General features: G+C 47.2%; 3 protein-coding genes, 3 long non-coding RNA genes and 2 other non-coding genes across 8 annotated transcripts; 6 read left to right on the plus strand and 2 right to left on the minus strand.

Annotated features, from left to right (window-relative positions):
- Positions 1 to 26265: 26265 nt before the first annotated feature.
- LOC135395806 (cathepsin B-like) lies at positions 26266 to 40593 on the minus strand. Its single transcript, XM_064626896.1, has 6 exons — positions 40478 to 40593; positions 35987 to 36128; positions 35426 to 35569; positions 33998 to 34135; positions 33403 to 33518; positions 26266 to 26717 (listed from the first exon to the last, which is right to left on the minus strand). Exons 1-6 carry the CDS (start codon positions 40591 to 40593, stop codon positions 26468 to 26470), a joined length of 906 nt encoding a protein of 301 aa, XP_064482966.1. The 3' UTR covers positions 26266 to 26467.
- Positions 40594 to 41322: 729 nt separating this feature from the next.
- On the plus strand, positions 41323 to 43013 carry LOC135395807 (uncharacterized). The gene is made up of 4 exons (XM_064626897.1): positions 41323 to 41433; positions 42090 to 42126; positions 42269 to 42352; positions 42570 to 43013. The coding sequence occupies exons 1-4, from the start codon at positions 41323 to 41325 to the stop codon at positions 42848 to 42850; spliced, it is 513 nt and encodes a 170-aa protein (XP_064482967.1). The 3' UTR covers positions 42851 to 43013.
- Positions 43014 to 43913: 900 nt separating this feature from the next.
- Positions 43914 to 44289, plus strand: LOC135395969 (uncharacterized). Its single transcript, XR_010423224.1, has 3 exons — positions 43914 to 43949; positions 44008 to 44064; positions 44128 to 44289. It is a non-coding gene; the product is annotated as an uncharacterized LOC135395969 (long non-coding RNA).
- Positions 44290 to 44306: 17 nt separating this feature from the next.
- LOC135395970 (uncharacterized) lies at positions 44307 to 44922 on the plus strand. Its single transcript, XR_010423225.1, has 3 exons — positions 44307 to 44404; positions 44474 to 44542; positions 44684 to 44922. It is a non-coding gene; the product is annotated as an uncharacterized LOC135395970 (long non-coding RNA).
- A 1689-nt stretch (positions 44923 to 46611) lies between these two features.
- Positions 46612 to 46684, minus strand: Trnaa-agc (transfer RNA alanine (anticodon AGC)). Its single transcript has one exon. It is a non-coding gene; the product is annotated as a tRNA-Ala (tRNA).
- Positions 46685 to 47272: 588 nt separating this feature from the next.
- LOC135395971 (uncharacterized) lies at positions 47273 to 47888 on the plus strand. The gene is made up of 3 exons (XR_010423226.1): positions 47273 to 47370; positions 47440 to 47508; positions 47650 to 47888. It is a non-coding gene; the product is annotated as an uncharacterized LOC135395971 (long non-coding RNA).
- A 2946-nt stretch (positions 47889 to 50834) lies between these two features.
- Positions 50835 to 50907, plus strand: Trnaa-ggc (transfer RNA alanine (anticodon GGC)). Its single transcript has one exon. It is a non-coding gene; the product is annotated as a tRNA-Ala (tRNA).
- A 1219-nt stretch (positions 50908 to 52126) lies between these two features.
- Positions 52127 to 53427, plus strand: LOC135395972 (uncharacterized). The gene is made up of 4 exons (XM_064627052.1): positions 52127 to 52163; positions 52236 to 52378; positions 53142 to 53289; positions 53373 to 53427. The coding sequence occupies exons 1-4, from the start codon at positions 52153 to 52155 to the stop codon at positions 53389 to 53391; spliced, it is 321 nt and encodes a 106-aa protein (XP_064483122.1). The 5' UTR covers positions 52127 to 52152; the 3' UTR covers positions 53392 to 53427.
- The last annotated feature ends 17710 nt before the right edge of the window (positions 53428 to 71137 follow it).

Here is a 71137-nt window from a genome sequence, read left to right on the forward strand (position 1 = left end):
CTACACTCTGAGAAAAAAAGGAGTCGAACGAGAGTATTAGGCAATTTTACACCCCTTGATGCAGTTTAACTCTCACCAAACACCATTGCAACTCCCTGTTTCTGCGTTTCTATGTTTTCATGCTCTAATAACTCCATTCAACCAGCGCTTTACTCCGTGGTAAGAGTTGAGCGCGAGGCGTCTTCATATTCTTGGACCGTTTTCGTTCTTTTCATTGCGTAGTCTAGCAACACTGACATCGTGCGGTCGTTTAGCGGTTGGCCGTTGTCGTGCGGGAACTTGAAACTGTATCAATGATGTTCTCAAAGCTGAATAAGATTATCTTCGAAGAACAACGTCGGCGTGCTGAAGTGCAATGAATGCCACAACTACAAATCATGTGTCTGAGTGTCGTCCTGTATGTACTTCACGTAAGTATGCGTCCTGTGTTACGTACACGAATTATGAAAATGTGGTATCTGTTCACAGTTATGCTTCTTCAAGAGAGTTTCTTTTCGTAAGTGGACCTTTGTATCCTAAGAAGTCTAACTTCTTTGAAGAACAAAAACTTCAAATTGATGATAAGTGAAATCGTATTTTGGATAGGACGCTTTGTTAATTAATGTGAACAGCATTGCAGAATAGTCTGGCTTTGATGGAACGCACTGCAGACGACGAAGGTGGCAAGTTACCTAAAGGCTAGCATCACTCGGCATGTCTCTGGAATGAGAAGTCAACTGTGCAGGTTGTGGTAAGGAGGTACCCTGCACTGGTAAGTTTCAATGGGGTAGGTATTACCGCCGTTCTGTATTATCATTCCCGTGTATCCTGCCGACGACAAGTGGTGTCAGTGCAGGGGCGGATCCAGTCCGTGTCGCTTTTGTTGTTGTTGTTTGGGGGGGGGGCGGTTTGTTTGTCGAAGCCCCTAAGTGGGGAGGGAGTGGGGGACACCGCTGCTAAACCTACTGTTTTGAGCCGGGGGGGGGGGCGATCGCCCAACCGTCCCTCCCCCCGGATCCGCCACTGCATCAGTGTTGAGTTCTAATGCTGTTGTTACTGTTTCAGATTTACAAGTCGTTTGCACGGCACATTGGGCAGACAGGGAAAAGAAAGTGCTGCTCCACCTCCACAAAGGATGGATGCACATTGCAAGGAAGACAAAGTCTTCCTTGCAGAGACCTTGCAGAGATGCAGAGACCTTGTGACCTTCTATGTGCGACTGAAAGGCGACAGCCACAGTGGGCGCTCGCAGCATTACTTGCCATTGCACAACACCGGTGACGTAACGGGGCACAGAAGTGCGGTCGGCCATCGACGGGAGAATGTGCGCGGGAGAGGAGGAACGCGGAAGAGACACTTCGAGCGCGCTCTTTTCACAGAGTGGAGCGATTTCGTCCGGAAAAATTTGTGGCATATTAGTTTCTCGGCGGGAAGAACAGTTTCCAGCGAAAAAAAGTATGGGGTTCGGGAAATTCCATAGTCCCTTTAGGACCGCCATACAAAGTCAGTGCATTTTCTATGCAGCATCACAGGCAGTGCAGTTTGTCCTGCGTATATAAAACAGAAAATCAGTTTCGTACAGGACGTCAATAGGATCAAGCCCACCCGATATGCTTTTGTGCCCTGCCAATGTAAATTGCTTCTCGAACTTCTCGTTATTTCGTTTCCTTGCAAAAGGTGTGCCGAGGAGGTGGTGTTCCTCTAGATGAGTCCTGTCCAGCGATGATGGAACGCCCCAGAGGGAAGACGTGCGTGGCCGCACGATAGGACGGTACCGGTAGAACTGGCTGCCAGGCGCAGTAGCACGCGGCAGCAGAGGCGCGTCGTCGTCATCTACGGGCCGCCACATCACCCCCCCCCCCCCCCCCCCTCAAACTCGGAGCCGATGCATGCGGTTGAGGTGCGCGTCGATACCATGAAGAGGAGAATGAGGACGACTCGTGGATGGTGGGCGACTGGACACACGGCTTGTGATTATGGCTGTTGATGCAGCAGCAGCGGGATGGCGGGAACAAGAGCGCTGCGATCCGGGCGGGTCCCACTGATGAGATGTGAATGGTGATTGCTTGACTGCTTGGATGCTTGAGTGGTTGCTGATTGTGTTGAGCGGCGCTGAGTGCATTGCGTGGCGTGGAGTTATCGTTTTTAAGTAGCTTGTTGCTGGGTGAGTGCGTTGCTGAGTGGGCGACAGTATCGTGAACGGCACGTAAGCGTGGATGCTGTTTGTCGCCAGAGAAGTGCCTGGAAGGACCATCGTGAAGCAGGTGGAGGCCGGAATCTCAGCTTACTGTGGCTTCTCCGCGGGTCCCCGGTGGGACAGTGGTCCCGGTGCGCCCTGCCTGCTAGGCAATACCTTCCGGGAATTGCATGTATAAGATATAGATACCCTCATATCCTGGTTGTGTCAGCACAAGCATACCTGTGCACACAGCGAGAAGAGAGATGAAACTTCATAATGTTTGAACTTCCAAAATAAGATTATATATGCGCTTGTAGGGGCGATGTTGTTCCTCTACACGAGTTCCAAAAATTTAGGATGGTGAATGGCCGAATTACGTACAAACATGGTGTTCGTCGTTCGTGTTACCAAATGTAGAGGTGGTGGTATTCCTCTACATGAGTCCTGGCAGATCTGCGTGGTCTCACGGTGGGACCGTGCTGGTAGAAGTGGCTGCCAGGAGCAGTAGCACGCGGCAGCAGAGGGGCGCTCTCGTCGTCCGCGGGCCGCCATATCTCTACAGGTGTACTTTCGTACCAGTTAGCGGGCGTTCACACGTGCCAACTTTCTGCACCAACTCGGACCAACTTTGGAGTTGGTGGCAGTCGGCCGACATCACCGACCATGACCAACTCGAGTTGGTGGGAATCGGTCGCCGAGCGAAAACTTCGGAGAGTTGGTGGTGGTCTAACCAATCAACGCGAGGAGCATTGCCACGCGACCCTCGAGGGCGTCAAGCCATTTCGTTTCTGTCGTACTGCCTGGCATGGGTTCAAATCCTACAGGGGTACATGATAATTTTTTAATCTTTTTTTTTGTTGCTAGCGCCATATAAACATATCAATAGGCATTTTTTTAGATACTGGTGACCTTCTGGCGAAGTAAAATGACTTCGTTTTGATTAATGACAGCTAAAAAAAAAGTCACCAGCGGTTGGAGTTGAACCCATACACCCCGATTGCCGTAAGGTTGGTTGTGGGCGGAGCTAACGAGTTGGTACGTGTGAATGTGGAGACTGTACCGTCTTGAAGTTGGTCCAAAGACGTTGCTTCGAGTTGGTCTGAGTTGGTGCTGAAACTCGGCCCGTGTGAACGCCCCCTTAGGGTGGATTCACACGAGGGACGCATCCCCGGGATAAGTCCGCGGATGGTGTAAACGTCACAGCCTACGTCATCAAAATGTGCGCCTTCTCCGGTCCGCGGGGGACCGAAATCCCACCGCGGACCATTCGCCTCCGACCCACAAACGATCCCCGTGTTGGCGGTGGACTTGAGGACGGACCAGCGTTTTTTTTTTTTTTTTTCGTCGTCTTTCGCCCTGCTGTAACCACTGGAGCAGAGGTGATACGAAGAAACAAAAAACGGGAACTTGGTGTGTAGGGGCAATTGGGAAGCAAGGAAAAATGGGGAAAACGATGGTTCCGCTGGGGGGGGGGGGGGCAAGTGGAGCTGCAAAAATATTATACACGCGCGGGCACTGCCTCGGAATGTGATTTTACTGCACGTCAGTCAATGTTTCCTACATACATTTCTGGCTTTGTTATGTAAATAAATTGCAGTGTCTGTTCAAACCAAAGAGCTGACGTTTGTCATTTTCCTCCTCTCAAGGGAAGGCACAAGTCGCGACAGCACAGAACACGTTCTAGTTGAACAGAGTGGAGTTTCCGCAAAACTGAAGACCTGCTCCAATACGTTATGGCGAAATCGGCCGCGAAATCTGTGCTGTATAGTGATGACAGCATTTTATTTTTTATTTCGTTGGTGGAGGAATTTCCTGCATTGTGGAATATTGCGGATGAAATGTATCACAACGTGCAAACGAAGAAGAAGCTATGGGAGCGAATCACGGAGGAGATGAAAGTGAGATACCCCAATCTTGGACCCTTCTCTGTTGGTAAGACTTTAGTCTCAAATATTCACCATGAAATGCAGTACAAGCAATTTGAATTGATCAGCTGAGCCTTGTTGTCGAGAAGTAACGCACAGCTTGTTGCATGATGTGAAGTTCAACATCCCAGAGCCTGCGCAATTGTGTACTATACTTTATGCGGATCTAAAGTCGCTTTCCTTGTAGTCACACTTCGAGAAATGTGTATTAAATTTATTTAAACGTAAGAGCTTGGCACTTAAACGATGGCGACGTGAACATGATTAGGCACGCGACTGCCATATTTCGAACTCTCTTCCTTCACTACAGATGACCTGAAAAAGCTCTTCATGCATAAGAGGAGAACGTACAGGACAACAAAGGCAACAAAAACAGTGACAAAAAGTGGACAAGGCGCTGAAGAATTTACTGAACACTACGTGGGAACATGGAAATTTTTCAGCGCAATGTCATTCCTCACGGCAGGCTGCAGCACAACACCGAGAGACATCGGTGACACGTTTGATGATCTACTAACACAGGTAATTTGTAGTGGTATCTTCATATTGTTATGTGGGAAGGTGCGAGCCCGTCGTTCAAACGGATGCGGTGCTCGAGCAACAAAACTGAGTCACATTGGAATGCACACAAGAATTTTGGAAACTGCAGCTCTTCGAAATTTTAGCGGGCATTCTAAAATTTGTACGACAACTTGGTGTGAACAAAAATAGTCCGCCTTAGGAAATGATAACGCTTTACAGATCTTAACAGCTGTTTACGCCTCTTCATCGTTGTTTTCGGTTTTACGGAACTGTCTGCCTATCAAATTTCTCGACATCACGTGTCCTTAATAAAATGATTTTCACAAACCAGGATGATGCTACCTTAGCCCCAGCTACGGAGATTCATGCAACTGAAAGCAGCCCCTCAACTAACGAAGGAGAAAGCTCTTGTGCCCTGCCAGAGGGTTCATCATCTTCAGCTGAGGGAGGAGCATGTTCATCTATGCAAGCACCAAGTACTCCAAATCTGAGGCAAGTCCGAAAGAGAAAGAGGACTAACGACTCTTTTGCTCAGAGAACAGCAGCGCTACATAAACTAGCCGAGTCAATGATGCAGCCGGTGCAAGAAGACAGCTGCACAAGCTTTGGCAAAGTCATCGACGATTACTTGCGTAGCATGGATTATGCCCGTAGGCTGAAATGTCAAACTGCAATATTGAATATCATCTCAGAATTTATTGAATAAAATTGTGTGCACCAGTTTATGCAGCACTTGTCTGAGATGTCTCAATGATTTTATTTGTACACTTTCATTTTAAGCAGGCTTTTTATTCTCGTTTTTACGCACATGCCTTCTTTATCTATACGTTAATGAAGGCACTTCCATCCTGATGGGGGATGGCACCCGTTCCACAGAAATACCGACAAAGTTGGTCACGGTAATAGACCCCTCCCTGTTTGTAAACAAATGACGTCGTAGTGTTCGACAGCGCCACAAATTTGGTAGAGTTGAACTACGTTCAAAGCTAGGGGCCAACAAGGTCACGCCCGAAAGCCACGGTCTTGAGGGGATTACGATGGTCCCCGAAAGGGACGCGAACTTTGGTCCTACTTTTCTTTCCATAGTAGGCAGTGAACAAGTGTCCACCCGTGGAACCCAGCCCTCCCCTTCCGATTTGTTTCGGTTTCAGCCTGTCTACCAACGTCAGGATGACGTTTCTCGGGTAGTGTTTTATAGGTAGCTCTGGCCGAAGGACGGCTTCTGCTGGGGAGCAGGTCAGGAAGGTGTGTCTCTGCTTCACTTGATGCAGATGCCGAGACTTGACCTTGTGCATTACACAGATAGTTGTGAAGCACACACGCTGCTTTGACGTATGCCTTTGTTCTATCTGGCTCTGCTTGTAACGTTGTATGGAGAAACCTAAAGAGATTGGATAAAATATTCCAAAAGCGCTCTCAACTACCCTCCGAGCCCTGGACAACCTAGAGATGATTATGAAATAGCAAACACCATACACAAAAGCACGGCGTGCACAAATGAAAACATTGTCACTGAACATGTGGAAGTATCACACAAATGCAGCCATTTGCACTGGGATGGTACACCTGTAGTTGAAGATGCATTTATCATCGCTCAGGTTTGACCCTCCGTAGGGTTTCATAAGGTGTTCACCCAAAGGGAAGGCGTCATCAGCTATGATGACAGGAGGCATATGTAGCTCACGTTGTCCTGGAAGTGGCACACCTGCTGGAATGTGTGCTTTTCCTTGCCTAATGACAGATGCCAGTGGCGTCGTCATCCATATACCTCCGTCACTTGACGAACCCTCTGCACCAACGTCGATGTACAGAAACTTGTACTGTGCATCAGCAAGTGCAAAAAGAACGATGCTGAAGAATTTCTTATAGTTGAAGTACAAGGAACCAGATTTCGCTGGCTTCGTTATCGCCACATGCTTTCCGTCAAGGGCTCCTATGCAGCCCGGAAATTGTCAAATAGTGTTGAATCTGTCTATTACACACAGCCACCCCTCCTCCTTTCGTGGAATTTGCAGAAATTCTTTCATCATAAATTGCCTGATAAGTGTCAAAAAGAATGCCATTCAGTGTGCTATGTCTTACACGGAACTGGCGGCTAAGCGAGTGCTGGCTTTCCCCTGCTGGGTTATAATAAAGTTTTAAGCATAGAAGTTATAAAGCTCATGGGAGTAAAAGTCATTGTGGGAGAGTACTGAAGCATATACAAATCGATAGGTACTTACCCGTCGCTAGGTATCGCAGCGTTATCGTTAGGCGATCAGCTGATGGAATCGGCCTCCGCATAGTCGTCGTCTGTCTCTCGAGGCGATGTTTTACTCTAGATAGGATATCTTCAAATTGCTCCTCATCCGTCGGTACTCGTTGGGGTCCTCTACCACAAGCTCCTTGTACTGTAGGGGACACGGTTGTCGAAAATCAGCACTCCGTGGTTTATCTCATCGCAAAACTCCAGGTGTTGCAAGACTATTTCTTTCGAGTAGTATAAACACGTGGAGCACATGGTTCATCTCCAAATCGAATATTGGCACAAGACTTTCAAGCGCTACAGAGGTAATACGGGACCGCGAGGTACTGCCAGGCGATTTTAGCTAACCGTGTCCCCGACAGTACAACAGTGAACTAGCGCTGCAGCGGCTTTTTCTTGCCACCCAGCTTTTTGTCCAAAATGCGCGTTTTTTGCGCTGTAAAAACTCATCATCATCAGCTACAGCTAAAGCTGCTGCCAAAGCGCAAAGACGTCTTTTCCGTTGATTATCCATTTCAGCACAGAGCAAGAAATCACAACTTTGTACACTCACGCACAGCAATAAAAGCGCGGTTGCACACAGACTTGTCCCCTCCCATCCATCGTCCCGTGTGAATGCTCGGCGGGGACTCTTTCGTCCTCGTGACGTCACCACCCTAGGCGGACTTATCCCGGAGATGCGTCCCTCGTGTGAATCCACCCTTATGGTGCGTTTTGCTCAGCAGATCGGATGCGGATGTAAACTGTTGTGTACGCTGCGGCGCGAGTCGGATGCGGATGCCAAAACTCTCATCCACGCAGGGCTCTAGCCCAAACCATGTCGCGTAAGCAACGAGCTGCTTGTGTCCTCGTCTCTTTCCGTTTCTGGTCCCGTTCGTTTACTCAGCACGGGGAGCTTAATCGCTTTTAAGTACCAACCAGCCCAATTTCTGATATTGCTTCACATCCACATTCAACCAAGGTCGCACAAGACAGTGTCGTCTCGCTCCCATGGGATACCGAAGCAGAAGACATACAAAAGCTCTACTGTTCACACCACTATCCTGGACACAGCGCCCAACTGGTCCCAGGACGTCTCTAGTTGGACCCGTGAAGATCGACGTAGCCCTGTGTAATAGTCACCGTTTTTGTTTCGGGCTCATGATGGTGCTCGTTTGTGGCGCGTATCGCACGTTTTAGGCTCCTGATGTTCTGGGCAGGGAAGGATAACGGACGTATTTTGGTTACCGTTTCCATTTTCGTTTCCGTTATCCGTTTCTGCTGCCGGTCTTTCAATTTCGTGTCCGTTTCGCTTCCGTTACTGTTTCCTGTAATGGAACGGTTGTTACAGAGCTGCGGGAGGACAGCACGGCCGGCTCTATCAGCACCCTGTTTTGCCCAAGTGTTGCTTCGGTGTCACGCGTACAGACTACACAAGTAATTTTACGTCTTTGGGATGCGCACATCTTGCAAGATATATATATAGATATATATAATGCAGCAAAACAAAGTCACTAAAGAAACAAGTAGATGACACTAGACGTGTCTGAAATTCAAAAATACACATTAAGATGGCTTCTGTGGCTGCTCGCAGAGAAATAGGTACTCATGATACGATGCGACAGCACCAGAGGACACGTGTTTCGCCGTGTTTGCGGCTCGTCAGCTCTGGGTAGCTGCGCATCGTTCGGAATTGGCAGACCAGGGGTCGCTCAGCGAGCGATCTACACCTGGGAGGGTGGCTGAGCACTCCTCAGTGCCACAGTGCAAGCCAGTGAATTATAATGCAGCAAAAAAGAAGCAGTTAAAGAAACAAGTAGGTGACACTAGACGTGTTTGAAATTTAAAAATACACACTAAGATGGCTTCTATGGCTGCTCGCAGAGAAATAGGTACTCATGATACGATGCGACAGCACCAGAGGACACGTGTTTCGCCGTGTTTGCGGCTCGTCAGCTCTGGGTAGCTGCGCATCGTTCGGAATTGGCAGACCAGGGGTCGCTCAGCGAGCGATCTACACCTGGGAGGGTGGCTGAGCACTCCTCAGTGCCACAGTGCAAGCCAGTGAATTATAATGCAGCAAAAAAGAAGCCGTTAAAGAAACAAGTAGGTGACACTAGACGTGTTTGAAATTTAAAAATACACACTAAGATGGCTTCTATGGCTGCTCGCAGAGAAATAGGTACTCATGTTACGATGCGACAGCACCAGAGGACACGTGTTTCGCCGTGTTCGCGGCTCGTCAGCTCTGGGTAGCTGCGCATCGTTCGGAATTGGCAGACCAGGGGTCGCTCAGCGAGCGATCTACACCTGGGAGGGTGGCTGAGCACTCCTCAGTGCTACAGTGCAAGCCAGTGAATTATAATGCAGCAAAAAAGAAGCCGTTAAAGAAACAAGTAGGTGACACTAGACGTGTTTGAAATTTAAAAATACACACTAAGATGGCTTCTATGGCTGCTCGCAGAGAAATAAGTACTCATGATACGATGCGACAGCACCAGAGGACACGTGTTTCGCCGTGTTCGCGGCTCGTCAGCTCTGGGTAGCTGCGCATCGTTCGGAATTGGCAGACCAGGGGTCGCTCAGCGAGCGATCTACACCTGGGAGGGTGGCTGAGCACTCCTCAGTGCCACAGTGCAAGCCAGGGAATTATAATGCAGCAAAAAAGAAGCCGTTAAAGAAACAAGTAGGTGACACTAGACGTGTTTGAAATTTAAAAATACACACTAAGATGGCTTCTATGGCTGCTCGCAGAGAAATAGGTACTCATGATACGATGCGACAGCACCAGAGGACACGTGTTTCGCCGTGTTCGCGGCTCGTCAGCTCTGGGTAGCTGCGCATCGTTCGGAATTGGCAGACCAGGGGTCGCTCAGCGAGCGATCTACACCTGGGAGGGTGGCTGAGCACTCCTCAGTGCCACAGTGCAAGCCAGTGAATTATAATGCAGCAAAAAAGAAGCCGTTAAAGAAACAAGTAGGTGACACTAGACGTGTTTGAAATTTAAAAATACATATTAAGATAGCTTCTATGGCTGCACGCAGAGAAACAGATACCCATGACGCGTTGCGACAGCACCAAAGGACACGTGTTTCGCCGTGTTTGCGGCTCGTCAGCTCTGGGTAGCTGCGCATCGTTCGGAATTGGTAGACCAGGGGTCGCTCAGCGAGCGATCTACAGCTGGGAGGGTGACTGAGCACTCCTCAGTGCCACAGTGCAAGCCAGTGAATTATAATGCAGCAAAAAAAGAAGCCATTAAAGAAACAAGTTCCGTCTTCCTCCTTCTTCCAGTTTGCTGGTCACGCTAGACGTTTCCTCGCTATATACTAACATTCCCCACGAAGATGGCATTGCTGCAGCTGAAAGGACATTTTCAAAATATTCTAATACCGCATACGATCCTTGTGTCCTATGCACATTTCTCAATCTTATTCTGAAAAATAACAACTTCGAATTTGACGGTAAGCACTACTTGCAAGTTAATGGCACGGCTATGGGTACAAAAATGGCACCTAACTATGCAAATATTTCCATGGGAGCTCTGGAGGAGGAATTTCTGTCTAAGCGCCTGAAGAAGCCCACGCTTTACAAGCGGTTCCTCGACGACATCTTCATGGTGTGGCCACACTCAGAAGATGACCTAATCACATTTATCAGCGACTTTAACGAAGCACATCCGGCCATCAAGTTCACCCATTCTTATTCCCCTCTAACTGTTAACTTTCTCGATGTCCAAGTAAAGTTAACCAACGGGGTCTTGTCCACAAACCTGTTCCACAAACGTACGGACTCTCAACAGTATCTAGCATTTAACAGTTGTCACCCGCGTCATACTAAACTTGCCATCCCTTACAGCCAAGCACTTCGATACAGGCGCATCTGTTCCAGTGACGATGACTTGGACAGAAATCTAGCTCAACTTAGGGAAACATTCATCGGTCGTCAATTTCCACCTAGCCTAGTTGACGACGCTCTAAACAAAGCCCGCAAAGCAGATCGCAAAGCCCTGTTCCAAGACCACAAACGCATGTTAGACAATGGTTCCGTAAACCTCATCTTAACATTTAGCAGCAATATTCCAATCGTTAACAATATACTAAACCGTCACCATAGTATCCTTCTCCAATCGGAGCGCATGGGACAAATTTTCCCTCAGCCACCGCGGGTAACCTACAGGCGCGCGCGCAACCTGCACGATAATCTAGTTAGCTCTAAGGTTAGCAAAGCAGCGCATCCAGGAAACGGCTGTCACCCATGCGATGGTCGCAGGTGTCAAATATGCAAATTAATCCAAAGCACCCAAGTACTTAAAAGTACTAATTCCAATTTTTCCGTCAAAATTAATGGTGACTACGACTGTAATTCATCTAACGTCATTTATGCCGTTCAGTGCGGCATGTGCCAAGCACAATACGTTGGTCAGACTAAAACATCATTTCGGAACAGATTCAACAACCACCGATCTGACGTTACAAAAAAGCCAAACCTCTCGGTCTCTCGCCATTTCAAGCAACCAGGTCATTCACTAAATAATGTGTCACTTTTTATTCTCCAGTCAAATTTTAGCTCAGATCGGTGCAGGGAACAACGCGAATCTTATCTCATTTACAAATTCCAATCAGCCATTAACGAAGATCTGGGAGCACTTTCAACGGTAAGAAATCTGGCCGCCTAGATGAGCTACACTTTCTTCCTTTTCGTTTCCTTTCTGTTTTTCTTTTCTTCTTTTTTTTCCAGCAAAGTTTGAAGCAGGGATGGGCATAAATACATTTTTAAGTATTTAAATATAAATACAAAATACTTGGTTGAAAGGGGTATTTAAATACCCTTCATAGATACTTTTCAACATGAGTATTTAAATACAAAATATAAATACAGTATTTAAATACCGTAACTACTACCCTAAATACTGTGAGGAAAATATCATCCGGAATTACAGAAATAACGATGATCATAACAACAAATCAACAACGAACAATAGCATTTATTTGTTTGATTATCATGGCGATTTTAATATTAGAAGTTTCTCGAAGACTGCATCTTCTGTTCGGCCGTACAGTCGGATTCGCAGAGAACAACATCTCCACAGGTGCCGATAAACAAGGCTTGTACTAAATTTGACGAAGATGCCTTGTACAACAAGGTGATAGGGTAGTCGCGACTGTTGTCCGCAACAAGAAAGAAACTTGCCATCTGAAATGGTTTATCACATGCGCATGCTAGCGCAAACATGGCATAACTGCGCCCCAAACTCACCCTTCTTCCCGAAAGATCAAACGCAAGGCAACGTCAGTATATACCGTATTTAGGGGTATTTATAAAGTATTTACAAGAATAAATACACGAAAATTGGTATTTAAATATAATTATAAATACATTTTTTGAGTCTGTATTTAAATACAAAATATAAATACATGTATTTATATTTTAAATAGTATTTTAATTACAATGTATTTAAATACTGCCCATCCCTGGTTTGAAGCAGCGCTCATCCTGCACGGAATTTTCCCCAAAGCGGACAGTGACCTACGGCGAATGACATCACCACCCGGACTTGACCTTCTGGAATATTCCCGAATCTGACTCATTGACAAACGCCTGTGGGTGTGGCGTGCCCGTACCGATTATGACGTCATGTACCAAACCTATTTAAGTAATGTGTAACCAGCTACGCATCTTTTGTCCTGACGAAGACAGTGCCACTGTCGAAACGTCGACTCCTTGCCCATTTTGCTTTTTAACGTCTCCCTATGTAATAAACTAGTGTCTGTAACTTCCCTAAAATCTGTTTCCGCGTCTTTTTTTGAACTTATATATATATATATATATATATATATATATAATGCAGGGAAAAAAGCCATTAAATAAACAAGTAGATGACACCAGACGTGTTTGTTATTCAAAATTACATATTGAGATGGCTTCTATGGCTGCACGCAGTGAAACAGATACTCATGGAACGATGCGACAGCACCAGAGGACACGTGTTTCGCCGTGTTTGCGGCTCGTCAGCTCATCGCATCGTTCGGAATCGGCAAACCTGGAGTCACTCTTTTTTAAAAACTAAGAAGGGGTATTCCACCTCTTAGTTTTAATACCCCCTCTAGTAATACCCCCGCATAGTTTTTAATAAAGTACCCCTTTTATTCCTTGTCCTGTAGAAGCACCGTCTCCACTTCTGATCTTTATTGAATACCTATATATATATATATATATATATATATATATATATATATATATGGGGGGGGGAACATGTTTTCAGTCTTCAGTCAGTCACTCAAAGTCCACCAAGATGGGCGTAACTTTCATACAATGTCGCATTCATAAGCGGACGCTCTCAATAGCAAATAATACTGCCATGGCAACAGTGAAAAAAAATAAAAAAGTACAAAATACGTAACTAAAAATCATAGGCTGACATACTCGTGCTATGGTAGAGTATAGTCATGCGTTGATGTCATGGAGTTATGAGGACTGAGGCGTGGTAAGTGAGGGATGCGCCCTCGAGATCCAATGTGCGCTTTCTTTCTATGCTCTCGTATAGTATTTAGAGCATTACAGGGAACGGGGTCATGAAAATAGAATACAAACGTCGCGCGCACGCCGTGGCATTGCACGCGCAGCTCAAAAACGTCCACGAGACGACTACCGGAAACGCACGGGGCGCGTTCAGAGTGAGCGACGCGCAGCAGTGCTGACATGTTCGTCGACCACAGGCGTTTGTTAGAATGTGCCAATACATTGTATTCTATGTTTCTGCGTTAATTCGTTCCTGGTAGCGTTGAAATGCAGAATAGCATTCGGGTGTAGATTTTGTGCGGGCTACTCACATGGCACCGTTGGCATTCGCTCTGTCCACTCTTCGAAAAATCCGTCCAATGCGCGAGATATCTGTTACAAAGTCCTGTGTACACTCGCTGCACGCGTTGGAAAACTGTTTTTGACTCGTGAGCTCGTCGGCAAAATGCTCCATGCATTTCGCTTTTAGGTACGGTGAGCTTACTAACTAAAAACACAGCACTTACTTGTCACATCAGCTACTAAGATCTTAGTAAACGAAGGTAGTAAAAGTGACGGTAGTAGCATTTACTAACTGGGTACTTAGTATGTATAGCTGTGATGTACGATGATGCCCAAACAGTTGAGATGTGCGTACAAGAGAAATACTTTGTAAGTTACGGGTGCTATCACTTTCGATACCGGGTAAATAAGCCATTTCCGGGCATTTCTCTTGTGTACAAAGCCATGATATTGCGTTATTCAGGTCAGTTTTAACCCTTCATTCATGGTCATCTTGCATACGGGGGATGATTCTTTCAGAGAAACAAGGGCGAGCGTACGAGGACATGCACATTTATACTGCTAGTGTACTGGGGTAGCCACTTTGACTTCGTCGAACCTCACATTCACATATACTGCTCGCCATGTGAGGACACTTTAGTGGGTAAGCAAGATCTTAACAATGACTTGAGGGAGGCGTCGGACTTTTTGCCTTGTTCCTTTGTAGCATGATCACTGCCATGAAACAACGGTAACGATGGGTTAAGTTAGCGGTTTTTCTTTTTATTTCTCCTTCCTTTTTTTTTATGTGTGTGCTGAACTTTTTTTTTCTCTCTCTTATACGTACATCTCAACTGTTTGCGCATCGTCCTACGCCACAGCTACTAAGTAAGCTTACAGTTACAGTTTTAGGAGGTAATAGTTGTCGCTTATGTAGGTTACAAAGTTCCATGCCTGCTGTACCTCTCTCAAAACAGACATCACCGCATAGCACGTTGTCCACCAGCCATTGCCACGAATGACAGGGTTGTCGCTTTTAATTTGGTGAGCGAGGGGGGCGTACACCTTTTTGTGTCAATTTATATATAAGATCATCGTTTTTACCTCCATTTTACACCCCCGATCAGGCGCTATGTTTACTTAGATGGTAACTATAGATACATTTTCATACTCTTTTTCTTTTTTTCCTTAGAGTGTGACGTATGACACCGGCATATTTCTTGCGCTTGTTTCAGGATACATGGCTTGGCGGTCAACAGAAAAGGGGTCAATCTACGTGGAAGCCATTTGTAACGCCTTCGAAAACAGCTTCAATGCCGTCGACAAGGTGGACGTGACAGAAGTTTTAAATAATGCAGCTCGGCAAGTGGCAATTGAATTTGAGACGCAGTCCAGCGATGCGGTATTCACCAGATGCAAACAAGCTTTATGTTACTTCTCCACTCTGACACAATCATTGTACCTCCCTCCACCGAAGCAGGGACCATAAACTGAACGAGCGTAGAAATGCGGGGTAGTTGCGTTGGTAGTTGAATTGCGGGGGCAGTGTAACAGAATCAGACATTTTGCTTTCCCAGTCCACCTGCCCCAACGACCTTCGACAATCTCCCGCGCGCCATTGTGTCTCAGTGAGAGATTATAGCATCTTTTGTTCATCCTCTTTATCTTCAGTCTTCCACCCCCAAATGTTAATCCTTCAGCGTAAACTCGTCAAAGGGGGGATGACTGTTGACTTTTTCCACTCATATACCTGATTAGACACGGGCCACGATTTTAAAACCCATGAGTGCTAGCAAAGTGCAACCACCCCATATGAAAATGAAATTAGCCTGTCTATTGACATCCTTTGGACATTATTTGGCTTCTTTGGCTTTTGTTTTGACTTTGATTTCCTATAGACAATTGCACCAATTGTCCAAACACTGGCTGTAGACGGAAGTTGGCCTTTCTTTTTCCTGAATGTCTAAAGAGGTTACACCAAAGGAAATCTATTGACTGCCTTTGGTCTTATCTTCTCTTTATTTTCAAAAGAAAACGGTCTATAGGTGGTCTAAATAATGACAAAAAAGTGTTCCAACGGAAAAAAAATAATAAGAAAACTCGTCTAATATGGAAGGTGGAAGTCTAACCGCAGGGTGTGGGCGTATTTGGTCTTTCTGTACAGCGTGGCACATTCAATAGCGACACCACTTTGCGCCAAAACACCCACTGGCTCGATGAACGCGCGATTTTTGGCCATCAAACAGGACAGCAGCGTCAACATATCGCTATGACGTCACGCAGTGAAGTGGGTCTACGTATACCTTAATTTGCCAGAGCTTTCAGGACGTCCACCTCTGAGCATGCAGTTTCCTTCGAGAAAACAGATACCATATATTACTTGTCTTGCGAGCTTCCAAAAAGTCGAGTGTCCTACTTGCGTCTGTGCCACAATGAAGGGTGAGGTGCCCCAGCTTAATTCGATTACACACATATCCAACACTCAAGTGAGGAATTGCTTTGAGCATTAACTCACGACAAAGGTAACGCCTGTGTTTGTAACTGCTTTCGGTTTGAGACATCCAGTACGTCCACCCAAAGGCAAACCTGTGCAGTGAGACGGCTATTTGCATCAATGTGAACTTGCATGACAAATTACCCACTGCAAAAATTTGCCTTTCAATGGACATACTCAATGTCTCAAACAGAAAGCAGTTACAAACACATGTGTTATCTTGGTCGTCAGTTAATACCCCAAGTAATTCCTCACTTGAGAGTTGGATGTGTGTGTAATCGAATTATGCTGAGGCTCCTCACCCTTCATTTTGACTCAGAGGCAAGCAGGACACTCAAGTTTGCGGAAGCTCGCAAGAGAAGGAATATATCGTATCTGTTTTCTCGTGGTACGTGTGCCAATGACGGCTATGTATTGCTTCTCAACGGGTAAAAAAAAAAGACATCAATACAGTTTCACACAACAGGAACTTAACAGAATTCGAAGAGGTACGCGGTTGCCACTTTTTCACATCTGTCAATAATTTGCCAAAGCTCCGGCAATAGAAAATGTGTACCCTATATTAAGGCTTTCCTATGAGGAGAGAAAAGGCAAATATTTGATAGATTTGCTTTTGAACAGATGTCTACAGAAAGTGGGTGCAGAGGGAATAATCAAAAGAAAAGCCGATGACTGCTAATAGATGTTCACAAGGCACTACAAATGTGTGTCTGTGTGAAACAACGCTTCCCGATAGCCCACCATAACAAGTATGTGATATAGAATACTAGCCAAAGTATAAATGACAGATGACTTGAAAGAGAAAATTAATGGCATAGGGTCAAATGGTAATAGTCTATAGCATTTCCGAAGACAACGTGTCTATAGCCGGTCAACAGAAAAAAAAGTCTATAGACTGTCTGCACCAAATAGCTAAAGAGAGGAAAAAGAAAAGAAAAACCTCTATCCAAATAAAGTCTATTGTCTGTTTGGACTTTTTGCTATATAAATTCAATAGCACGTCCATAGATTTTTTCATAAGGGACCTGTTCAATGTATATGTGTTTGAGAAGAGTGTTATTCCTGACTGCAATTAACTAAAGTGGAACTGTCTCTACCGTGACGAAAGCACGGAAGTACAACCAGATGCTGTATGGGATGGCCCGTCTGATTGCAAATACCCTCTAGAAGCCATTAGTAACGGAGGATCACTGAAATCTAAAAGGTTGCTAACAAAGCAAACCCAGAAAAAGGGCAAAATAAATGAGAAAATGATTACCTCGGGAAGAGCCCTACAAAAACCAAGTCGAAGGATCTACGCGAGGCAGTCGGTAAAAGATGTAGCCAGAAGTCGGACGCCCCAGCATCAACCCGACTCAAAGTTCCGTCGATTTTATTTCTAAGATTTAACTTATTAGTCAGTACTATCCACCTTGTGTGTGTTAGAGAAGTGAAGTGAGGTGCCCATCTGTGTTTAACGATCAAGACTTCGTCCACAAGCATCACCACTCACCCGAAGGAACCTCCGAAGACCACCACTGCACATCACCTAACAGATAAGACTGATTTGTCGTCCGCCACTCGCAACTGTGGACATTTAATTTTTGCTGTCAACCGTAACTGTTATTAGAATCGTTTCATTAGTCACCCTGTTGTTACTGATTGCTTATCGATACTAGGAACCTATGTGCAGAGTAAACTTGTTATTACCGACACCTCGACTCTCCTCGTAGTTACTGTTGTGTCGCTACCACGAGGTGATGACACCCACGCCAGCGGAGCGTGCAGATAATGTTCGCTTTCCACGCCCCCAGTGCCGTGTATGCCAAAGGGAGTCTGGCCATTAATGGGACCTGCCTATACCTGAGGCTCCACCCACTTTTTGAAGTATCTAGCCAATCACAGGTCGAAATACAGTTGTCTATTGTTACATCCATCCAGTACTTATACCTCACCCTTATTTACTGGGCGCTACCATTTTGGAGAAAATTGATGGATTTGGATTAAAACGGATATCACTGGTGACAGACCAAAACGACGGATTTTGCGCACACTTTTATCAACGCCATCTGCATGGAGAGAGAGACATGTGGGGAAGGCTCAGAAATGCAGAAATGGTTGCTGGCAGTGATTGGCCCCACCAGCTCCGGTGGCGCAGCGGTAACGCGTGCGCTTGGAGACTGGGAAGTCCTGTGGGAGGCTGTGCCGTCTGGGGTTTTTCCTGGGTTTCCCTCAGATGTGTAATAGGCGTATGCCGGCACACTTCCCCTGAAGTCGGCCCATGGACGCAGCTATCCTCCCCCCGAGCGGATTCCGCTCGGTCTTCCACTTCACCCTTTCCTCTCCTCCTCTCCACCACCTTTCCCTTCCCGAGAAACATGCCGCCTAATCAGGCAGGCAGACCTCTCGGGTTCCTCCCAACGACACTCCTCCTCCTCCTCCAGTGATTGGCCAGGATTGCGGTACAACCGCTTCTTCGTAGCAGACGACAGCGGGTATGAAGTTTTATATCACGTAATGCAAGTACACTGAATTAAAAAGGAGCAAAGATGTATGTATAAATAAAATGCAATTATATAATGCAAAATCCTACGTATAAAGGTCGTCCTTCTTTCTATTTTCCTGGTATCACGATCTTAACTAGGCCTAACGTTAGGGACGAAACATCCCATTTTCACGTAAATAATGATGGCGGAGCGAAAGTTGAAGCTGATTTTGCAGATGCGTACATGAGGATATATACTCACAGTATGAAATTACAGTAGTCCGTGAAAATTTTTTGTCACGAAATCTCCGCTTCGCCGTTCCAAGTACCATCCTCCATCTTGGAGAAAATTTGGTGTCATGGCAGCTCCCATGGAAAACGGTAACCAATGAAATGCGCCTAAGTTTGATTGACAGGTCGAGCCTCCATTTTAGGCTCCTCCTAATGGCCAGACTCCCTTTGGCATACACGGCAAAGCAGGACCCCTCACCTGATCGCCATCTCTCGGCGCGCAGTAGGACTGACAGGACCGCCAAAGGTTACCTATGCCTTTCCCGGCGTTGCAAGCAAATGTCTTGTGCTCTTGGCCTCGGCAGCTATGCGCACTGTGCAGCTATGCAGCTGTGCGCATGTGCGGCAGCTTGCGCACCGTCAGATGGCGATCAAGCGAGGGGGCCTGGAAAGCGAACATTTTCTGGACGCCGCCTTCGCATGGCGAGACAAGAGAGTGTCACACCGTGGTCTCTACCGAGCGCGTGTCTTTTGACCCGGGGACAGTCCGCCCACTTCTTCTGTGTTTGTCGGAACGGTGATACATCGGACCCTGTGGCTGCATTTAGCTTTTGCCAGTGGAAGTAAGCCTAGCCCTCCCGATCTAGCGACGGAGGTGAGAGCCCACTTGGTGCGATCGCGAAGCAGACCCAGTGAGATGTGAGGCCATTATACGGCACACCTGGTTTCCGTGACAGTTTTGAAGTTAAAGTCCGCGTTATGGGTTTTGAAGTTGAATTCCGCGTGATGGGTTTTGAAGTTGAAATCCGCGTGATGGGTTTTGAAGTTGAAGTCAGCGTGTGTGGGTTTGGAAGTCAGCGTGATGGGTTTTGAAGTTGAATTCCGCGTGATGGGTTTTGAAGTTCAAATCCGCGTGATGGGTTTTGAAGTTCAAATCCGCGTGATGGGTTTTGGAGTTGAATTCCGCGTGATGCGTTTTGAAGTTCAAACCCGCGTGATGGGTTTTGAAGTTCAAATCCGCGTGATGGGTTTTGAAGTTGAATTCCGCGTGATGGGTTTTGAAGTTGAAATCCGGGTGATGGGTTTTGAAGTTAAAGTCCGCGTTATGGGTTTTGAAGTTGAAATCCGCGTGATGGGTTTTGAAGTTGAAATCCGCGTGATGGGTTTTGAAGTTGAAATCCGCGTGATGGGATTTGAAGTTGAAATCCGCGTGATGGGTTTTGAAGTTGAAATCCGCGTGATGGGTTTTGAAGATGAAATCCGCGTGATGGGTTTTGAAGTTGAAATCCGCGTGATGGGTTTTGAAGTTGAAATCCGCGTGATGGGTTTTGAAGTTGAAATCCGCGTGATGGGTTTTGAAGTTGAAGTCAGTGTGGTGGGATTTGAAGTTGAAGTCAGCGTGTGTGGGTTTGGAAGTCAGCGTGATGGGTTTTGAAGTTGAAGTCTGCGCGATGGATTTTGAAGATGACGGATAGGTTTCGGAGTCCTCATAATAGGTTCTGAAGCCAATAATGTTTAGTCGATGCCTGACGGTCACGTGTCGTGACTGTTACTTGTGCGAACGCGTGCGGAGTGAATGGCAAATGTGTATTGGAGTGCAGCGAACATAAACGCTTCGCGTTTCGTGTCTGGTGTGGGCGTATGGGCCTGACACGGCAGATGCCCTGCGGACTCCCTCCCTCCCCCGTTGTTGTGTATCGGCGGACGCAGAGAGGGATGTTTGGAACGCGTTACTCTTTCGCGTAGTTGGGGGGGGGCAAAAGTTGCTAGTTACGAGTTACGTCATTTACCTAAATATGTAACCAAGTTACAACCTTCAAGTTCTGAAAATGAAATCAAGTGAGAAATGAAAGTTCTTGCTACTGTGCCGAAATGAAGTTGGGAGCGGAGGTCCGAATATACCTTGTCAATTGGGCACAAAGTGAGAATTGGAATTCCAAGTTTTCCGAGTACCCATTTTCCGCGCACATTTCATAGAACCTTGCCAAGTGTGGCCTTATCACCCTCCGTGTTAAAAAATGCACTCCACGAACTCCAAACGCTCTGCTGCGACGTAACTCAGAAGCACGTCGGAATTGTGGTAGCGTACATCCAGTACATCGCGCTGCAACAAGGCGGGGCATACAGGGTGCTAGCGCCGCGCACGTGCAAGGGGCGGGGTCACTGCCGTCGGATTTTTTCAGCAGCAAAAAAAAAAAAAAAAAAAAAGAAAGGAAAAGAAATTAGCTCGCGTCGTGCGTTCTGCCTGTTTGGACGTGAAGCGGAACAGAAATTTCTAACTTTGCTCATAATACTTTGGCGAAGTTACATCAAAAAGTGACTAACACTACAGTCAAGTGATTACGAAGAGAGGTTGTCTCAAACATCAAATAAAAACAGGCAAGAGTGGGAATTGTTTACATTGGTTCAAATGTCTCGGTCGTTAAGAGTTCACTTAGTGTTCGTCCGTATATATACCCTCCTCCGAGGAAAAAGAATACAATGGGTTACACTTTTCCGAGGGCGGATTCTCAGTTATTGGTGTCAGTGATTTATCCAGACCCTCCTACATCCCTGTGACACCACCCACCCCAAAGAAAAAAGTTTGGCGACACCTCCCGCAAAAAAGGGGGCTTGCTATTTCAGCTGTAATGACATGTCGGTAATTATACCTGTAAAGCTGTTATCACGTAGCTGTAATAATGACCACGCCCCCTGTTTAGGATTCCGGATAAACCAGTGGTATATTGCATGAAAGAATGAGAGTAAAAACATATGTCCAGCGAAGGTGATCACAGGTCGCTGAATTCTTCATGACGGCTATTTCCAGTTTCAGTATGCACCATGTCACAAGAACCCATGTAATACTGAGTGACAGGTCATGATGTATTGCGATGTCGAAGCGAATACCCCTGCGTCACGAGTGAAAAATGGCACGGCGGAAAAGTCAGTCGTACGAAGGCACATGAACGTGCAATGTGCCGGCAGACAAGGATGTCGTACGAAGCCACATGAACCTGCAATGTGCTATGCGAGCACTTAGCAGTCAACAACGGGCGCAACATTGTGCACCAACGCTACCGCGTAAGCAACATACCTCCTACCGCCGTTCACAATCGACAGCGGAGGTCAAACGTTGCATCCCTCCCTTTCCTCCTTTCTTGGTGCACCCTGCTTCCAAGCCCAACCGAGAGCAAGGCGACCGCACCTTCCAAACAGCATACCCCTCCTCCGCTTACGCTTTCGCCGCCACTACCAGGAAATTCACGCTAACAGGGGCGAGGACGACGCCAACGTCGTAATCCTCCAGCAGCGGGCAGCCGGGCACACCAACGTAGGCCTTCGTTGCTATTCAACTTCAAAACCCCATCAGCGGTCTCCTGAAGCCACATGAACGCGCAATGTGCTACGCGCTCACTTACCTGTCAACAACGGGCGCAACATTGTGCAACAACCCTACCACGCAAGCAACACACCTTCCGCCGTTTACATGCGACAGCGGAGGTCAAACGTGGTATCCTTCCCTTTCCTCCTTCATTGGTACGCCCTGCTTCCAAGTCCAACCGAGTGCAGAATGACCGCACCCTCTAAACAGAATACCCCCCCCCCACCACCACCACCACCACCACCACCCTCGCTTACGCTTTTGCTGCCACTACCTGGAAACCCACGCAAACACAGGCGAGCAGGACGCTAGCGTCGTAATCCTGCAGCCGGGAACACCCAACGTAGGCATTTGTTGGAGTTCACCTTCAAAACCCCATCACCGACTTCAGAACCCATCATAAGAATTCAACTTCAAAACCCCATCACAAACTTCAACTTTAAAATCCATCACCGACTTCAGAATCCATCATAGGAATTCAGCTTCAAAACCCCATCACAAACTTCAACTTCAAAATCCATCACCGACTTCAGAACCCATCAGAGGAATTCAACTTCAAAACCGCGATGGGATCTGAAGTTGAATTCTGGTGATGGGCTCTGAAGTCGGTGATGGTTTCTGAAGTTGGAAGTCGATGATGGGTTCTGAAGTTGAATGATATGTTATGATGTGATGGATTCTGAATTTGAATTTGAATGATGTGATGTGATGTGATGGGTTCTGAATTTGAAGTTGAATGATGGGTTATGATGTGATGAATTCTGAAGTTGAGTGATGGGCTCGTGATGTGATGGTTTATGACGGTGATGTGATGTGATGGGCTTAGCATAAAAATGACCATGATGTCATGTTGAATAAATTTTTAGGAAAATGCCGACCTATGGGCGTGACCGAGGCCGGATTGCTCGTTGTCGCTGCAACGTCCAAACCTGTAAGTAGGCCTAACTGGAGTATTTTTTGAGGATTCGAACCCACCACCTCCCGGTCTTCAGCACGACCTTGGCTACCACCAATGAGCGGGACGGCGTAGCTGAAGTGACCTGCGCGATCACCCCGTGTGGATCGTCCTACCGGTCAGCGAAGGAGGCTGCAAGGGACTTCGCCGCGTTACTAACGATGTGGGTTTGCCTTAGGACTATGTCTGGAGAGACTGTTGCAGTCCAGTGACGTCAAGATTATCGCGTACAGAACGGAAACAGTCTAGGGTATTTCGCAAATATGCTCTGTATACTTTGCGTCGTGAGAAAATGCTTGACAGGGTGGGAGAAGACCTACGGTAAAAAAAATGCGTTTGCTTTGGCTCGAAAACACAATGAACAGCTTAAAATGAATGAAACGTAGGCGTTTCAGAACCTATACAGGCGTCATTCTCGGTAAACGATTGGCAAACCCTGAAAATCAACCTACTTATCTACGAAACCTTTGTAGGTATCCTGCAGTGGGCCACTGTTCTTGTTGCACGCTGATGAATCACGTTTCACAAACTTTCTGGCACCCCATCGTTGATCACGAGTCAAGGCTATCACATTGTCAAACTCATGTCCTTCCGACTTACAGCGTCGACCAGTTCATTGTTTGCTTATGTGCCATGAGTCGCACGGGCCGCATCCCGTTCATTCACGTGTCACTCGTCCACCGACTTCAGCAGTATAACTCGCGTCGCAGCCCTGGCAGCTAAACTTGTGCACCGCGCCGTTCTATTCGTCAGCAGAGCCCTGAGCCCGCTGGACATGAAGTCAGTTTTAAAACCTATACACTCTGGCGCATGTGTCTACTAAGCCCAAGGACCGCACCCCGGCTCACAAAACTGAATTGTGTACTGTACAAGATTGCTTACCAGGACTGTGACGTAAGCACAATTGGTGAAACCGGCTGACGACGAGTGACACGTGTGAATGGACTTAGACGGGACGTGGCCAGGGCGTCCCATGTCACCGAAAATGAACGGTTTCCGGTGGCAGCTCACTGTATCGTTGCCAAGCGGTACCACAGATTAAAAAAAAAAGTAAATGTCCCGCCGTGTCCCCAACTCTGCGTTGCCAGAAAGCGAGTGGCAGCAGTTCCGGAGGTTTCTCATACATAGTCCTCTACCCGATAAACGTCATCATGACTTCGGTAGAGAGGCTGAAACCGAAACACATCGGAAGGGACGAGCTGTGTCCCACGAATGTGAAGTTTCGCTGCTTCCTGTGGATCTTTTTCACATGCGCGTTGTATCCTAGCGGCTCTCCAACGGGCTATGCTCGGCGCGTGTCAAAACAAATCCACGTGGGTAGCACAAAGGAACAAAACCGGTCCAGAGTGGGGCCGACAAGGTCGCGCCATTCGTGCGGTCTCCCCACACTGGTCCCCACTTCTGTCGTCCCCATAGTACGCCATCTGGTGAAGAAGGAGATAATCCTCTCCGGCGCCTCAAGGTCATACGCATGCTCATAGGCCATTGTGAAAAAGGTCCAATGGACCTTTTTAGAAGGAAAAGGAAGGAATGGAAGGAAAAGTAGGACAGAAGGCCTCCCTTTCAGGAACCATCGTAATCCCCTTAAGACCGTGGCTTTCGGGTACGACCTTGTTCGCCCCTGTAGCTTTGACCATCGTGTCCTCCCAATCTGCCGAATCCCAACTCGCCGAATGCATTGAAGGCCGGGAGACAGCCGTAATCCCTTGACCTCCAAATGTGCTGGTTCGGCTGGCCGAATGACCGACATGTTCCTTCCCAATTCGCCGAATTTACCTTACCATCGTGGCTTAGTGGCGTGACTTATGAACGCCCTTCATCTCTCTCGAGCCCGGTCTTCTCCTGGTCCGGAGGACATATCATATCTGGCGCTCCATAACCTGGATGAGCAGTCACGGGGGTATCTTCTGTCAGCTTTGAATGCATCCTTGAGGGAAGGTAAATTGCCCGAAGCCTGGAAACGCGCACGCGTTGTTCCCTTGCTGAAACCAGGCAAGATCCCTTCACAATTGTCCTCATTTAGGCCGGTAAGCCTAACCAGTTGTGTCGGGAAGCTGTTGAGACAATGATACTTCACAGACTTGAATGGTGTCTCGAAAAGAGATCCTTTTTTCCCCAAGAAATGTCGGGTTTCCGTCCGTACCGCTCAGCGCTGAATTCCATCATGGACTTAGTGTCCTCAGCACAGGAAGCAATGGTCCGTAAAAGGATAATGGTGGCTGTATTCCTCGATGTGAAGCAGGCGTATGATACCGTCAGTCGCATTTTCATCCTATACATGCTTACTTGTGCTTCTTTGCCATTAAGGGCCATGCGTTGGATCACGGATTTCCTTCGCGGTAGGTCCCTGATTATCCGCACAGCTGAGGGAGATACTGCGCCTGTTCCATCAGACCACGGGGTGCCACAGAGAAGTGTGCTTAGCCCGCTTCTCTTCAGCGTAGTTATGGCCGGTCTTAAGGACTGCATAGGGAGGAAAGGATATTTCTCTCTTTATGCTGACGACATCTGCATCTGGACTACCGGAAAATCTCGCCCCGCCATTCAGCGGCGACTGCAGTCAACCCTTATCTCCATATACCAATCATGAACGATTGAAGTACGGTAGAGTCACAGTATGCTGTTAGGACGGATCGATGTATACCGGGTGTTTCAGTTAAATCCCCGGGATAAATAATTTGCAGACAGGTGCACCAATCGAAGAAATTTCTTTTTACAAGTACCTGTTCGATGCTGTCTTCAACCTGCACTCCGTGTAAATGAGTTGGTGCCGCTCGTTATTTAAATAAAAATTCAAAGGAGTTTCGTGAAAAAACGTAACTTCTAAAGCAAGACGCCGTCGGCATTAAAATGGGTACTACCCCTATTGGGACCTTCAGTGGACGACACCTTTTAGAGAAAAATCGCCACCGAAGCGGGTGGTTTGTTGCAGGTTCTAATTGGTTTCGGTTTAGGTGTCAGAGGCGTCCACTGAAGGTCACATAAGGGTTAGTACCTGTTTTAATGCCGACGGAGTCCTGCCTTAGAAGTTACGTTTTTTTCACGAAACTCTTTTGAATTTTTATTTAAATAATGAGCGGCACCAACTCATTTACACTGTGCGCAGATTGTAGGCGGTACCGGACAAATACTTGTAAGAAATAAAGTTCTTCGACTTGTGCACCGGTTGGCGAATTATTTAGCCTGGGGATTGGACTGACGACACCCTGTGGAATTACCAGAACGCATCCGCCATTACGGCATATGTCTTCGCCAGTGCGCGGTCAAGTGCTTACGATGACCAACGGTAATGACAGAGGCTAGACAACTGCGCCTAGTGCGATTCGCGTCGCTTTCTCTCTTTTAGCCCATCAATTCCTCGTTTGTGCTGTGAAGCATACCATAATGTTTGTCATCTTTGTAGGTCTTCTGGTACCCATCGCGGCATTTCTTTTGGCAACTCGGAGCTTGGACGCCTTCCGTACAAGGTGGACGCTTGCCCCTGCCAAAGTGTTCGCAGGGAGGAATTGAGTGCCATAGAGACCGCCAGTCACGAGACCTATAGTTTTCCAGTACTCCCAGGCGGTAGCAGGGAACCCGCCTTTGCACCCGGGACGGAAGCTTAAACAAAGATAAAACTCGGGTGGGTTAGACATACCAAGTAGATACTAAAATCAATTAACCTTTTTTACAACAAATTATGCGTTTGACCCTGAGGCGCCGGAGAGGGTTATCTCCGTCCTCATTAGATGGCTCAGTATGGGGAAGAGAGAAGTGGAGACCAGTGGGGGAGACCGTACGAACGGCGCGAAATCGTCGGTCCCACTCCGGACCAGTTTTGGACCTTTGTGCTACCGACCTCGATTTGTGTTGACGCGCTCCGAGCGTGGTTTGCTGCAGAGCCGCTACGATACGACGCGTATGTGACAAACCGTGTATTCACACGAGCGACATTTGTCCGCGTACTCCACGAGAAGATGCGAAACACGTCACAGCTTTCTGTTGTTGCGCGAGCGCGAGCATCCAACGTCATGTCTCCTCGTGTACTGGTAACCTTGGGGAATATGCTGCTGCGCCGCTACAGGATGTTCCTCCTTGGAAGTAGTGGCAGACGACAGAAAAAGATGGCGTCGCAAGACGGTGGGATCAACGACGCAGTTTGTTTTGATCTGCTCGCGGTGATCGAAGCTTATCCCTGTCTGTGGAAGCTGGATCATCCAGACTATAGGAACGTGGCACTGAAAAATGAAATCTGGCGAACCCTGGCTACCCAGCTACAGGCAAACCACGGCGGCAACATCACTGCAGATAAGTATATTGCTTGGTCATACGATTTTTGGTGGTCCTGAGGGCGTCAATTATCTGTTTTACCGTTTAATTTTGCTCGCTAGTATTACACCGAGGAAGTCGTAAATGGTTGACAATACGTGGTTGCGTTCTTTTACATATCCTAAAGAAAGTGTTCACCATCAAGAAGAAGCAATACCAAGATGAAAAACGGAGAAGACTTGTCATAGAAAGCGGCCAGCCTCCAAAGTATATTGGGAAGTGGAGATTCTTCTCTGCTCTTACGTTCCTCGACACAAGATGTCCTGCAGTGCAAGACAACTCAGTCTTGGGGATGGGACTACATCGCGTAAGTCCTGAGAGTACAATGCTTCGTATCGTACGTTCTTCCTATACTTTCGTTTTATATGTCTGTGCTCACCTGCATTTGTGCCCACCTTAATTTTCACGTGATTCTTATGTTGATCTCCGATGGAGGGCGACGTAAGAAAGTAAATACGATAAGCACCTACGCTTTTTCCCGAAAATTCCAGGTCGAGTCCTGTACAACAAATGCCAGCGAAATTCTTCTATCAATTGCAAATGCATCGCCAGAGCACTCACCCAGCAGGGACAGCTATCACACAGAGATAGAACCAGATGTGCAGCAAACACCAACAGCGAGCACAGCAGCAGTGCCCACAATATCAGGCCGCCGTAGGCATTCGCAACAGAGGGCACAACATAACACTCCATCTGACAGGCTAGCTGCCCTTTCCAAAATAGCGGACGCACTTTCAAAGCCTGCTGATGAGTGTGAAGCTTTCGGCAAGCTTGTTGAGTGCAAAATGAGGCGACTTCCCTCTTCCTGCTACTCCGCATTCCAGCTTAAGGTGCTGGAGTCTGTCAGCCAGTTCGAACAGTTGATGTCCAGTGACGAATCATAAAGTGGCTGCTCACCTGAGGTATTCCTGTAGTAATGGTCTTCACATGCAAGGGCTTTTCCTGAGACAGCTAAATGTTGTTGTTGTTATTATTTATTGTGAAAGAAACATAGCAGAAGGCCCCCTTTCCAGCAACATCCATGTAACATACGACGCGTAATCGACATTAGTCATGGAACTTGCTGCACAAAATTCATTAAATATTATGAACATTATGTGAAGCACATAACTTAAGGTACAGGTTCTAAGCTGCGTTAATGAATTAACAGGACAAAACAAATGTTAACGTGATGCATTCCAGGTCAGCCATAGTGCAGAAAAGGTGTGTAAACATTGCATGATGAAGGAAAGTTACCAAAATTATTATGAGCCAGCCATACATGCCACTTGACGACATGACGACAAATCATTTGCTACATTATCTACTTTTTCAACCATGAGACTCGTGTTTGAAGGAACAGACTGCAATTTCTATTCTGCATGATAGTAAAAATATGTCATAGAATCTAGGCAACATCGAGTGCTTTGATATAAAGTGTAGGTCATTTGCAGATTAAGCTTATTTACTGCTGACAGTTCTTGCATCCTTTTTCCTTCTTTTCAGGGCCACCTACTGTCCTCACGATGCAATGTGCCATATTTTTCTTCGTCATTCTTCGGTACCTAAGTGTGTGAGTGCTTCAGCAAACATTGTTTTGTACAGACATCTAGTCCAAACTCTCCAGTAGCTTAAATTTGACTTAGTGGACACAGTGACCACCACGCATTCCCATTTTGTGTGGAATATTTTGCATCCTTTACCATCTTTCACATACACTAAATCTTCATAGTACATTGAGTCACGTCGCTCAGGACGCCCATACCAACCCCCTTGCCCCCCCCCCCCCCAATCCTTCCTGCTGTTCCCAATCTGTCCATTTCTGTACACTGCTCATAGCCACAGGTGCTTTGCTGCGCTAGCATGTATATATCTATATATATATATATAGAAGTTCAAAAAAAGACGTGGAAACAGATTTTAGGGAAGTTACAAACACTAGTTTATTACATAGGGAGACGTTAAAAAGGGCAAGGGGTCGAAGTTTCGACAGTGGCACTGTCTTCGTCAGGACAAAAGATGCGTAGCGTTGTCCTGACAAAGACAGTGCCACTGTCGAAACGTCGAACCCCTTGCCCTTTTTAACGTCTCCCTATGTAATAAACTAGTGTTTGTAACCTCCCTAAAATCTGTTTCCACGTCTTTTTTTGAACTCCTGTAAAACTTCGTGGCCGTTTGATAATCCTTTTAGCTCACCCTCTCTCTCTCTGTATATATATATATATATATATCCAAACACATTGGTTGTAAGTACGCATGTGGGGGGGGGGGGAGATATGTTTCGTATGACCGATATTTGTTCCTGCAAGGTAAGTGCCTAGAATAGGCCCAGCGGTGTCAAGGGTATGGTAAGATAGGCAGCTAAATATACATGCATAAACATATGCTTTGTGTTTTCTTGCTACTGCATAAAACAGTCAACGCAGGTTGCACACATTCCTGTCCGAGCAATAAAGTACACAAGACATGAACCACCAATCTTGATGCCCAGGTATCATTCAAAAATACATTTGCGTTCACAACAAATATATTACACCGGTTCACATAACAAAATAAACGCAGAAATATAAGGACATTTCGACGCCTATACGGGCGTCCTTATATTTTCGCTTTTATTGTGTTATGTGAGCCGGTGTAATATATTTGTTGTGAATATGTCTCCTTGATTTTGGTCTGTTTTCAACATTTGTGTTGCTTGTGTTATTGTTCTTAGCAACCCTCTCTTGGGGCCACGTCAATAAAGCAGAGCAGTGCACAATTTCTTGGTGTCATTTATTTGCGTGCATTGATTATTCAACTGAGTAAAAATGTCACAACAAACATTGAATGTGCTACATTGGACATTGTATGCAGTAATCTGTGGTTTATTAAGTATCTCAAGCACGGGGATTGCTGCTAAAAATTTGATGGGGTGGGGACATTATTACAGTTGCATTACAAGAACTTAATGCAGAGTTTGAGGTAACTCGTTACAAGTAACTTGTTACCGTAACTAAGTTCTTTTTTTTAAGTAACTCAGTAACTGCGAGTTAGATTTCACGCCGAAGAACTTCGTTATTAACTTAGTTACATTTTGCACACAGTAACTTGTAACGAGTTCTTTTTGACAGGTAACTTCTCAATCTATGACTTCATGTACCCTTTACCGACATGTGTCTAAGGCTGAAGCTGAATGGGCCACTACTGTAGGGGCACACAGGTAAAAAGTTTGGGGCTGTAGGGGGTATGTGGATGATCCACTGTGGCTAATTTTGCTCAGGCAGTCTTCCTTGGCGACTGAAATAGTCCTTGAGTGTGTCCCTTACATGTGCAGCCATCAGTGAGTGGCGGGCCCGTATTGGTTCAAGATCACTCATGGGACCAGACAGTGGAATCTGCTCCGTGACCCCGCTCTCCTCTGCATGCTGCCGTAGATAGTTGTGGAGTATGCATGTTGTCTCTACAAGTAGTTTGACGTGTCTTGGTTCCGCGTAAATTGTAGTGTGATAGATACGGAAGCGGTTCGCAAGTATGCCGAATGCACTTTCTACTACATTTCTGGCCCGTGAAAGTCTCTTATTAAATGCCTCTTCTTCGAGGGAGAGATGACTTCCAGGGTAAGGCTTCATTATGTTCTCACTGAGAGGGAAAGCGTTGTCACCAAGAAACACTGGTGGTACTAGCAATAAGCTGTTTGGTAGCTGTATTGATTTTGGTAGCCCTAGCTTACCAGTTGTCAACAGAGTTTGTAGAGGTGTACGAGACCAGATACCACCATCACTTGAAGAGCCTGGGGCACTTGCATCGACATACATGAACTTGTACCTGGCATCTACGACTGCAAACAGTACAATGCTGTGTGTCTTCTTATAATTGAAAAACACTGAACCAGACTTCTTTGGCTTAACAATCTTTACATGTTTACCGTCCATTGCTCCTATACAGTTGGGAAACTGCCAATTCATGCTGAAGTCCTGATATTTCTGCTTCCATGCTGCTTCTGTGTTTGGCAGTTCTATAAGACCAGAGAGGTGTTTGCAGATTGCAGTACATGTACACCATATCATGTTGTTAGTAGTGCTGTGACCCATTCTTGCCTGAAAGCTCAGTGACTTTTGGCTGTCTCCTGTCGGGAGAAATGGAGCACCTCGTGTTCATTGTAAGTACTGTTGCAATGTCATATGTTGTGATATTGGTGGGCATCCTTCTACGCTGAATAAATAAACTTTGTTTTGTACTTTTGCGTGAAGCTGTAGCTGCATGCACTTCCAAATATTCTTTATTTTTTAATGGGGCTGTATACCGTCGTTACAATAAGAGAGTATAGGGAACAGTGCTGTATGCTATAAAACAAGCACTGCCATGAATGGATGGCTCATCTGATGTGTAATCTGCATCACCCCCTCCCAATTAAAGAGTTCCGCTTTAGTACTTGGATGCGGACCCCTTTTCGTTTGCCGTGACATTCGCAGTAAGCGCATTTTTTGATAATGTGAATTGACCACACAAAACATTGTCTTATTGTTTGCCACTTTCGTTGGCGAATGGTACGCTAGTCAGAATAGACAAAGCAGATATAGTACCTGTAGCGAGATATCTTAGTGTTACACTAAGTTTGTCGTACGGTGAAATTGCGCTTCGCATGACTGTGTCCTGCTTCTGGAGATCTGGCCGTACAATACGTAACAGCTCTTCAAACGAAGCGGTGTCCATACGTAACACGCAGCGATATGCATTTGGATCGGTCAGCTCTAGCTCGGGGATAAGTTGTTGTTGTATCCCCCTGTGTTTGGGGTACAACCAGTCCCTTGTCCACGTTTTCTTTTTCTTTGAGCTATCGTTTTCATCTAGATCATCAATAAGTAGCGCAAGACATAGCAGTTTCCTTTTCGTACTGTTCATTATTTCGCCAACAGTGGTTGTGTCATTCACAGCGCTTGAAGCGTTTGGAGTGTCGTCTGCTCGCTTGTCGTCTGCTCACGTATCGTCCGCTAGGTGGCAGTATCGCCACTCTCAAAATTCTACCGCCGTGTGAATGCTCAACACAAGACACGGGGAACTTCTGCGCCGTAAGAAGTTTTTTTGCTTTTGCTTCCACTAGAATATTCCACTGACATGTCGCTCATGTGAATACACGGAAAGGTACATTAAAAACCCATTGCAGCAGGCGACTCGTCGTCGTCGTCTCTGTGTATCTTCCCTTGTTTTCGCCATCACCTGCTGCACTGGTATTTTTAATTGAAGATAGTTTGCAGTTACTTTCATCACCTTTAATGACTTATAGATGAAGGAGTTCATGATAGCGTTAACTGTGGTGTTCCTTCCTGCTATACCTTGGTTTCTAGTAATGACGCTCGTTTAAGTATCTTAGAATTGTTACGGGTGTGGTTGACGGTAAAATAGCGGTCGAAGCAGGCGGGAGACCAAACCTCGCTCCCGTCGTTCCGCTCTCCAAGGACAAATTTATAGATTTTTTGTTTAATTTCTGCGTGTAGTTCATTACTTCTCAGATCACTGCTTTATTTTTTGCTGACTTGACGGTTTTAAATCCTGGCACCCAGAGACGTACCCATGACTTCAGCAACGGGCAGCATGACGGGTGTCGCAACAGTACCCTGAAAATTCTAAACTACATTCGTACACGCGCTACACACTTGGAAGATCTTACCCGTAAGAGAGCTGCAGCACAGCTGTGGTCTGCTTGCATGTCTCTGACATCCCCATCCCAGAAGTAATCCTAACGGACTCGTACGTCAGATTGACATATATCTGAGGGATATCCATCGGTTGTACAAATTCGTTAGGACATTAGTCGTACACGCAGAGGACATACGGTGTTGCTGGGGGTACGGGCAGAGCTTAAGACTGGTGCGCCTTCAACGCATCGAGATTCAACATTGCACAGTTCAGAAATCTGAAGAGGGAAACCAAGCGACAACATGGATACGGCCACCAGGTTGGATTTTAGGTGCGCCACCTACAGGTCAGAAAAAGGGCGAGCAAATCTCTGGCGACCTACCCATAGCCGCACAGAGCGCAGCAGCCCAACAGATCTTCTGCTGAAATGTTCACTTGGATCTTCCCTTGGCTGTGAATGCAGACACGGTCCGACATGACTTCCACTGCACCGAACGCCTTTGAGCGAGAAAGAAATCTCTCATCAGACACCATTCCGTAACCATGGATTCACACGGGCGACATTCCACCAGAAGAAGAAGATGCGCCATAACTTTCTACTGTCACGTGAGCGCGAGTGCTCAACGTCGTGTCTTCATGTGCACTGCTAACCGTTGGGAATACCCTGGTACATAGCCACAGGATATTCCGTAGCAGACGACAGGAAAACACGCTGACGGTGGCGTCTGCTAAATGTGCATTACTCCACTCCCGATATTCCGCACCGTGTGAATGCTCAACGCCGCGTGAATGCACGGGCCGGAAGTTCGGCTCTCCAAGCAGCGTTTTTGCTTTTTCTTCCACTAGAATATTCCATGAGGATGTCTCTCGAGTGAATATACGGTAAATGATATAGAACAACTCGTGAAAAAGAAGAAACAATTCCGTAGTTTCTCTTTGTTTATCAAGAAAAGAAAAAAAAAATGCGTGTGACGTACCCAACCAGATGCACATGAACCTTCGTCCCTGATGACTCCGATGGAATGACAGTGACTCCATTTCTGGCGGGCGTCGAAGCTATCGGCAGTGGATGCAGCTGTAGCTTCCACAGTTTCGCCACGATAACCACCGCCCCTCTTGACCACGTGATCATCCGTAACGAATCACGACAAAATAGCCGGAAAACGGCGCCAAAAAGCGCGCGCTGGCTGATCGAACTGCGCATGCGCGCTGCGTGCCCTCTCCATACCCTCTCACTCGAATTCTCTCCCCCACCCCCACCCTGTTCCGAGCGCCTCGCCAGGCCGGCCAGACCGTCTGCTAATATTATCGGGAAGCAGAAAACGAAAATCCAGAAGACGAAGGAATTCACATGTACAAATTTATTGACACGGTAAACATATAAACAAGAAGCAACATTTGAATGCAAGTAAATCTACACGATTATTACAAAATAAATAAAGAATAAATAGTGCCCAGCAACAGAAAGCGTGACTATCATATTATACAATCCTTAAGGGAACCTATTCGGTTTGGAGAACTCTTTCTTGTTTTTCTTTCTTGTTTTTAATGTATATAGTAAACAGCTGATGCTCTTAACCGTCTTTGTTATTTTCGGTTTGGAGAAATTAGATATTACTATACACATATCATAGCACGTGATGAGTCGCAGAAGCCATCCACTTCATCCCAGCACAATTGTAGAATCTTCAGGTGACAGGGGCCACATGTTCGCGGATCACAGGGCCATGAACACCTGTCGGTGTCCGAATGAAAAAAATAAAATAAAAATAAAATGAACCTCTTAATGATATGGTAAACCCGAGCACAGGCAACGTTAATATTCTGTATACGCTATGTAAGACATGCAATCGTTACGCGCCTAATGTCGACTAATGACAAAATTCGAAGAGCCCTGCGTACGCGATACACGCTGTTTTCCTTTACATGCACACCAGTGTATTAAGCGTCAGACATATTCAAATAGCGGAACAAAACGCAACAAGTAACGCCACGCAGAATCATCAACGATATCATGACTGTTAACCGGCAGAAAGTGATGTAATACGGGACAAGGCGTACCTCCATGTACACAGTTAGGCGACAGTATTAAACGTCTGATCACTGACGTGCATCATACGTTTGTCTGCTTACCTTTCATTCAGGCGTTCGTCCATGGCTCGAACATCTTCGAAATCCACGAAACGAATCACCGTCATCCTACATAGACGCCAGCTACACAACGGTCAGACGGGTCGGCGCCTCGGAGAAACGAATGCGGACGAATCCACCGGTTAAATAAGCCTCAGCCAATCATGATCGAGAAAGGTCACGTGGGGGACCGGAGCCAATGAAAAGTAAATAGCCGGAATTTGGCGGGAAATGCCAGCGGCGACACTATTTTCGCGGCGGCGAAACCCGCTTACTGTGCCTCCTCTGCTATCGGGAAGAGCATCCGGGTCGACGTCGTGCTCGATAGCCGGCAGACTGTGCATGAGCGACATCGGGTGGACGCCCATAAGACCTCGGAGATATTCCAGACTGATGGACTTGTCGAAGTTGCGACCAGCCTATACGATACAAAGTGAAACAAACGAGTAGGCACAACAGAACATATGCTACGTATTCTTTCTCAACTATTGTTGATATGCCAAAAATCCAAATCATGATCATCATCATTCTTTCTCAACATCGACAGTGAGTTCATATTGTTATAAGCGATCTGAAAACGAACGTCGGACAGAAGTAACAGGGCCCTTAAAGCTTCACTACGGATGTAAAAAAAAAAGAAGAACAAAAGCTATTTCGTGTTCTGAATCAACCTCGATCGAAGAATCAGTACTCGAAACAAAAAGACAAAACGAGACGAGCGTGATGTGTCACGTGTCCTCATTGACGGCTGCCCTGCCTCACTGCGTCGTTAGCTGGTCAGCGACGTGTATGAGTCTGATTGTAAGTCTCGTGCGATGCCGGCCTTGCTGACTTACCCTCCAAGTCGTGTTGAGGTTGTTGATGAAATCGATCATCTCATCCGATGTCGGATGGAGGCCATCGGGAACGACGGCACGTGACCAGGCGACGGCCGCCAAAGCGCTTAGAGTCACCGCAAACTTCAACATCACCGGTAACCTGGAACAAACACGGTTTGGTAGAATCAAATCAGTTTCCTAGACGTTTGAAACCCAGCTTAACCCTCGAGTACTTATAGTTCGAATATCGTGATTCGAAATTACGCGCAGCATATTATTGAACAAATCACCCAGCTTCTTTTGACAGATATTTATCTGGAAGTCGGTCACTCCGAAATTAGACGTCTAAGGTGGTCAGTGCAGTAGTTAAATTTACGTAGCTTTCGCGTTAGGAAAGTCGACTTGAAGCTGAACTGAAAGTTTCAATCGCATATATACGACATTTCGCCCAAGGAATGTCTCCGTTTGTAAGGAATTTTTCAGGAAAAACGGAATGTACACGATGCTGGACGTTCGTTACGCGAACTGCCTGTTCCAACGGCCCCTGTATTAACGACCATTAAACAGACGCAGTTCCTGTCCTATCTCAAAACGGCAAAAAGCTTGTGACTCTCATACGGAGAACCTGACCTACCCCGTTGACGAGTCCGACTGCAGAGTGCGAAACTACCAAGGTTTTTATACCATATCTGAAGTGTCCATACAGATGGATCATCCACTGTTCCGAAAGCAGGCCCTATACGACATGCTTCCAAGAAAAAAATTTCAGACTTGCGGTGGCGGTTTATTGTTTCCTGAACCCAAGCAACACAATGTACTGAAAGTCGAGTGCAGTAGGGGCGGGCGGATAGGTGGAAGGTCTTTAAGAGACTCTTGAAACTAACATACATTGATAAGACATTGTGCTGTTTGGGAACCTATTGATCAGGAGACACTTTCCGATCGATAAGATTGGTGTTCGAGGAATGTCCCTATTGAAGAATACTTCAGAAAATCTTACAAAAGAAACCTCTCAGACTGCTGAAGGAATTCCTATGAGGTTATGAGACTAAATCTTACAAAATTTCTCTCAGAGTTTCTTACATGGATCCTGTAGGATTCCAGGGAGGATTTCTTACAGGCAGTGGCAATGCAGCTTTCTTACAGGGCTTCTTACAGGGTGGCCTGTGAGGCTTTCTCACAGGATTTCTTACAGGCCCCGAGACCCGCAAGAAAGCCTGTGAGAAAGTGTAATGGGCCACCCTGCAAGAAACATCCTTTGAAAGCTGCACTGCCACGTATGATAATTCAAGGATCCCATACTTACTTGCTGAGAAGTATTGAGAGTAAGTCGCATGTCGTCACTGTAAGGAATGTTGCAGAACATTTATGGCCCAGCCAATAAGTTCAGAAAGGCATGACCCAACGCATTGTGCACGTACTTGAAATGCCCAATGCGACGACCAAGAAATTTCTTGACAAGTTTATGACAAGTTTATGTTTCGCACATTGGGAACGCGTAGGCCTTCTTGCGTAAAAGCATCATCCAACTTTCTCGAGACCAGAAAGGGTTACGACCACGAACTCGGATCGAATGCGTTATGTTGAATTCCAATGGCAGAGTCGGAGCAAGTGGCAGACTCTGCAATGGAGCGGCTTGATCTGGCCTAGAACAAGTCATCCGAATCTGCGACTGGAACACTTTCGCCCAACTTGGAGTTTAGCCCTGGCCAATCTCCCTTGGTGGATGACGGCCAGAGACGGAGGAAGAAGAAGAAGGTACTCATGTTCCATTATAACGCCATGTTTTGCAACATCAAGGTCCTTCTAATCTCCTAACGTTGCTATTGTAATGTCTGACTTATCGCTCCGTTCATGAAACAAAATCGCCAACGTACAACGCGAAAGACTGGTCATGGCGAAGACGCGTTGCGAAGCGGCCATGTTGGCAAAGCAGAGGCAGGAAATAGGAAACACAAGCGCCAAGTGACACGTCACATAGAGTTCCGGTTGAATCTGCCTTCTGAATTTGAACTGAATCTGCGGTTGAAAACTTGCTCCGGAGGCGCTCCGAATCTGCCATTGGAATTCAACATTAATTCGCGCTGGCTGCCGCTTCTTCCGAGTTTAACCTAGAAGAAACAGCATTTTAAAAAGCACGGTTGAAACAACATGTGTGTGCGTGAGAGATAGGCATAGAAATATGTAACATACCGTTTGCCCAAAGCAGAGTTGTTATAACCATCTCACTGCATTCTACCTTCCGATCCACAGAATACGTGCGAACAGGGGTAAAGACGCATAAAGAACGAGAATGCATAGTACGGACGATTATATACCACACACACACGTGCTATATACCTCAAAAGCGACGAAAATCCTGAATTCCAGGCGATATTTGCTTGAGATGCGTAGCTGCGTCCATGCGCTTCATCGTTTCAAAGCAGACTAACTAACTTGCTGGCAGTTGGAATAAACGCTGTTTCTGAATCACGCTGTTTTCTCATAGAAATCACAAGGCTAGACCGTGAATTATCCCACAGGATATTTTCACGTTGGTGTGCCTGTGAGGATATGTATACGAATCTGCATCCTTTGTAGGAAATTCTGCGAGACGAAGACGCTTCTGTAAGAAATTCTGAAGGAATGCTATGTTTCTATGAGATTTTCTGAAGTATTTTTCAATAGGGGTAAGAGAGATAGACTCATAGTCACGCTCCTGATCGCATTGTGTCATCGTGACATCGCAAAAAGAAACGAAGCTTCAAGAGATGTCGTGTAGAGACAGCAATAAACCGGTGATTTTTACAAAACAATAGTGTGTTTTAGTACATCGTACGCCATTGCCTTCGCGTACGCAAGGGATAGTGTGCGATGCATTAAGGAGTAGTATGCTACACGAAAAACGAAAGCTTCCCCTGTGTGTGTGTCTGAAAGCAGGGGCGTCCTGGAGTAGCCAGTTCCGTGTGGCTCGGGTGTAACATCTCCATTTTGTTCTTCTACAAACCAAATCGTCAGGCGATGTGCGAAGTGTATCGTGTATCGGCTCTAGTCCAGCTCATTCCGAGACAACTCATACCAGGTCAACTCATACCACACCCAACTCATACCGAGACAACTCATACCACACCCAACTCATACCAAGACAACTTATACCAGGACAACTCATATCAAGACGACTCCTACCAAGGCAACTCACACCAGGACCACTCATACCTGGACAATTCATACCAGGACAACTCATACTGTTTATTTTTTCTTTATTATTATTTTTTTTGGGAAACGTTTCATGTTTATTTTAGTCCTGCGGGAAGGGGTGTTGATTACGAGAGTAGCTTTTTTTGAACATGAGAGAACTGATGTTCTGAGGCTGGAACAATAATAAACGACTTGTGTATGGTTATCTGTATCATGAAGAATTATGACATATGTTGCTAGCGTTAAGAACGCGTCATCACGGTGCGAGAATGTGTGAGCGTGAGTGAGTGTAGTGAGAGAGTACACAGCCGTGGATAGACGTAATACTGGTGCGAAAATATTGGAGGAAGGTGTCCGAGGATAAAATGGGAGAAACATATCGTCCGCTTATCATTACCTGCGAAGTGATGTGCGCTTCACAAATGGGATGAGGATTTTTCCACTTTTTCATAAACGTCTTTGAAAAAAAAAAAGCGCTGCATAAGTACGCAGCTTCTCATCCATTTTTCACACAGGCTTTCCAAAATCTATCGAACAAGACCGGTTTCATGAAAATCGGTGTAGTAGTTATTAAGCAATAATCCAAAGGTTTCTCCCATAGCGAATACATTGGAAACCGTCCCGGATGTATCCTCGTTAATGCGATGACAGATACCGCACCAGTCTTCAGTCTACCACGCAAGGTATCTTGTATACCGTCCAGAGGTTTAGTGGTCTATCACCCAGACGGTGTCGGGGTCGACCGTACCGGGACTGAAAGCGCTCCACAGACAGAAAAGCTGAAATGGCTTTATGTATATCTTTCATAAAAAAAGCTAAACTTTCACCAGAAATGCGGTCACGAAACGAAAAAAACAAAAGAAATGAAACAGAAACAGAGAGAAAAAAAAACAATTATTTTCTTCGAGCTCCATATTGTCACGAAGCGAAATGGGCCGGTGAGTCGTCGAATAAACAGCAAACGGTTTATTAAGCTACTTTGTAGCAAAAGGACAAGAGTGATAGCTCTCTGAACACAACTGAGTCCAAAGAATGAATGCACCAGCCTGGAGCGCACAAGTATTTCAGCGTCGCGCCGAAAAGTCTAGAAACAGCACGTGCGTTTGCCACAGAGCAGCCGGTGTGTCTGGAATCTTCTTGCTTTTTCTTCAGCACGCGCCAGGATGAGATCCGTTTCGTGCCTGACCTGGAAGTTTCTCGATGATGATTCGTGGCATTGCCCCCTCCGTAGACGTGGCATCGTCTCGATGCCGTTTCTTATTTTTTGTTGTTTTTGTTTGTTTTTTGTTTTTTTCGTCATGTTGTCTCGTTCCGACCAGTCTACAGCGCTACCTGCTGCAGTGCGGCTTGAGCCGAACGACGTGATCTATTTCAGTCCTCGGGGGTTGTCGAGAGGGAGCGCTGCCCTCGGGTACCACTTCGTAATCCAGGGGCGGATTACTGGCCATTGCATCGGTGCGTCGGCCTAACGTGGCAACGCCCACCGTCGGGCAAGCGCGCGCTGCCGACGCACGATCTGAAGTGGTCAGTAAAGCCACCGTCGTCCGCTGGATAGGCGAGCCTCGCCGGCGCGAGGAGCAATGACGCTACTCTCGGTGGCAGACTTAAATCTGTCAAGCAAAAAGCCTAAATTTGACGACATTAAAGGGACTATCGCATCCGGGAACGTGTGTATGAGACCCGTACCATAATGTTCGGTATCATTTCACAATCTACTTGGCCAAATTTCTCTTTCGAGAACGCCGTACATATTTAGTAAACGAATTTTAAAGATTCCCGCCGCCTCTGAAGCTAAGGAAGCCCAGCGATAGTAACATCATGATGTCGTAACGCAGCCGCACGAATGGGAGGGCTGCGCAGACGACAGTCTCCGAGCTCGTCTGCTTCGGGTTTGAGTCGCCATCGTCGCCATTTACCTCGCGAAAAGTCATCGATAAATACGCCGACTTCCGCTTGTGATTGCGAGTTCTGACGCGACCATGTCGCGTGAAACACGGTGTTACGTTCCTGGGTGTACGAACACTTCGGGCTCTAACCCAGAAGTGACATTCCACAAGCCGAGGGACAGTGACACGAAGCGAAAATGGGAGGCAGTAGTCGCCAGCAGACATCCTGACGTACAAGGAGAAATACATGTGTCCCGCGTTTGTTCTTCACACTTTGCGGAGGATGCGTACATGGAAACGGATGTTCTAGAAATCCGACTTGGAGTTCCGAAACGAAAGCGGCTGAAGGCTGACGCCGTGCCCACAATATTTCCGGAACCAACTCGGCCGCGGTCTGCTGAGGTGGGTCACAGTTCTCGTATATGTCAAATGGGACCCCGCAAAAGGACATAATAATTGATAGGATCTAGCCCTGAAAAGCGTGCCTGCAACGCAGTTTACACGCTTTTCTCGGCATTGGCACAGCCGGCGAAGTTCGATCCCTAAAACTAAGCAATGTGGGTTTTGCAAGGGAAACCCATGAGCTGAGATTGCCATTCTCGTAGTGCTTGCTGGAAATGTCGCTTACCGATGGGATGGATTATTATGAGAACATATATAATGAAGGGGCGTATGCACGTTTTCATTTAGCCGCGCGTCATATACGAACACGAACGGTACTTTGTCCATTTGTGGGCTCCCATTCAGCGAGCAAATTTGCGCGTGAGGTTTCATTTTCTCTACTGCATTAATGCATGCTGGAAATACAGGTTGCATGTTCGAAAAACAAGTGACAACTTTAGTTTGAGATTGTGAATGGGGAGTTTGTCGCCATGGGCGATACTCTACCCCATTGCTTCTGGTAATGTGGGGTATGGAACAATACGAGTCCATTTTCATAAGAGGTATCTGTACAAGGAATGGTTTTTCTAGGCAGATTTGTGAAAACCAATCTATTACATATCTTATGAGATGTTGACTTATGAATTGGAACCACAAGTAAATAGTTTCGTTTACAGGTCCAGTCCACCAGCTTCACTGAAGCCAGTGCAAGTGGTACGTTCCGTAGAAAGCTCTTATTAGGCATTGCTGCACACTCATGCTCCCGCCTATCTGTTCCAGTTTAAGATGTTTTTGTCGTACTTGTCCTGTACCAGCCTGTTACAGTGATAGGTGTGATAATGTGTTTGTATTGTAGACGTGGAAAGGATGGAATCAGCAAGCGATGCGGGTGAATGTTTCAGCCTACAACAATCCATGTCATCAGCGGGTCCGGAAAATGGTACATGCCCAATTCATTTATGCTCACTCTCGATAAAATCCATGGTGGTTAAAATGAATGCCATAGGCAATTACTCTTGAGATTCATAGCTCCTCCTTGTAAACACAGGAGAGCAGTAATCACATTATATCCCATATTGTTTTTTCATAGCTGTATTGCATAATTGCCTTTCTGCATTTTTTGTATGTGTCATGTTGGTATTGCTCTATTTCTTCAGTGCTAGTGCTGGATGGACTGCCCCTTGAACCATTTGTGCCCTACCAGATAGTCAGCCAATATGGGTTCCATTACACATTAGTACCGCACAAGCCAGAATCTGTAGCGGAAAGGGTTCAGGACAAGCAAACACAAACAGCTATTCCGACATCCACGCTTGGTAATATTGTAATATCATTTACAGGGAACAGACCTTTTACACACGTAGCCTACTACCAATTTGGTTTGCAGGCACTCAAACTGGGTTCCACATGCAAAGTAGGGAAAGCCAGACAGGCATGAGCCTTCCCCCTTCCAGCTCCCTTCTGTTGACATCATCTGAACTAGCAACTTGGTGTCCAGAAGACAGCAACATTGAAAGCGTGGAGGTCTCTGCAGGACAGGCTTCCATGCAGCATATAGGTGCACCAGCATTTGAGGAACTGATGCCGACAGATATGCTTTACATGCCTCTTTCGCCCGTCCACTGCTCCACCCCAGCTAGAGAAGAACTTGATACAACCTTGGGATCTACATGGTATGCCGTAGTACAAGTGTATTATATTTACACAAAATTGTTAATAGCTCTGGTGATCTAGTGATTACAAAAAGGAAAGCTATGACGTCCATTTAAGTTAATATGAATTACATTCTGACCGTTGTGAGGCAAGTGTGACAGAGTTACAGCATATTTGTCTACCCACAGATTAATATTGCCTCTTGATGTGTTTCACTATCCATGTGGGTGGTGAGCCTAAACAGCTTGTACCCTATCATGAAGTTGCTCCTATCTGTGTCGGGTCTGAACCCATGATAATTGGGTCAGTAGGTGAATATGCTAACAATCAATTGATAGGAGCCACCTTGAAATGAATACCACAGATGCTAACAGCATATGTTACAACAGCAGTCAAGGTGGTGGATAAAGCTTGAAGATAAAAAAGCTTAGGAAGAACAACAGACATACACACGGATAGCTCATAGCAGCAATATAACACGTAACACAGACATGACAGAAGTTATAACAAAAATCCATGGGAACAGAAGGGGTAAGGAAGCTGTGGCCAACAAACTAGGCCACCATGGCCACGCTGGGGAACAGGTCATTTTAACCTTGGTGAAACAGACCTACAGGGAAGGATGTACAGGGATTTTATGAAAAAGTCATCCTAGAAACAGCACCGCAAAGTGTGCTGCCCTGACGAATAGGCCGTGCATTCCAAGACATAGATGCCTTCCTAGACTGAATAGCAAAGGCTTTCTACTTCACACACAGCATTGTATTACACATATACGTTTCGCAAAGGTGAATAACTTCTTTTCTTTCTCGATGTAGCCAGCCTGATCCGAAGGACGTGACGGTCAACTCATCTGAATTAACAGAGGGATCAGAGACTGAAGAGTAAGCTTTGCGCTTGAAAGCCGTGGGAATTCTTACATTGCAACTATTTTTTTCCTAGTGACGAATATGAGAAGGAACATGAGGGACATCATTCTAAATCCCATGTGCATCGAACGTAAGTACAGCATGCTCCAGTATGCTGTGTTTTAAGACATAGAAATATGTGATTGCTTTTCAGGCTAAATCCAGAGGAACGTCTCTTCCTGGTGGCGGAGTCAAGTCTGCGAGAGCTCCTGTCACAGTGTCCTTGTGGCAGCAGCGATGCTGAAACAGACATCTCAACAAGGGGCACATGGCTGAGAGCAGCAACAGCTTGCAGCTGTGGGAAACTGCGTACATGGTCCAGCCAACCTTGGGTGGAAGACAGGCCACTCGGAAACATTCTGCTCTGTAGTGCGATTCTGTTTTCCGGCGTGAACATAACCAAGGCATTTCGTATGTTTGCCATGATGAAGGTACAAATACTGGCACTTTTCTAGTGTTAATGTAACCAAGGCATTTTGTACATGTTCCATACGATGCAGGTGCCAACACTGACTTTGTCGCAGTACTTCAGAACACAGAAACAGCACCTCTTTCCTGCCGTGAATGATGTGAGTACATTTATAAAGTATGTGCCTATTATCGTTCAAGAACACAAGTAACATATCCTAGCGGTAGCTCGAAAGTCACAGAATGTTTTCACCCAATGTTCCTTTTAGTATGTGATCTTATCTTATCTACAACTGTTGTAGGTCTTCCTGAGCAGACAAGCTGAGCTACTGGACCGGCTCCGCCCAGTGCCCCTGACCCTTGCGGGAGATGGCAGATGTGATTCGCCAGGCCACACAGCCCTCTATGGCACTTACACACTGCTTGAGACAGTTGCCAATAGGATCATCCACTTTGAATTGGTCAAGGTATCTCATACCAAATCTTTCTGTAACAGTATCGTAAACATTGCATCATGCAATTCATACTTTTTCGGGTAATACCCGATATTTACCCTCAGGCTTCCAATTTCAGCCTTAATCCAGTTTCTCCCTAAAAAAAATGTGGTTCTAATTTATTAGATTTTGTCATTGCGGAACTGGCAGAGCTTACTCACAATGTTGTACTAAAATCCTTAACACTACGAGCTCAGGACTAATTGCTGCTATTCAGAGAGTGGAAGAAGCGTTGACGCTGTACAGGCCTACAAGTGTTGAAGTTCCACAGCCTAATTGAGCACATCAAAACATAGCTCTGTTGTTTCTGTTGTCAAATGACCATACCTCTAGGGGGCAACACTACCCTGTATATGGGTATCACATGTCTAATACGTCGATCTTGGTGTTTTATGTAACAGTCAAGAGAAGTCTCAAGCAGCAATGCCATGGAGGTACATGGCCTAAAGAACTGCCTTGCCTACCTTGAAGCACATGACATGGTTGTGGACACCATAGTGACTGACCGCCACACTGCAATAAAGTCTGTGTTAAGGGAATTGTGTCCACACATCAAACACCGTTTTGACGTGTGGCACGTTGCGAAAGGTGAGCACTCTCAACAAGCATGGAAAGTTGCTTTCGGTATTGAAACTCATGTGGTAACTTTGAACAAGGATCAAGAAAAAGCTTGTGTCTCTCAGCCGCTCCACAAAGCACCACGTTGTGAAGTTCTGGATAGAGAGCCTTATCCGACACATATACTGGTGTCCAAAGTACAGTGGGGAAAGTGGTGACCTTTGTCTGGCGAAGTGGGTATCGGCAGTGAACCACATTGTCGATGTCCATGAGCATGACAACCCACTGTACCCAGTTTGTTATCATGGCCCAGTTTCAGAACCACGAGAATGGCTCAAAGAAGGTAAGTACAAATAGATAAACCAATGGGTGCAGTCAGGCGATAAGTCAAGAAATCTCTGAGAAAACTTTAAATGAATATTTGGTAAAGTAATTGCATCTGGGTTTTCTGGAGTAACACAAATGCAAAATGTGTGACATATATGCGTGTGTCTGCTCTACATGCATGCCCTGTTATCATTGTTTTGGGAAGTGTCATTTTTAGCTGTAACTGAACAAAATTCAGGAAAACTGCTTAACCCTTTCTTAAATATAGCACTGCATATAAATGGTTTTGGTGCTTAAAAAATACAGTTCTCACAACTCGGACCTCAGTGGCTGAACGATGGTGGTGACAGGCAGGGTGAAGTGACCCGACGAGACTGATTGTGGTATTAAACCAGCACACTCTTGAAAATGGTGTCCTAAGATTAACTGCACAGTATGACTTTAATAAGTCACACTGTGCAGTTAATCTTAGGACACCAATTTCAACGATGAAAGATGAAAGTCACTGAAAAGGTTAGCCAGCTGTAGGGATCGAACCCACATCTTCTGGATTGCCGGTCCAGGGCTCTACCAATTGAGCTAAGCTAACACGCCTCTCCAGCGACTTTCGGGGTGCGTCATCTGAAGGGACGACAAACCAGCCACTCACTCTCACTCACCCTCCTTTCACTCTTACATTTTTGCTCACTCATACACACATTCATACGACGGAAATCGACGCAAGCGGCACCTGTTGAACAAGAGATAAACTGATGTTCTGAGGCTGGAACAACATAGAGGGGACAGATACACACAAAGCCTCAAATTGCCTAAGAAATCAACGATGAAAGATGAAAGTCACTGAAAAGGTTAGCCAGCTGTAGGGATCGAACCCACATCTTCTGGATTGCTGGTCCAGGGCTCTACCAATTGAGCTAAGCTAACACGCCTCTCCAGCGACTTTCGGGGTGCGTCATCTGAAGGGACGACGAACCAGCCACTCACTCTCACTCACCCTCCTTTCACTCTTACATTTTTGCTCACTCATACACACATTCATACGACGGAAATCGACGCAAGCGGCACCTGTTGAACAAGAGATAAACTGATGTTCTGAGGCTGGAACAACATAGAGGGGACAGATACACACAAAGCCTCAAATTGCCTAAGAAATCAACGATGAAAGATGAAAGTCACTGAAAAGGTTAGCCAGCTGTAGGGATCGAACCCACATCTTCTGGATTGCCGGTCCAGGGCTCTACCAATTGAGCTAAGCTAACACGCCTCTCCAACGACTTTCGGGGTGCGTCATCTGAAGGGACGACAAACCAGCCACTCACTCTCACTCACCCTCCTTTCACTCTTACATTTTTGCTCACTCATACACACATTCATACGACGGAAATCGACGCAAGCGGCACCTGTTGAACAAGAGATAAACTGATGTTCTGAGGCTGGAACAACATAGAGGGGACAGATACACACAAAGCCTCAGCTGTGGGAAACTGCGTACATGGTCCAGCCAACCTTGGGTGGAAGACAGGCCACTCGGAAACATTCTGCTCTGTAGTGCGATTCTGTTTTCCGGCGTGAACATAACCAAGGCATTTCGTATGTTTGCCATGATGAAGGTACAAATACTGGCACTTTTCTAGTGTTAATGTAACCAAGGCATTTTGTACATGTTCCATACGATGCAGGTGCCAACACTGACTTTGTCGCAGTACTTCAGAACACAGAAACAGCACCTCTTTCCTGCCGTGAATGATGTGAGTACATTTATAAAGTATGTGCCTATTATCGTTCAAGAACACAAGTAACATATCCTAGCGGTAGCTCGAAAGTCACAGAATGTTTTCACCCAATGTTCCTTTTAGTATGTGATCTTATCTTATCTACAACTGTTGTAGGTCTTCCTGAGCAGACAAGCTGAGCTACTGGACCGGCTCCGCCCAGTGCCCCTGACCCTTGCGGGAGATGGCAGATGTGATTCGCCAGGCCACACAGCCCTCTATGGCACTTACACACTGCTTGAGACAGTTGCCAATAGGATCATCCACTTTGAATTGGTCAAGGTATCTCATACCAAATCTTTCTGTAACAGTATCGTAAACATTGCATCATGCAATTCATACTTTTTCGGGTAATACCCGATATTTACCCTCAGGCTTCCAATTTCAGCCTTAATCCAGTTTCTCCCTAAAAAAAATGTGGTTCTAATTTATTAGATTTTGTCATTGCGGAACTGGCAGAGCTTACTCACAATGTTGTACTAAAATCCTTAACACTACGAGCTCAGGACTAATTGCTGCTATTCAGAGAGTGGAAGAAGCGTTGACGCTGTACAGGCCTACAAGTGTTGAAGTTCCACAGCCTAATTGAGCACATCAAAACATAGCTCTGTTGTTTCTGTTGTCAAATGACCATACCTCTAGGGGGCAACACTACCCTGTATATGGGTATCACATGTCTAATACGTCGATCTTGGTGTTTTATGTAACAGTCAAGAGAAGTCTCAAGCAGCAATGCCATGGAGGTACATGGTCTAAAGAACTGCCTTGCCTACCTTGAAGCACATGACATGGTTGTGGACACCATAGTGACTGACCGCCACACTGCAATAAAGTCTGTGTTAAGGGAATTGTGTCCACACATCAAACACCGTTTTGACGTGTGGCACGTTGCGAAAGGTGAGCACTCTCAACAAGCATGGAAAGTTGCTTTCGGTATTGAAACTCATGTGGTAACTTTGAACAAGGATCAAGAAAAAGCTTGTGTCTCTCAGCCGCTCCACAAAGCACCACGTTGTGAAGTTCTGGATAGAGAGCCTTATCCGACACATATACTGGTGTCCAAAGTACAGTGGGGAAAGTGGTGACCTTTGTCTGGCGAAGTGGGTATCGGCAGTGAACCACATTGTCGATGTCCATGAGCATGACAACCCACTGTACCCAGTTTGTTATCATGGCCCAGTTTCAGAACCACGAGAATGGCTCAAAGAAGGTAAGTACAAATAGATAAACCAATGGGTGCAGTCAGGCGATAAGTCAAGAAATCTCTGAGAAAACTTTAAATGAATATTTGGTAAAGTAATTGCATCTGGGTTTTCTGGAGTAACACAAATGCAAAATGTGTGACATATATGCGTGTGTCTACTCTACATGCATGCCCTGTTATCATTGTTTTGGGAAGTGTCATTTTTAGCTGTAACTGAACAAAATTCAGGAAAACTGCTTAACCCTTTCTTAAATATAGCACTGCATATAAATGGTTTTGGTGCTTAAAAAATACAGTTCTCACAACTCGGACCTCAGTGGCTGAACGATGGTGGTGACAGGCAGGGTGAAGTGACCCGACGAGACTGATTGTGGTATTAAACCAGCACACTCTTGAAAATGGTGTCCTAAGATTAACTGCACAGTATGACTTTAATAAGTCACACTGTGCAGTTAATCTTAGGACACCAATTTCAACGATGAAAGATGAAAGTCACTGAAAAGGTTAGCCAGCTGTAGGGATCGAACCCACATCTTCTGGATTGCCGGTCCAGGGCTCTACCAATTGAGCTAAGCTAACACGCCTCTCCAGCGACTTTCGGGGTGCGTCATCTGAAGGGACGACAAACCAGCCACTCACTCTCACTCACCCTCCTTTCACTCTTACATTTTTGCTCACTCATACACACATTCATACGACGGAAATCGACGCAAGCGGCACCTGTTGAACAAGAGATAAACTGATGTTCTGAGGCTGGAACAACATAGAGGGGACAGATACACACAAAGCCTCAAATTGCCTAAGAAATCAACGATGAAAGATGAAAGTCACTGAAAAGGTTAGCCAGCTGTAGGGATCGAACCCACATCTTCTGGATTGCCGGTCCAGGGCTCTACCAATTGAGCTAAGCTAACACGCCTCTCCAGCGACTTTCGGGGTGCGTCATCTGAAGGGACGACGAACCAGCCACTCACTCTCACTCACCCTCCTTTCACTCTTACATTTTTGCTCACTCATACACACATTCATACGACGGAAATCGACGCAAGCGGCACCTGTTGAACAAGAGATAAACTGATGTTCTGAGGCTGGAACAACATAGAGGGGACAGATACACACAAAGCCTCAAATTGCCTAAGAAATCAACGATGAAAGATGAAAGTCACTGAAAAGGTTAGCCAGCTGTAGGGATCGAACCCACATCTTCTGGATTGCCGGTCCAGGGCTCTACCAATTGAGCTAAGCTAACACGCCTCTCCAACGACTTTCGGGGTGCGTCATCTGAAGGGACGACAAACCAGCCACTCACTCTCACTCACCCTCCTTTCACTCTTACATTTTTGCTCACTCATACACACATTCATACGACGGAAATCGACGCAAGCGGCACCTGTTGAACAAGAGATAAACTGATGTTCTGAGGCTGGAACAACATAGAGGGGACAGATACACACAAAGCCTCAAATTGCCTAAGATGTGGGTTCGATCCCTACAGCTGGCTAACCTTTTCAGTGACTTTCATCTTTCATCGTTGATTTCTTAGGCAATTTGAGGCTTTGTGTGTATCTGTCCCCTCTATGTTGTTCCAGCCTCAGAACATCAGTTTATCTCTTGTTCAACAGGTGCCGCTTGCGTCGATTTCCGTCGTATGAATGTGTGTATGAGTGAGCAAAAATGTAAGAGTGAAAGGAGGGTGAGTGAGAGTGAGTGGCTGGTTTGTCGTCCCTTCAGATGACGCACCCCGAAAGTCGCTGGAGAGGCGTGTTAGCTTAGCTCAATTGGTAGAGCCCTGGACCGGCAATCCAGAAGATGTGGGTTCGATCCCTACAGCTGGCTAACCTTTTCAGTGACTTTCATCTTTCATCGTTGATTTCTTAGGCAATTTGAGGCTTTGTGTGTATCTGTCCCCTCTATGTTGTTCCAGCCTCAGAACATCAGTTTATCTCTTGTTCAACAGGTGCCGCTTGCGTCGATTTCCGTCGTATGAATGTGTGTATGAGTGAGCAAAAATGTAAGAGTGAAAGGAGGGTGAGTGAGAGTGAGTGGCTGGTTTGTCGTCCCTTCAGATGACGCACCCCGAAAGTCGCTGGAGAGGCGTGTTAGCTTAGCTCAATTGGTAGAGCCCTGGACTGGCAATCCAGAAGATGTGGGTTCGATCCCTACAGCTGGCTAACCTTTTCAGTGACTTTCATCTTTCATCGTTGATTTCTTAGGCAATTTGAGGCTTTGTGTGTATCTGTCCCCTCTATGTTGTTCCAGCCTCAGAACATCAGTTTATCTCTTGTTCAACAGGTGCCGCTTGCGTCGATTTCCGTCGTATGAATGTGTGTATGAGTGAGCAAAAATGTAAGAGTGAAAGGAGGGTGAGTGAGAGTGAGTGGCTGGTTTGTCGTCCCTTCAGATGACGCACCCCGAAAGTCGCTGGAGAGGCGTGTTAGCTTAGCTCAATTGGTAGAGCCCTGGACCGGCAATCCAGAAGATGTGGGTTCGATCCCTACAGCTGGCTAACCTTTTCAGTGACTTTCATCTTTCATCGTTGATTTCTTAGGCAATTTGAGGCTTTGTGTGTATCTGTCCCCTCTATGTTGTTCCAGCCTCAGAACATCAGTTTATCTCTTGACCAATTTCAAGAGTGTGCCTGTTTATGAATGCATTCTTTTAAATTATATACAGTGCTTATTAGCACTGCTGACACAATCACGTGAGGTAGGTTTTTTGAGTGGAAGCTGAAGTTAATTTCCGCGTTGTATCAAAATTTAAGCTACACCATTTTTATGCGTGTGTAGGAAAGGAGCCTTATTGGACTGTTCATCCCATTGACACACATGGATTTTTCATTGCTTGCCCTCCTGTAGAGGGCCCAATAAATAGCACTATGGTCCTAAATTTTCTTTGGCAGGCATGTACTAGTACGTAGACATAGCAACAAAAATACTAAAGAGTGGACAAGTTGATTTATCCCTGTCTTACACCCACGAGTTCTGTCGTTTGCTATGTCGTGGTTGCATCTCCAAGCATCGAGCTTATAGGTAATTTTACATAATAAGTGGTCGAGCTGGTGGATGAACTCCAATGTCAGGAAGCCTGACCAGCCAGTGACAAGGGAAAGCAAGCACAACACAAGTGGCTTGTTGTGTCTGTTTTTTTTTTGTTTTTTTTTCTGTTGTCGGTCGCTCACGCTTTCTCAAGATGGAGTAGTAGTTTTGTTAACTTTGTTGACAGAGCTAGAATTAAGCTTATCATTTACAATTACAGATAGTGAGACGTACGCAAAGGTCAAGGACATCTTGACAGCACCCGCACTGCTCAGGGATGTCCCTATCCTTTCTACAAAACAACAGACATATGGCCTGGAGTCATACCACAGTGTCCTGAACCACTTCGTTCCGAAATCCTATTTGTTTTCTGACGAGGGGATGGTGGCCAGGTATTAAACCTTCATAAAATCATGTCACACATACAGAACTTGTACCATCTACATTACAAAACTGGGTTTTAGGACACAGTTGGCAATACTCCATTACAACGAGAATGCTGACCGTGTGCAAGTGGAAAGAGAGGGCTCCAAGCAGTTCCGACTGAAGCCATCCAAGCTGAAAAAGACGTGGGTGGCCGTACCCCTCAAAGAAAATGCTACCTATGGTATATTTTCACCACTGCGTGCATCATGTTCTGTGTCAATACATGGATGTAGTTATTGTGGCTAGTTTGAAGATAGCACTAGTTATAGAGTGTTTTATCCTTTGCAGAATTTTTTTATTGAAAAGCTATGAGAGCAGCATATATAGATCTCATTTTTGCCTGATTACTTTAAAAAATTTAATTAGGTGATTCAGAGACAAAAGCAAGCGGAATGAGGGTATCCTTGTTTAGAGCTATTTCAGGTCTAACAAATCCTAAAATACACATGTGCCTTAAAATATCCATCCTTGAATATTGATATGAAAATGAGCTGAAACCACGCTGGCGGGGAATGCAGGAAGCACAGCGCTCACTTCATGCAAAAGCTCAACATAATTTGAAGTAATGGAAATCATCAGAGTAGGTGCTGATCTACTGGCTAAATAAACCACTTCTGTTGCCGTAGATGGCTTTTGAGGAGCACTTTTTCAGTCTCTCATCATCTGCATACCAAAATTCAGCAATAGATATTTCACGGCATGCTTTTAAGGATTTTTAAAAGATAGAATGGCTTTCAATGTGGATTTTCTCCTGTTCTGCTTGCTTTTGCTCAAAGGTCACACATACCCCCTTCCAAATGATGTCCGCCTTGCAGTATCACTCAATTGAAAAAGTGATGTCTGTGCTGCTCCCATAGCTTTTTCATAAAAACACCCAGTATTAAGCATAGTCCTTCAAGTTCACCTAACACATTCATTGTCAACCTATGCTTATCCATCAACAGATTATGCGGCAACACTGATTGCAGAGGTTCTGACTCGCATTCAAGAACACCAAACGCAGTCAGCAGCTGCAGAAACTCGGCCAGCTCGTTCAGCAACATATGGCGAGAAGCCAACTCTTAGGCAAGCTGTGGAACAACACCAAACACGGTACGCAAAATATTGGTTCTACCAAGTTGCACCCACCCTGCTTGCTCCTGATGACTTAACTCTATTCTGGATTTTACATGTAGGTTCCAGAAGGGAAAGTAGGCCATGTCCACACCGGCTGAGGACCACGGACAGCTGGTCATCTTGACATATGACACCACAAACGGCCCTTTTCAGGGCCAACCAATGCTTTACGCAAAGACAAGCGTTGCTTGTAGATCAACCCACCTCATATGACATTGCATATTAATTCTCAAACCCATTTTGATAACTGCATAACTAAAATCATTAAAGGGACTATCGCATCCATGTGTGTACGTTAGTCGTCGCTTAACAGTTAACTTGGCCAAAATTCTCTTCCATAAACAGCTGAAGACAAATTTGTCACTCTCAGCCGCTATCAGCCTTGTGTGTGTGACGTTTGCTCCAATACTCTAATATCCGTCATCCGCTCTTGCCCACATGATTGTCAGTGAGCAACGTAGAAAAAAATGTCACTGCAGTGGCACAATCAATTGGGACGGATGCGGCAGCCCCTTTAAGCAGTACCTGTTGTACGAAACGAAGTCTTATGGATATGCTGAATTGCAAAACTATATTTTATTATAACCAAGTTAACATTTTTGTTTCATTCCAGCACATGGGCAGTTCCGAGAAGACAGCAGCCTGGAATCTACTGAAATTGCAAACAACAGTATCATCACCATCTGTGCATGGATATTAAATACCACTGTAGCATTTTGTTGTGCAAAGGAAATATTAAAACGAAAAACACGAAAGAATTTATATTCGTGCTATCCGGGAGGTTTTTCGGTATGTGTGGTGCATGTACTGCTTTCGACACAGCAGCTTGTGGCTCTTGATTTTCATCACATTTGAAAAAAGGTACATGATCTTTTTATGAGCATTAGCTTAATGAGTTAGATGTCTCAAAAAAAGGAAGTGAGGTATGTGGCTTTGAAGCCTTACAGTGTGATAAATGTACAGGAATGTACACTCATGCCAATAATATCAGGTCGACACCCTCTAGCTTACCTACTCCTTTTATGTTCACTGAAGTATACAGCCTTGTTAATATGAAGGTATAACCATGAAAAGGGAATCAGCCAGCAGATGCATATAATATATGTATGCTGAAAACATACCATTCTTAAGAAAGAAACCCTTGGTATGAAGGCGACGGGTGCTCTCTTCGAATCGCTCGCACAGCGCAGCCTGGAATTTGTCGCCTATTTCTAGGTCCGAGGTAGCCCCAGACCCAACTGGCAAATATAGAGTAGGCTGTGAACCTCAGACACCTATGTAAAGATATAAGGCCAGTCAATTTCAGCGATACTGCAGCAAAAAAGGATGACCAACTCGCATACCTAAGAGGTGACCAAAAGACAACTGCAAATATCCCAGGCAGAAATCAGGACTGGTTCCCAAATGGTCCCCAAGTGGTTCCATTTGCAGTTGAATGGTCCCAGATAGGTCCCCAAGTGGTATTAATGGTCCCACTCTGGCTTTAAGCGGGTTCCATTCTGGTCCCAGATGGGCCCCCAAGTGGCGTTAGTGGTCCCATTCTGGCTTTAACCGGGTTCCATTCTGGGCCCAGATGGGTCCCAAAGTGGTGCAGTGTTCCCACTCTGGCTTTAAGCGGGTTCCATTCTGGGCCCAGATGGGTGAGAAAGTGGTGTGTGGTTCCCACTCTGGCTTTAAGCGGGTTCCATTTTGGGCTCAGGTGGTTCCAGCACTTCCAGCTGGAGCCTCACAGGTACCATTTTGTTCCCAGAATGGTCACTTGAGACTCCAAGTTGGGCAGCTTCCCAGCTTTCCCCTTTGAGATTTCATCTTGTCCACACTCGCCATATATCCTTCTGGTTTTGTTTGGTCTATTACTCTGATCTATTTTAGCACATGCATGATCTCTTTTTATTGCTGTTTATCCAGGTGCGTGCGTCTGCGATCAAATATATGCTGTATCCCTGTAACTCCAATTCGAGCACATATTCTCATCTGAAGGTGCATATCATAACACATTAAGTACCAGAGAAAGGTAAAAAATACATCTCAACAACAACAAAAATTAAGCTAAATAACTAGAACAAAGACAACGAAAAAAAGAAAGAAAAGGTAACTGCAGAGGCTGATGGCAATGTGGAGACGCTACGGCGGCTACAAATTCAAACTTCAAACAGCGATAGCCGAGAGGGAGAGGAGAGGGCGAGAGAGGCGAGAGTGGCAGGTGGCATGGCAGTTGGAGAGCTTGAACGCTTGAACGCGTCGCAGCAAGTTGGTTTTTGGTCTTCAGTTGCCGTCGCAAGGATGGTGTATCTCCTGTGCAGTATTTACGTGTGTTTTAGTGGGCTTTGTAAGACAATGCGATGACAATGGTTCCTGTGCAACACATTGTCGATTTCCCGGAAGAGTTTTGACGCCAAGAAGACCTAAACGGCGTAGGGGCAAAACACACTGTGAAACGCCAATCGGACTGCACGTCGCGAATGTTTGCAGGTATGAGTGATGACCGTGATGTTTTGATTGCTATTAAATACATGTTTCATTTTAGAAACTTAGGTGGAACTTGGAAGAGAAACAGGATAAGAAGATTCCGAACGTACGGTGAAGAGGAAGGGGGTGTCGCGACCTGCATGGAAAACAGGAGTGTCATGTGTCACCTTCTCTAAGAAAATACAAGATGTGAGGTGGCCAACGAACGAAAGCTCCCTGTGGTCCGTGAGTGCATCGCACAGCCAGGCATATGCTTTGTCAAGACACAGTGAGTGATCAGACTTATACTACGTGGTATGTACATGTAGAGATGTATTGATTATTTCTTTCTGCTCAGTGTATGCTTTTAGCAGAATAAACGGTATTTAATTGAGCAATATGTGCATTTCTACGCATTATTTTCAGTCATGCATTCAGTGGCCCCATCTGCTAAGTGGTCGGATCCCGGACCACTTAGCAGAGGGGACCACTGGATCAATTCCACTGGTTCCAGTTCAAGTGGGACCATCGTGAAGCTGGTTCCACTTTCAACTGGTCCCAGTCAGTAAGTGGGACACACTCAAAGTGGGACCTGTCCAATAAACCACTTTGAAGTGGTCCCACTCCAGAGTGGTCCCATTCTGAAGTGGTTTAACGAACTGGTCCCCCATGGGACCACTTGGCAAGTGGGACCAGAGTGGGACCATTACTAGGGTGGGACCAGAGTGGGACCATTACCAGAGTGGGACCAGTTCGTTAAACCATTTTGAAATGATCCCATTCCAGATTTCTGCCTGGGATCCTAGTATATTCCAACATATCTATAGAACATTGCATTAAAAGGTTGCATTAAAAGATGAAACTCCTACATATCGGTTAAAATACAGCTGTGGTTGCTGTAAGGGACTATTACCGTACCCGCCCTAGGAAACGACATACCTGTTGTCTGTCGGATCCAACAGCCGCAGCCGATAGTCGTAGCGGCAGTACTGGCGTGCATTCACCGCCAGAAAGTTCGCTGAGCGGACGGGGGGCGATGGCGAGGATCTTGGGAAACCCCACATGTGTGACGTAGATGGGTAGAAATCCAGCGAACCGGTAGAGATGTAGGAAGGGAGTTGCCTCAGGACAGAAGCCGCCGATATTTCGAACAGAGACTGTTCTTCTTCTGGGCCCAGAAGAAGAACAGTCTCTGTTCGAAATATCGGCGGCTTCTGTCCTGAGGCAACTCCCTTCCCACATGTGTGACGTTCTTCGATGAGGTGACGCAGCTCTGGAACTTCCTCGCGAAGCTGTTTAACGGAATCCTGTCCCGAGGGGGGAACTTCCGGTACCACAGGGATGGGCGCAGGAGCAAGCGTAGAGGAAGTCGTAGTCGAATTATGAGCAATACTGTCTCGCGATACCTCGGTTATTCTGTCTGCGACATCAGCGAGGGCCTCGAAAGCTTGTGCGCAAAATATTGTGATATTGGAGCCAGTGCCTGCCGACACCGGTGCTGCGGTCAGCGTTCTTCCCGCAACGGCTGCCCAGCGTCATCAGAACCCCATCTGGTTCCTGACCGCGGTGAACAACACGGGCATCCCGGTGTTCGGACAAAAATCTCTTACCATCGATCTTGGCCTCTGGCGGCAGTTCAAATGGCTCTTCACCATCGCCTCCGTCAGCCAGCCCATCCTCGGCGCGGACTTTTTGGAGCACTTTGGCCTCTTAGTGGACCTCGCTCGGCGCCGACTTGTCCACTCGACTACCTCCCTCGCGGTGCACGGGATTACTGCTCACTCAGCCCCCTTTTTCGAAGCCGAGTCTCTCTCCGCACTCGAGTCTCCTTATGCCGAGCTCCTGAAGGATTTCCCGTCCCTCACGCAGCCCACCGACTGGTCCAAGCCCGTAAAGCATGATATAGTCAATCGCATCATAACCTCCGGCCAACCAGTCTCGTCTCGTTTCCGTCGTTTAGCCCCTGAGAAGCTGGTAATTGCCAAGGCGGAATTCCAACACATGATGGACATCGGGGTGGTGAGACCGTCCTCGAGCAACTGGTCGTCACCGTTACACATGGTTCCCAAGAAGACCGGGGACTGGAGACCGTGTGGTGATAACCGCGCGCTAAACCTTACCACACTACCTGACCGCTACCCACTCCCCAACATTCAGGACTTCGCCGTTAACCTCCAGGGCTCCACCACCTTCTCCAAAATTGATTTAACAAAGGCCTACCATCAGATTCCCATGGCTCCAGAGGACATCCATAAAACAGCAGTAACGACTCCATTCGGCCTCTTCGAGTTCATTAGGATGCCTTTTGGATTGAAAAACGCAGCCCAAACATTTCAGCGTTTTATTGATTCGGTGGTAAGGGGACTACCCTTCGTGTTTGCGTATATGGATGATCTACTCGTCGCAAGCGAAAGCCCCGAACAACATCGCCTCCATTTACGCCAGCTCTTCGCGCGCCGTGAAGAATACGGCATCATAATCAATGTGCAAAAGTGCCAGTTCGGAGCCGCGTCCCTCGAATTCCTTGGCCACCACCTCGATTGCAACGGCATCAGACCGCTTCCTTCGAAGGTACAGGCCGTCCGCGAATTTCCAAGACCGGCTACACTGCACCAGCTTCGACGCTACCTTGGGCTACTCAATTTCTACCGGCGCTTTATTCCGAACTGCGCGTCTGTGTTGGCGCCGCTCGAGGCCCTCCTGCGTTCTCCCAAGAAGTCTCCCCATGCGGCCGGTTTTGCTTGGACGGCGGATGCCGAGGACGCTTTTGGCTGCCAAAGAGGCACTCGCCAACGCCGTCATGCTCATCTACCCCCAGCATGATGCGCCCACATCCCTAGCGGTGGATGCGTCCGGCTCAGCGATCGGAGCCGTGCTCCAGCAGCACATCAACCAGCAGTGGCAACCCATTTCCTTCTTTTCCGTCAAACTCTCGCCGGCCCAACAACGCTACAGCGCCTTCGGCCGCGAACTCCTTGCTGCGTTCGCTGCCGTCAAGTACTTCCGCTACTTTCTGGAAGGCCGATCTTTTATACTTTATACGGACCATAAGTCACTCGTCCACGCCTTTCGAGCTAGCCGTCAAAGCCACTCACTCCGGGAAATCCGGCAGCTAGCCTTCCTGGCGGAATTCCAGGTGACGTTCGCCCACGTCAGCGGCCAGGCTAACGTACCCGCTGACGCATTCAGCCGTATCAACGCCTTTCCGCCCGAAATCTTTTCGCGTGAACGTCTCGCATCTGAACAGCGCGCCGACGAAGAGCTCAGGGCGCTTCGAGCGTCCCAGCAAACATCGCTACAATTGGAAGAGGTCGCTGTTCCCGGCACCGCCTCCACCATCATATGCGACGTGTCAACCGGCGTCCATCGGCCGTTCGTTCCATCCAGTCTCCGCCGCCAAACCTTCCACGCCCTTCATGACGTTGCCCATCCTGGTGTAGAGGACAATGGTCTTCCTCTACATGAGCCCCGACCGGCGATGATGGTATGCCACGGAGAGGCGATGACGGTGGCCTATCTCCATGGCGGCGCCGGTGGAACTTAGGCAGGTGCTCCAGGCGCGTGGCCATCTTCGTCGCTGTCCATCGGCCAAATGTAGAGGAGGTGGTGTCCCTCTACATGAGTCCTGACCGGCGATGATGAAATGTCCCAGCGGGCAGATGGTCGTGGCCTCACGCTAGGACGGTGCCGGTAGAACTGCCGTGCCAGCGCCGTAGCGCGTGGCAGCAGAGGCACGTCTTCGTCATCACACACGGGCCGCCACATCACTCCCCCCCTCAGACGCGGAGCGGTGTAGAGCTGGCGGTTGAGATTCCGCGTCGATACAGGAAGAGGAGGAAGACGGGCGACACGCAGTACAGGGACGGCTGGTCTTGCGTCTTGTGATGAGTGGGCAGAAGTGGAGGGCTGAACGGTGCGGACAAGAGCTGGCCGGGAGGGTTCCAGGGGCGGGCCAAAGCGGAGAGCATGCATGTAGGCCGAAGTGATAAGAGAGTGGGGCGACAGAACCGCAACCGGTTCGTGAGCGTTGAGCTCGTAGTGTTGTCACCACGGAGAGTGCCGGGGAGGACCATCGTGAAGCACGTGGAGACCGGGAGTAAACTCACTGTGGCCTCCGTGCGTGACCCCGGTGGAACGTTGGTCCTGGTGCCCCTTGACCGCAATTGGATGGACTGGACTGCCACTATGTTGCACAAAAGCCAGGTGGGAAGGCGAGGCGGGCAGGGTTCCTTGACCGCTGGCGTAGCAGATGCGGGTGGCGCGGTCGACAGCGGCGTACCGCGACCGGTACAGGAGCGTGATGCTCGGGAAGGTGCCGCTGGTGGTAGCCCGAGGAGTGCCATCGTGAAGCGTGTGGCGACGTGACGCAGAGTGCGAGACCATGGCGACGTGATCTGGGTAGATGGGTAAGGTGGGTAGGACCATGGTGTGGCGCGGTCGGGCGTTGCGATGAGTGGAGCCGCGGTGAATTGACGTCGTCGCCTAGCGGTTCCTCGGTAGAACGTTGCACCGTACCTTCGGAGGTGGGCTTGCAGTAATTTGGGATGGTGCTTGGCCGAATTACGCCGAACATGGTGTTCATAGTTCGGGTCACCAAATGTAGAGGACGATGGTCTTCCTCTACATGAGCCCCGACCGGCGATGATGATATGCCACGGAGAGGCGATGACGGTGGCCTATCTCCATGGCGGCGCCGGTGGAACTGAGGCAGGTGCTCCAGGCGCGTGGCCATCTTCGTCGCTGTCCATCGGCCCCTACACCACTCCCCCCTCAGACGCGGAGCGGCGCTTGCGGTTGAGTGATTGAAGTTCGCGTCGATACTAAGACGGGAGGAATGGCGACGGCACGTGGACGTGGGAAAGTGAGGCTTGAGAAGTGAGAAAGAAAGTTGCGTGTTCAAATCACGTCCGGGTCACCAAATGTAGAGGAGGTGGTGTCCCTCTACATGAGTCCTGACCGGCGATGATGGAATGTCCCAGCGGGCAGATGGTCGTGGCCTCACGCTAGGACGGTGCCGGTAGAACTGCCGTGCCAGCGCCGTAGCGCGTGGCAGCAGAGGCACGTCTTCGTCATCACACACGGGCCGCCACATCGGTATTCGCGCAACCAGACGCCTGATCGGTGACCGCTACGTATGGCCGGGCATGGCCAAGGACATCCAAGTCTGGACCTCTCGCTGTATCACCTGCCAACGAACGAAGATCGTCCGGCACACGCGCCCGCGGCCCTGCAAGTTCCCTCCACCGGACCGCAGATTCCAGATCATCCACATCGACCTTGTCGGTCCTCTACCTCACTCATCGGGTTTCCGCTACATCCTCACCATGGTGGATCGTTTCACCAGGTGGCCAGAAGCGGTGCCCATCATCGACATGCGTGCCGAAACCGTGGCCCGCGCTCTTCTCGACGCCTGGATCTGCCGATACGGGACCCCTGACCAAATCGTCACCGACCGCGGGGCTCAATTCGAGTCTTCCCTCTTCCATGAGCTCTGCGGTCTTCTTGGCACGACGCGCACACGCACTACCACCTACCATCCTTGTGCCAATGGTCTGGTAGAACGTTTTCACCGGCAGATGAAAAGCTGCTTCCGTGCCCTTCGCCATCCCGAAAAGTGGACCACCGCTCTCCCACTCATTCTGCTGCACGTACGAGCATGCCTCAAACCGGACTTAGGTTACTCCGCCGCCGAGCTCGTTTTCGGCACGCCCCTACGCCTTCCGGCCGACCTCGTCACCCAACAAGCTCCCACCTCCTCTGAAAATCAGCCGCAAGCCACAAGCCACTCGGAGTACGTCTCGCACCTCCGTGACGTCTTCAAGACCCTTAGGCCTGCTTCTCCACGGTCCCCTTCTGGCCGGAACTCTTACGTTCCAGCCGCTCTCGCCGAGGCCACACACGTTTTCCTCCGGGCTCCAACCCCTCGCAAGTTCCTAGACCCCCCTACACAGGACCCTTCCGTGTCATCTCCCGGTCCGACAAGACAATGGTACTTGACCTAGGCGGCCGCCAGGACACAGTTTCGGTCGACCGCGTCAAGCCGGCCTTCGTGGAGAACGAAGATTTCCCCCTTGCCCTCCAGACCGTCGACATTTCGCCTTCCCCTAGCCCGAAGCGCGTTTCCTGGGGACCAGCTCCATCGATGCGCCTTCGTCGCATCTGACGGCGGGGGGGGGGGGGGGGGACACACCTGTAGCGCATCCTCTGCATTCTCATCGGTATCGTCCGCTCGACAACCGCGAGAGCGCGGGAATTAAACATTCATTCTCATCCCGACCTTCCTTGGAATCAGTTGTCTCTTCATTGTGGTCCTGACACCACAAAGGGTTAACGCAGACGACAGCATGCGTGACGTCACTTAAAGGGACTATCGCATCCGTCCCGGTCGTTTCTGAAAGTGTAGCGCCGTTTTACTACGCGTTCATCACTGATAATAACGCCGAAAACCAGACGCGACTAAACCTCTACCCGAGAAACGTCATCCTGACGTTGGAAGACACACCGAAACCAAAACAGATCGGAAGGGGAGAGCTGGGTTCCACGAATGGGCAATTGTTCGCTGCCTCCTATTGAAAGAAAAGTAGGACCGAAGGTCGCGTCCTTTTCAGAGACCATCGTAATCCCCTCAAGACGGTGGCTTTCGGGTGCGACCTTGTTCGTCACTAGCATTGAACGTAGTTCAACTCTACCAAACTCGTGGCGCTGTCGAACATTATGACGTCATTTGTTTACAAACAGGTAGAGGTCTATTGGTGGCGTTGTTCCTGTGCAGTTTGATATAAATCTTGGCTAGAGCAGACGCCGCAGACGGGATTCCCTCTCCTGAAACATCACACGGACCAATCACTGCGCGCCCTTTGACGCCGGAGGAGACCAATCATAGAGTGGCCAGAGGGACCTTGGCAGCTTGGCAGCCTTGTGCCTTGTCGACCGACGGACAGGCGGCAGGGCGAGCCGCAATGCTAGGGGCTAGGGGACGCCGTCTTGCGTCTTCTCTGTGATCTGATCGCGGAATGTTGTTTCTGGTTAGCGCCCAACGTGTTCGTAAAGCCAGGAGTCTAACACCGTGTGTCACGCAACATGGTTACGTCAGGACTCTCACTGGTAAGCGAAAGTCAACGTATTTACCGAGGGCTTTTCATTTAGTATATTGCAATGCGAACGCCAAGCAGAGACCTCGGAGACAACCGTCTGCGCTGCGCTCCCATTCGTGCGCCTTACTTACGTCATCATCGTTTTGGCTGCAGATGGAATGCGAACTTATAAGACTCGTTTATTTAATATGTAATCTGTTTTTAGAAGAGAAATTTGGTCAAATTGACTCTGAAGCAGGGACCAACATTATCCTATAGGTATCATACATATGTTCCCGGATGCGATAGTCCCTTTCGGGAGCATGCGCGCTGCGGCCAATTTTCCTACCTCGAATCGAAGTTCTGGATTGGCGTGTCTACAATTCCGACTGCAGTCGTGGCCCTTTCCCAATGTTGCCACTGTGCCGCCGTTGAAGCCAGTTGAACGAGGCGGAAAGTGACTTCCCCATACTCTCTCATCAGAACTTTACTGGGAAGACGTTTAGGTGAATAGATTGTGCTTGTCGAGTATATTTCAGCAATTTTATGAAGCTGTGTGGTGCTTCTCTAAAAGTTATCTTAGTATTTGCTTGCTTCCTTTGTTTATACTAGTGCCAATTAACGTTATATAACCATCATCGCGCTAACCATACGACTCCGAAACAGGAACGGCCAAGGAGATAGCCGAGATAATAGCGTTGCAAGCAACCGTTGCAAGGATACATGCGTCGTTCCTCCAAAATATAATATAATCCAAACCAGTCGCAACCGGACGTTCCCAAAACCATCCTGTCAAGATATCCCATGGAAGTCCACACAAAGTTTGAACGGGACATTTTGCGATTTCGGATATTCCGGGAGTGTGGGGACATCCACAGGATAGTTGTTGTCTAATGTCTTCTTCTGTTTCCTGGGAGTTTAGATCCAACGAACTCCACAAAAACGATGCAGTAGAGGACGTTATCAAATCTAAGTTTAGCAATGTGATATCACCGAGGCCGTGTTAGTACTGAACAGCGCCACTGGTTTATCATGCTTTCAAAACCGTTATCGTGGACACATTTTGATGTACTAAATCTCGTTAATGGCGGCCACCAACTGTGATGAAAGGGACTGTCGTTTCACCAAAGACAATGAGAAGGAGTATTTGAAATGCAAAACGGGATATATTCCACAACCTGTCTTTCTGTCTCTCGATCCAGCCGCTTCCTCAGTTCTTCTCCCGTTTCTTCTTCCCGCATTTCTTCTTATTCCGTCTCTTCTTCCCGCGTTTCTTCTTATTCCGTCTCTTCTTCCCGCGTTTCTTCTTATTCCGTCTCTTCTTCCGCGTCTTCCCTTTCTCTCCTTCTTCCGCTTTTCTTCTTCTATCTTCCGTCTCTCGCTTCTACCGCTTCGCTTTACCCGTCTTTCCCTCGCGTCTACTTCTAACGTCTCGCTCTCGCGCTTATTCTATCCTACTCTTAGTGCCCATTCGCGCACCGCATTCCCTTGTACGATGAAGCTCCAAGTAGACCAATTGCTTCGTGGAGGCCTCCTGATGGCAAAAACCGCGCAGGCGTTCGTGTTCGCGGCCGGAATAATCAGCTTCGCAGTCTTGGGGCGCCTGTACCTAGTTCTCGTGTTCGCGCTGTTCACGGGAGCCTTTTGCGCGATACTTCGGTGGAATATTCCCAGGGCAGTTCTTAGGGTCTACCATTCAGGTGCTCTTGCGGACCCACATTCTCTAGAAGGGGATTGCGTGCGCGTGATCTTGGCGTCTTATTGGGCCATGCCTGTCCTTACCTATGTTGAGGGTTTCGGATTCTTGCTTTCCACTGGGCACTTCTGGGTTGCACTGATGTTCTGTGTCTTTTCAGCAGGAACATTCTTCGTCTCCCGGGAAATATGCCGAACCGAATGAACTGTAGGATAGTGTCCCTCTTACAGGATTGCAGAGCGAAGTGGACTTGGATTATGGACGCAGCTGGAATATGGAACATTGAAATATGGAATATGGAAGCTTGGAAGACGGTGGTCTGAAACTAAACTAGCTTCAGGATTGTGCATATCTGGCAGAGGCGGTACAACAGTATTCAGAAGGAAGGAGGTTGAAGTCATACCGGCAGTATTGCAGTTGCTCGGAAGACGGCAATCGGAAACTAGCTTCAGGATTGGGTATATCTGGCAGAGGCGGTACAACTGTATTCAGCGGGAAGAAGGTTGAAGTCATATCCGGCAGTATTGCAGGACTTGCTTGGAGGACGGCGATCGAAAACTAGTCTCAGTATTCTGTATGTCTCGGAAAGGCAGGTCCTGAAGACGTCTAATAAACAAAACTGAGCCACCCAGAATCATTTGTTCTGTAGTTCATGTTGGGCGGGAGCAGTGATGAGAGCTATAGGCGCCTGGGCCGACTTATCCGCCCGCCGACTTATGGCCCGACGGTCACGTATTTTTTCCCCTGCGCGGTGGGTAGCGCTCGGGTGGAGGGCTGATCAGAGCCGTATATTAAAAGGGAGTCTGGCCATTGGGAGGAGTCACAAAGAGGCTCGACCTGTCAATCACAGTTTTATTCCTCTGATTGGTTTGTTTTTTACCAAGTGGGTCGCCATCAGGTCGCCATGAGATCTTACTGCCACCCAAATTGGCGACGAAAGCAAGCACAGTGAAGCGGGAATTTTGTGACCAAAATTTTCACAAACTGCCCTGATTTTACGCTGCAAATGTACATCCTCATATACGTTTATCGGAAATCAGTTTTAACTTACGCTCATCCATCGATATCTAACTGAAAATAATACGTTTTGTCGCCGGTGTTAAACCTAGTGAACACGGTGATCACAACGAAATCTTACCAAAAACGGCGCTGTGCTGTACAATCCCAGCTGGATTTCATGGATATAAACTTATATTCCAACTATTCATGTAAATGTGTTTAAAAATCATACCGACAACAGAATGTGTCGCAGCAGGCGGTTCTGTCGGCAGCGGTACAACGACAGAAGCAGACGACAATTCCAGACGTGCATTACGCTCCCTAGGTGGCGTTAATCAAATTTGCACGAAAAATCCACTACTTTTGCAGATTTCGAGAGATATCCATTTCAATCCCTCCAATCCACTTGCCACCCAAAATGGTGCTGCTCAAATGGCCCCATATTTCAAGACTTCATTGGTCGGGAAGCTGAAAAAGCTTTTAATATACGGCTCTGGGGCTGATCGCACGCTTGCCGGTGGGCGGCGCGTGGTCGGAGGGCTGCTCGCGCGCTTACCCTCGCACATTTTTCAGCCTGGGCCGACTTCACTCGCAAAATTTTTTTCCCGATACAGCAGGTGTGTAGGAGGGGGTTTACATGCAAAGGATAGCCATACACAAAAGCACAAATGAAAATATATTTATTAAAGTCATTAGTGCCGGGAATTATGTTTTGACTGTGTGTGAAGAAGAAGAACCCAGCCAAAAACTTGAAGCAGAAGAAACGAAATATGATACACCTAACAAAGGTTATACTTATTAGGTAGGATGCTATAGACTACAATCAAAATTGCAAGTTTTATTATAAAAAGTATAATATTACAAAGTTCTGATAGATGTACGTAACTTCAAGCACAGTAGCCAAGTTGAATATTCCAACATGGCGCAAATTTAATTCGACAGATTCTTGTGAAATGATCGGTGGTCGGCACGTTGGCGAAGGGAAGTGCGTTTGTTTACCGTCGCGCATTTTTCAACCTGGGCCGACTTCAGTCGCGATTTTTTTCCAGCGCGCGGTGGGTGGCGCGCAGGTGAGGGGCTGTCCGGCTGCTTACCAGCGGGCCAAACGACTGAGCGTGCCCTTATCGTTGTGCATTTTTCATCCTGGGCAGACTTCTTTGGCGATGTTTTTGCCTGGGCGAACTTCGTTCGCATTTTTTCCGGTGGTGGTGCGTGGGCACTTTACACGCAAGTAGCAATATGGACACCGGCAACCACACCAAGCAATGGTGCCGTCACACCTGTACCGACTTCATTCGCGATTCTTCAACCTGGGCCGACTTATTCATATTTTCCCGCTCTACAACAGCCGTGTGGTAGGCGGTTAAGTATAGACTTGTAAAAGATAGTCATACACAAAAGTACAAGATGAAGTATATTTATTAAAGCCAATAATGGCAGGCATTATGTTATGAACGAAACAGAAGAAACCACAGGCCGAGAGTTTTCATTTTCCCGGAGGGGCAAGAGCGCACCGCGAAGTAAGTACTCTGACGGGGGGATATTGGTATAGAAATAAGAGGGAGGAAGAACAGAACAAACAACACAAACGAAAAAACAGAGAGAACGTAAACAGTGAACATATGCACACCTGAAGGCATTACGCCCTTGAAAACTGATTAAAAAAAGAACAAAATGTATTGAATCCTCGGTGTTTGACCCGAAATGCGCGCAATATAACATGGTCAATGAAATGGAGCAGCGGGAGTTGAACCCGCTCCCAACGAATATGCGTTCCGAAGATCCTACCGTTACACCTCACTTGCAGCTGCTGATACCTTTTCGACTGCTTCGTTTCATTAATATGATTGCTTTCGGTGAAATTCAGGCTATATGTTGTGTCATCCTATGTGTTTCTTCGCCTCACACAGACATGTACAGGATACTCAAAAATGTATTTAAGATAAGCTAATAAATACTGACGTTAGCATGTTATTAAGATAGAGTATAAATACATGAAAACTAAAGTAATTAAGGTAAAGTACGAAATACTTCATAAATACAATTAAGATACTGTTTATCCTTGAACGCAAAAAGTCACTAAAGTCATTGGTCAATGCGGCGAGTCGCTGCTATGTGATATGAATCACCTAAACCGCGCGTACTATGCAAGCCGTCCCAGTGTGATAGGAGCCATCTAAACACAAGTCCCCAAAAGATGACAAAGAGATACCACATATCTTCACTAAGTATATGTGACCCAGAACAAAGCAAACTTTAGCAGGTCCCTGCTCGGTGAGGTCAGAATTCGGCGTCACGGCGTCAGGGCTCACATCATAACTCTCACTCGGCAAGGAGTAGTAGTACACACGGGGCAAGATCCCTAAATGGAAACTTCCAAGAAGGGCCGATGTCCGGGTCAAGTCCGAGGTTCTCGGGAAATTTCCACTTAACAAGCAAGATAATGGAAAAACTAGACACAGAACGTTTGAGAGGGAGATCCAAAATATGTAATTTGAGTATTGAGTAGAAAATACAATAAAATGTATTTTAAATAGAGTACAAATACACAAAACAAAAAGTATTGAGTAGAGTACCAAAATACCGCAAATTGTGTTTAAAATACAGTATTTTAAATACAATACCCCAAATACGTACAAGTCTGGGCCCTCACCTTCTACTGTGATAATGAGTATGGTGGACGGATACATATCTTACAAATTGCTAGATGCATTTTTGGGTTGGTGCCTCTTCGCTCTTTTGACCCGGGCGCGCCGAGTCCCAAAGGTTGGCGTCAGTCTCTTAGCGAGACTTCCCGGGGGAGGCGGCGCCCCCCCTAGTTCATGTTCCGGGGGGGCAAGGGCCTCGCGCCCCCCCGCAGTGGGCGTCAGTGGAAGAAACACAATGCACATAATAAAGAATATGGGAACGTAAGTTGAATATTCCAGCACGACACAATGAATCACTTTCTTATGAAGTCAATAACACACATGCAAGGAAATAACGAGAAACTCGATCAACAGCTAATAGAGAGCCAAACCCATGCGTCATCCAACATGTAAAAGATAGATACACACAGGAAAATAATTGAAAAACAATCTATCAAAAGGAGAAACTTACAAATTTAGTACTGTGACTAGCACGGAGATAACACTGAATAGCAGAGAAACACTCTAAGCGGCGCGCCCGCCAACGTGTAAACAACGGACGCATGCAGGAAAATAATAGCGAAACAAACTATCAAAACAGTAAACATTACAAATTTAATACTGTGACCAGCACAGAGTTAAAGGTCAGATATGCCAATTTTGAAGTGCCGCAGAACTGAGCGATACTCGCGCTGTGTGTTCGTTAGCGAATACTGAATATGTGTGCGAAATATCTTGGTCCAACCGTTCGTAGTTTTTTTAGAAAACATTTTTTGTAGTTCTCAAGCCCCCCCGTCGGACCGTCGGCATACCCTGCACACTGGCGCACCGACGTCACTGCTCTCGGTTTATCTGCCTTTGGCTTGGCATGAACCCTTGGCTTGGCCGCTTGGCTTCTTTCGGTTCGTCCTCTGTGCATCATACATAAGCGAACAGCTGTTATGTTATTGCTAAGCCGGAAACAAAGCATGTGCATATTTTTTTGACACGGCGTCGTTTGGAAAGTGCACTTCCTTGTTCTTGTTGGTAGCCACGTTGGCGACCCTGTATATATTGTACATAACTTCGTTTTCTATGGGGGGAAATAAAACCGAGCTGCAGGTGCGGCAGCGCGATCCTTTTTGGCACCGCTAAGCGACGAAGTGGACGTGGTTGTTATGCACTCTCGCGTGTTGGAATGCCAGGGCACCAGCTGTGGTAGACCGACACATAGGTACAGCTCAACATAGGTTATGGGCCCAGGAAGCGCTCGTTTCGGACCTGTCCAGGAAAGAGGGCCTCTTCGCTGAAGGGAACGTGAGAAGTCACCGTCAGAAATGTCGTCGGAAGGGAATGGCGGCTGCAGTGCAGACCTTCACCGAGAAGTTGGACGGGACAAACTATCCGACGTGGAAGTTCAAAATGATCTCGTTCTTGAAGGCGCGGGGACTTTGGACGGTCATTCAAGACAACCCACCGGAAGCAACAGAAGCGAGAGCCCTTTGGGACAAGCGGGGCACAGAAGCTCTCAGCGCAATTGTGCAGACTCTGTCAAGTTCTCAGACAGCATATGTCATGAACCAGGCTACAGCCAAGGGCGTTTGGACAAGACTAGAGGAGGTCAGTCAGGGACGAATCCTGGAGAGAAGGCTTACGTTGAGGCGCAAACTGAGCGGATTGATGTAGGAAGCTGGAGAGACTGTCACTCAGTATATGCATCGGCTGGAGTGAACAGCTGAGGAGTTGCGAACCCTGGGAGACACTTTCGAGGATGCTGAAGTTGCTTCTATTGCCCTGCAAGGCTTGCCGCGGCCGTACCATGGAGTGGCAAGAAGTTTCGATGCCTGCCCCATGTCGGGTATTGCCCCGGAAAGGGTGAAGTATGTCCTGCTACAGGAAGAGGCGCGCCATGAAGTTCGGCGCAAGATGCGGCATTGAAAGTGAGACTTGCTCCGAACAAGCCGCTGGACCGGAAAGGACGCTCCTGCAAGTGCTATCAATGCGGAAAACCGGAACACATAGCTCGGGACTGCTATGCCAAGAGAGACCATAGAAACTGCCGGAAGCAGCAGAGGTAACCGGTATCGACAGCGGGACCTGAGGCAAGAAGGGCTGAAGCAAGGAGCGATGTTCGCGCAATCATCTCAGAACCCTGAGGTCACAGAAGAGTACGTCGCTTTCGGCGCAGACATGGATAGCATGGTGCAGACAGGGATTGACTGGTCCCTTGATTCCGGCGCGAGTACCCATATGACCGGAAGAAGAGATCTTCTGAGAAACTTCAAGGCGGAGGCTCCGAGGAGGGTGACGCTTGCAGATGGGAAGACCATGTAGTCTTGCGGAACCGGGGCCGTGACCTTTAAGGTCCCGAAAGGAAGCGTCCTGAACACGTTAACTGCCGAAGCAGTCTTGTACGTCCCCGGAATGGCGGACAATCTACTATCGGTCTACCATCTACTGACAGTGGCGTAGTGGTAACCTTCAGCGACGATAATTGTACTGCGTACAAGGGGAGCAAGTTTGTATTCTCAGGCTTCAAGGAAGGAGGGATCTACCGACTGCAGGCGGACGTTGATGTCCCTGCCGTTGCACAGCGTGTGAAGAGCGACGATTTGATGCTTTGGCATCGACGCCTGTGCCACGTGAACTTCGACTCGCTGGCTGAAATGGGTAAGAAGGGCAGCGTTCAAGGTTTGCCAATTCTGCGAGGTGAACGCCGCTCCTGCCAGGACTGCATCGTAGCAAAGAAAAACAGAGCACCCTTCAGGTAGTCAGGAGCCGTGCCAGGGAATTCTACACTGGAATTGTTGCACGCTATGGGAATTTAATGTGCCTCGTCCAAGGGACTCGCCCAGACATTGCTTTCCGACTCATATTTTGAGCCAGTACAATACCAACTTCACCATCACACACTGGAAGATGGCGAAAAGGGTGCTACGGTACCTACAGGGCACAAAGGACGCTGGTATTACGTATCGGGCATGTGGTGAACCTGTCGTCGG

This window comes from Ornithodoros turicata, chromosome 5, assembly GCF_037126465.1.
Source record: "Ornithodoros turicata isolate Travis chromosome 5, ASM3712646v1, whole genome shotgun sequence".
NCBI classification, from domain to species: Eukaryota; Metazoa; Arthropoda; class Arachnida; order Ixodida; family Argasidae; genus Ornithodoros; species Ornithodoros turicata.

What these genes read in the sequence shown, in the direction of transcription:
- LOC135395806 (XM_064626896.1), bottom strand. Translation starts at nt 40,593, where the DNA reads ATGGCCAGTAATCCGCCCCTGGATTACGAAGTGGTACCCGAGGGCAGC. An exon ending in CTCAAGCCGCACTGCAGCAG is followed by an intron (nt 36,129 to 40,477) that starts GTAGCGCTGTAG and finishes TGTTTGTTCCAG; the next exon opens with GTTACCGGTGATGTTGAAGT. An exon ending in CCGATAGCAGAGGAGGCACA is followed by an intron (nt 34,136 to 35,425) that starts GTAAGCGGGTTT and finishes CACGTGGTCAAG; the next exon opens with AGGGGCGGTGGTTATCGTGG.
- LOC135395807 (XM_064626897.1), top strand. Translation starts at nt 41,323, where the DNA reads ATGGAAACGGATGTTCTAGAAATCCGACTTGGAGTTCCGAAACGAAAG. An exon ending in CTCGGCCGCGGTCTGCTGAG is followed by an intron (nt 41,434 to 42,089) that starts GTGGGTCACAGT and finishes TTTCGTTTACAG; the next exon opens with GTCCAGTCCACCAGCTTCAC. An exon ending in ATCAGCGGGTCCGGAAAATG is followed by an intron (nt 42,353 to 42,569) that starts GTACATGCCCAA and finishes CTATTTCTTCAG; the next exon opens with TGCTAGTGCTGGATGGACTG.
- LOC135395972 (XM_064627052.1), top strand. An exon ending in CAAAGAAAATGCTACCTATG is followed by an intron (nt 52,379 to 53,141) that starts GTATATTTTCAC and finishes ATCCATCAACAG; the next exon opens with ATTATGCGGCAACACTGATT.